At 33.3% G+C, this 70,172-nt stretch overlaps 8 protein-coding genes and 2 pseudogenes across 14 annotated transcripts; 6 read left to right on the top strand and 4 right to left on the bottom strand.

Annotated features, from left to right (window-relative positions):
- Nucleotides 1–300, bottom strand: part of LOC110668194 (beta-fructofuranosidase, insoluble isoenzyme CWINV1-like) — a 2,900-nt pseudogene extending 2,600 nt beyond the window's left edge.
- Nucleotides 301–4,744: 4,444 nt separating this feature from the next.
- LOC110668098 (putative hydrolase C777.06c) lies at nt 4,745–11,421 on the top strand. Of its 2 annotated transcripts, XM_058149065.1 has the most exons (12): nt 4,747–5,396; nt 6,389–6,513; nt 6,655–6,767; nt 7,496–7,537; nt 8,817–8,872; nt 9,023–9,099; nt 9,609–9,728; nt 10,111–10,187; nt 10,274–10,337; nt 10,489–10,539; nt 10,756–10,804; nt 11,016–11,421. In XM_058149065.1, the coding sequence occupies exons 1-12, from the start codon at nt 5,213–5,215 to the stop codon at nt 11,132–11,134; spliced, it is 1,077 nt and encodes a 358-aa protein (XP_058005048.1). In that variant the 5' UTR covers nt 4,747–5,212; the 3' UTR covers nt 11,135–11,421. The 2 variants fall into 2 exon arrangements, with proteins under 2 accessions (XP_058005049.1, XP_058005048.1); XM_058149066.1 differs by lacking the exons at nt 10,111–10,187; nt 10,274–10,337 and having other exon boundaries at nt 4,745–5,396.
- Nucleotides 11,422–14,592: 3,171 nt separating this feature from the next.
- Nucleotides 14,593–17,965, top strand: LOC110668090 (protein indeterminate-domain 7). The gene is made up of 3 exons (XM_021829182.2): nt 14,593–15,754; nt 15,849–16,245; nt 16,677–17,965. Exons 1-3 carry the CDS (start codon nt 15,550–15,552, stop codon nt 17,710–17,712), a joined length of 1,638 nt encoding a protein of 545 aa, XP_021684874.2. The 5' UTR covers nt 14,593–15,549; the 3' UTR covers nt 17,713–17,965.
- A 1,966-nt stretch (nt 17,966–19,931) lies between these two features.
- Nucleotides 19,932–28,527, top strand: LOC110668067 (beta-galactosidase 17). 3 transcript variants are annotated; one of them, XM_021829117.2, is made up of 19 exons: nt 19,935–20,246; nt 20,354–20,458; nt 20,576–20,771; nt 20,871–20,959; nt 21,795–21,875; nt 22,054–22,148; nt 23,459–23,529; nt 23,893–23,983; nt 24,055–24,172; nt 24,256–24,351; nt 24,449–24,497; nt 25,365–25,552; nt 25,659–25,730; nt 25,931–26,080; nt 26,501–26,551; nt 26,887–27,040; nt 27,172–27,317; nt 27,453–27,518; nt 28,039–28,527. In XM_021829117.2, the coding sequence occupies exons 1-19, from the start codon at nt 20,064–20,066 to the stop codon at nt 28,141–28,143; spliced, it is 2,106 nt and encodes a 701-aa protein (XP_021684809.2). In that variant the 5' UTR covers nt 19,935–20,063; the 3' UTR covers nt 28,144–28,527. The 3 variants fall into 3 exon arrangements, with proteins under 3 accessions (XP_058005044.1, XP_021684809.2, XP_021684799.2); XM_021829107.2 differs by having other exon boundaries at nt 19,936–20,255; XM_058149061.1 differs by lacking the exon at nt 28,039–28,527 and having other exon boundaries at nt 19,932–20,255; nt 27,402–27,518.
- Nucleotides 28,528–28,779: 252 nt separating this feature from the next.
- On the bottom strand, nt 28,780–31,996 carry LOC110668277 (uncharacterized). Of its 4 annotated transcripts, none has more exons than XM_021829455.2 (3): nt 31,797–31,996; nt 29,457–29,492; nt 28,780–29,162 (listed from the first exon to the last, which is right to left on the bottom strand). In XM_021829455.2, the coding sequence occupies exon 3, from the start codon at nt 29,148–29,150 to the stop codon at nt 28,956–28,958; it is 195 nt and encodes a 64-aa protein (XP_021685147.2). In that variant the 5' UTR covers nt 29,151–29,162; nt 29,457–29,492; nt 31,797–31,996; the 3' UTR covers nt 28,780–28,955. The 4 variants fall into 4 exon arrangements, with proteins under 4 accessions (XP_021685147.2, XP_058005047.1, XP_058005046.1 ...); XM_058149064.1 differs by lacking the exon at nt 29,457–29,492 and adding an exon at nt 30,828–30,931 and having other exon boundaries at nt 31,797–31,995; XM_058149063.1 differs by lacking the exon at nt 29,457–29,492 and adding an exon at nt 30,828–30,925 and having other exon boundaries at nt 31,797–31,995.
- A 138-nt stretch (nt 31,997–32,134) lies between these two features.
- LOC110668156 (mediator of RNA polymerase II transcription subunit 9) lies at nt 32,135–35,121 on the top strand. The gene is made up of 6 exons (XM_021829289.2): nt 32,135–32,528; nt 32,616–32,678; nt 32,899–32,979; nt 33,120–33,178; nt 33,262–33,340; nt 34,759–35,121. The coding sequence occupies exons 1-5, from the start codon at nt 32,235–32,237 to the stop codon at nt 33,317–33,319; spliced, it is 555 nt and encodes a 184-aa protein (XP_021684981.1). The 5' UTR covers nt 32,135–32,234; the 3' UTR covers nt 33,320–33,340; nt 34,759–35,121.
- Nucleotides 35,122–35,298: 177 nt separating this feature from the next.
- LOC110668103 (LOB domain-containing protein 22) lies at nt 35,299–37,196 on the top strand. Its single transcript, XM_021829206.2, has one exon. It carries the CDS (start codon nt 36,177–36,179, stop codon nt 36,927–36,929), a length of 753 nt encoding a protein of 250 aa, XP_021684898.2. The 5' UTR covers nt 35,299–36,176; the 3' UTR covers nt 36,930–37,196.
- A 1,521-nt stretch (nt 37,197–38,717) lies between these two features.
- LOC110668140 (chaperonin CPN60-like 2, mitochondrial) lies at nt 38,718–45,647 on the bottom strand. The gene is made up of 18 exons (XM_021829260.2): nt 45,434–45,647; nt 45,272–45,293; nt 44,880–45,011; nt 44,200–44,359; nt 43,472–43,647; nt 43,003–43,098; nt 42,807–42,911; nt 42,126–42,212; nt 41,905–41,994; nt 40,997–41,077; nt 40,854–40,922; nt 40,704–40,781; nt 39,970–40,065; nt 39,787–39,886; nt 39,594–39,697; nt 39,382–39,487; nt 39,178–39,256; nt 38,718–39,094 (listed from the first exon to the last, which is right to left on the bottom strand). Exons 1-18 carry the CDS (start codon nt 45,469–45,471, stop codon nt 38,992–38,994), a joined length of 1,722 nt encoding a protein of 573 aa, XP_021684952.2. The 5' UTR covers nt 45,472–45,647; the 3' UTR covers nt 38,718–38,991.
- Nucleotides 45,648–58,027: 12,380 nt separating this feature from the next.
- On the bottom strand, nt 58,028–59,043 carry LOC110654783 (NDR1/HIN1-like protein 13). The gene has a single exon (XM_021810885.2). It carries the CDS (start codon nt 58,880–58,882, stop codon nt 58,115–58,117), a length of 768 nt encoding a protein of 255 aa, XP_021666577.2. The 5' UTR covers nt 58,883–59,043; the 3' UTR covers nt 58,028–58,114.
- Nucleotides 59,044–70,127: 11,084 nt separating this feature from the next.
- Nucleotides 70,128–70,172, top strand: part of LOC110654775 (receptor-like serine/threonine-protein kinase ALE2) — a 5,855-nt pseudogene continuing 5,810 nt past the window's right edge.

The raw sequence follows: 70,172 nt of genomic DNA, 5'->3' as shown, positions 1-70,172 counted from the left end.
GTGGTAAATTCCCTTGTAAATCATTGGCCCTGCAACCAGATTCATCAATGGTGGCTAAATGAACTAATATGGGTGAATTCCAGATGCATAATAAGAACATAATAAAAAGAAGAAAAAGAACTCACCATTTGGATCTGTGTGCCCCATCAGTCCATTTTACAATCAGAATACCTCAAATGTCAAAAACAACAAACATTTAGAGAAAAATTACAAGCAAAAATCAAAGCCAATAAAAGAAGAGATCAATAAAAATCTATTAAGGTTAGTTAATCGACTACCATTCATCCTGTTCTTGGAAAGTTGAAAGTGATAGCCAAGTTCTGTAAGGTTGAGTTGTGTTAGAAGCAGATTCATTAAGACTTTGAAGGGATAAATTTCAATAATTGTTCCTGAACTTATATAGTTATAATACTACAGTCCTTTTAACTTTAAAATGTAGCATAAAACCCCCTAAACTTTTAAATTTTGCATAGTAAAATCTCTCTGACTTTCAATTACTGATTTTTCAATTAGAAACTGATATGAATAGCTCTCGCATGGCATTTAGTCAACATTTCTCTCTCCTCTCTTACGCAAATTATAAAATTATTCTCTTTATACATGAAAACTTATTCTGTCTATAGAGAGAAAAATGATTCAATTTACACATGGCTTGAGAGAGAAAAGAGAAATACTGACTAAGCTCCATGCTAGAACTATCTAGATCAGCGTCTAACTGAAAAACTAGTAATTGGAGGTTAGAGAAATTTTACTGTGTAAAATTTAAAAGTTGATGGGGTTTTATATTACATTTTTAAGTTACGGGACTGTAATGTTATAACTAGATAAGTTCAGGGACAGTTGTCAAAATTTATCCAACTTTGAAGCGTATGTAAATACAATGGGAAGTTCATGCTCAAAAACTCCACAGCCAAGAAGGAAAGCAAAGAACAACAAGAGTCTCACAGATGAGATGGCCATGGTTGCTTTGTTAGAATATGGTGATCGAGTACTGCGTCTGCATGGCAATTATATAGAGGAGTTTGGTGGCAAAGAAGAAAGCAAAATCCATGCATGGTGGATGACCAGGGGACTTTTCAGGGTCTAGGGTATTAAAATTCTCGTAGAAAAGTAATAATACAGGAAACTAAGAAAATGTTGACATTACAATGAACCAAACTTTAGCTATATCAATTAAGGGAAGTTTTTATCCTGATTTGGTTTATCATAAACTCACAATGTGAGATTTATAAATGAACTTCATTATATATTTTATACTTTTAATTTTATCTAAATAATATAAATTATTAAATAAGAAAATTTTATTTAAAGAAACAGTCTCTATGAGTTTTACTACTGCAACTCCATTTACTTCTAAGACAATCTTCTCTTTTTCACTTGGCTTCCTCACATTTTTGAACCCCTTCCTTCTCGTGCTTCTTCTGCTCCTTGCAATAGTTGCACTTGCCTTTGAAGGGCTTCTTCTTAACTGTTAAATTATGATCATGCTTACCACCATTCTTGTTCTCAAATATAGCTTTAGGCTTCTTATCCTTCTGAAATTTCTCTTTAGTCTTGATACTAGGCCCTTGAAAAACATAATTAACAGAAGCAGTATTCCCTTTCCTTATAGATTCCTCTTCTTGGCACACAATGGCTATCAACTAATCAACTGTCCACTCTCCCTGTTGGGAGTTGTAAGAAGTCTTGAGAATTTTGAATTGGGGTGGAAGAGATTCAAGAATACACCAGACCAGAAAACTCTCTCCCAAATTAAGATCAAAAGACTTGAGCCTGTTGAAATAACTTATAAGTGTCATAATGTGTTCGCGTACACCACTAACACCATCATATTGGGTGTGCTCTAGCAAATAAAGATAATGACTCTTTTGAGCCTTGTCAAACTTTTTAAAATTTTCAGCAACAACCTGCATAAATTCCTTAGCAGTCTCCTTATTAGGAATACCCTGTCTTATGGACTTATCTATAGTATAATTCATCACCATTAAGCAAACCCTATTAGAATTTCGCCACTTCTCATGATAAGTCTTTTCAGCAATAGTGGATTCATTAGTAAATTCAGTCGGTGCATAAACCCTTAAGGCTAAATCCAGTTTGGCTATTGCTACGTACATGCTCAGATACTCTTTTCAATCATTAAAATTGGAGCCATTCAGAGTTTTCATTACAAATAATTACATAGAAACAGTAGCTCGAATAAAACAACAGAGGAAACATGAATTATGTATATAACATAATCACAAAACTAAAGTTTCATTTTCAGATCCAGCTAAGAAAGCAATTATGTACAAAACTTTTATTCATTATAATCCCACCAAAGGGTCCCAGATTACAATAAAATCAAGAAAATTCATTGAACTAATCAATATATATTTATATATATATATATAAACCAACATATTTAACACTTCTATACCGATACGGTATTAAAAAATATTAAAGACAATCAATAATAACTTATTATATTAATAGTGTTATATCAACGGGTATATCCACTATTAATATAATCCAAATAATTTTTGAAATCCATGGATTAAATTTTTAAACAAATTAAAAAAAAATTTATAACTAGTCCCATGATAGGTGAGCACATAATCATAAAAGTGTTTACCATTATCAGAATTTTCATGGACACCATATTATGAACATAGTAATAATATTACTAATCATGAATATATTCTCAATATGCCTGAACATAGTTAGTCCAACAAAACCAACAACTATTAATAAACACATAATATTAGCATAATTAATAAACACATAACTAAACAAAATTGTAAATATTTTATGCTCTTAACTTTTGTTAAATTAATTATATGTGACAGTATGTAGGTTTTACATAGACTACAAAATTTAATCATAATCACTATGCGAATATATTATGTACTATTTTGAAAACTAACATATAGCCATGTGAATTTTGAAATTCAATATATATATATTACAAAAAAAAAAACTGTTTATCAAACCATGAAATTAAATTCAATATTTGTTTGCCGAGACTAATATTCAAACATATAACAATGAAATTAACAATAAAAAAAAATGCAATCCCTATCCAGGCTCTGATATCAATTGTTATATATATATAAATTAAATCGTTATAGATTACATGATTAGATAATATGTCTACCTAGAAATATGCTTGTATCCATAATTTTTTATGAACAGAATAGAGAAAAATAAGTGAAAGGATAGGTTCACAGCTTTCAATATCCACGGAGTTCAAATTCTATCTGATATTAAGGCCTCTTTCTTAGTGAGCTAATGGGCAGCTAGACCTCTTATAAACTTGCCCAATCACATAATCTAATCTATTTAGAAATTATCAATTACTAAATTTATTATTTGATATCATTATTTAACCTGTCTATGAGTCTAGCAATTGATTATTGCTAATTCATATCCAGATACAAATAAATAATCTAAAAAATTTTAAATAAAATTAGAAAAATATACATAAATTTATAATTTTTCTAAATCGTTCAACTAACTAAATTATAATTTAAGTTGTCCACGTACTTCATTTTATTTTCTTTGGCGACCATTCTACGTAGAACTTGGTAATAGACTTTGCTTGTAAGACTAAGACCGTGTAATACAAGCAGGAATAATAATAAAATAAAATAAAATAAAATGAAATGAAATGGATGTTAATTATATTATATTATTTTCCCAATAGAAATTTGTGCTATATTCGATGTTGACATTTGAAATAAGGAATTTAAATTTGTTATAAATTTAATATATTCATGATTCTAATCAATTAAATAAAATGTATATTTTTATAAATTTAAATCTCATATTTCAAATTCTCTTACTCAAACACAAATTTTAAGAATTTTTGCGTGAATTTTATTAATTTGTAGTTCGTGAATATATATATATATATATATATATATATATATATATATATATATATATATATATATATATTATTGAAATTTAAAGTTTATTTAATAAAAACTCTTTTTTAATTTTTTTTAATTCTTAATAAAAACTTGACCTAGGCCATTTATAAGATTTTGCTAAACTTTAATGTTTTTTTTATTTTTTATTTTTTATATATTAATAATAAACCCTTTTTTTAATTTAAAAAATCATATTAAATAACTGGTTCAATTAACTAGAATAAATTATAGTTTAATTTTTAAATTTTGATAAGGTCTATAATTTAATCATTTTAGTTTTAAAATCAAATAATATAGTTTCTAAAATTTAGTAAAATCTATTATTTAGTCTCTCTATTTAATTTTTTATCTAATTGAAAAATGATTAAAATATTCTTAACTTTCTCTATATATTTTCTAATTGAACAATTTATTTCATAATGTTTTGTATTATAATAAAATTGTCCATTAATTTAAATTTTATAAATAAAATAATCCCTTAATTTAAACTATTTTGTTAATAATATAAAATCTGATTAAGATATGGGTTTTATCAAATTTCATAAATTAAATTATAATTTCCCAATTATTTGATTACTAAGCATAATAAACTTTAGAACTACATTTTCATATGGTTAAAAGATGATTTTCTTTTTTTTAATTAGTGAAAATTTTCAATTTTTTTTTTAAGATCAGCATATCATTAATGGGCTCAAAGGAAGCAGTACACAGCAGGCTCAAAGGCCCAAAAACACATTAGCTTAAAACTAAGAGGCCCTATTGAAAACTACCCAGTCCATGAGACAAACGGCCCACGGCCTCAACCCAGAACCCTTGAGCAGGAAGTTCAAACTTGCAGACGCCGACCGAAGCATGTGGCGGAACCAGCACCAACCAAGCGGCGGCCAGGGATGACCTCAACACCAGGACGCACACGCAAGGATCGCTTAACCATGGCAGCCGTGAAAAATTTCAGTTGATATAAAACTATCCTGTTCACGAATTTTTATTTTTTAGATATTGTTCTTAGCTTGACGACACAAGGAACTGAAGTTGGAGGCCGCCGCCACCACCAAAGCGTTGTCGTTTCGGTTTCTTATATTATTTCTTGGAAACCCTGTCAACGTTTTTCTTTGTCTTCACCAACCAGAAGACGAATCCTCCACTCCATACTCTTCGAAACCAAAAAGCCACCTTTCCCATCTGAAAAGCGTATTTTCTTTCAGCTAGTCCTCTTCTTCTTTTCAAAATTTAAATTTACATTCAAAGAATTCTAAAATCCCAAGTGACAGAAACCAAAAAAATTCGAGCTTGCTCAAACTATGGTCCAATTTCTAGGCACAGTTCGTGTATCTCCTTCTCTACCCAGTTTTGATCACCACGGACGCCAATTCTCTTTCCAGAGCTCTTCACTTTCACTTTCCCGTAATGGGCTCTCTCCATTTTCACTTTCCAAAAATGGGTTCTCTCTATCTAAGAGGATTCTGCGAGCTTGCTTTGTTTCAAGTATGTCCTTCCTAGAATTTACTAGTGTTTTATTTCTGTTCTTTGTGATTATTGATTGGCTATTTCGTGAAATCAAATGGGTATTTATGATTGCAAGAATACGTTATTTTAGTTCAAACATCATTAGCATTTTAAGCCAAATGTTTGGCCCTATGTGATGGCTTCTCCTCTTCTAACTTTGTATGCATTAGCAAGTTCTGTATTGATTCAAGTTATATCTTATCCTTGGTCTTACAAGAATCACATAAATGTTATTTGAAGCCTTATTCTTTTATGTGTGGATGAATGCTAGGCAGCAACTAAATATGAATGTTAGTATTCTGAGCTATCCTTGGCTTAAAAGCCCGGTAGTAGTGATTGGATTACTTTGCAGCTTAGAGGGCCTGTTTTGTAGAAAGGAAATGTGAGGAAAGAAAAGTGAGTGTGATTACAAGGAAAGTAAAACCCCTATAGTTCCTTATAAATCTTTTTCATAGGGAAGGGGAAAGAAAATGGGAAGAAAAGTGATGAGAGAAAATTATTATATTTTTACTATTATTCTCTTATTGAATAAATAAAATTACATTAAAAAAATAACTAGGAGAAGAAAAAAACATTATTTTTCTCTCTTTTTCACCCGAAACAAAATGGCACAAAATGATGTTTAAGCTTTTTCCACATAAATTCTCACAATTCTTTTTCTTTTTTTCTTTTTTCTTTTTACCTTTTCTTGCCATTTTCCTCTCCCTTTTCCTCACTACAAAACAGGCCCTAATAGTTTTTTGATACGATAACAAGCTCCAATCTTGATGTCTATTATGGCTACAAACAAGATTTTGTGGGGTATTTGTAGAACGAATTATAGAAAGAAAATGATTCCATTAATTTCAAGATGCCAATTTCTCTGCCAGTAGTGCAAGTGTTGGTGGACTTCACTTTCATATATTATCATGCCGTTTGCAGGGTATGATGGTATCCAATGAGTCATGTTTTGACCAGGTGTTTAATTACAGATGCAGGAGGAAATGCGGATGCACATTCACCCTTAGAACAATCTGAAATCATATTCATGGGAACAGGAACTAGTGAAGGGATTCCACGTCTCAGCTGCCTTACTAATCGTTCAAAGAAATGTCCGGTATTGCTGCAAACCATCCTAGCATTAGCCCTCTTTTAAAGATTTTATATCTAATCCTTTGTTGAATATGAAGTGACTGCTTAAATTTTCTACCAGATGCATTGATTGTTGCAAGACTGCAAATGCTCCTTGGTTTCTCAGGTGTGCTCAAAAGCTGTGGAACTAGGTAATAAGAACAGGAGATTGAACACAGGCCTCCTTATTCGTTATTCTGGGCCGGGTGAACGACGCAACATTCTAATAGATGTTGGCAAGTAAGTCAAAGATACTTATAGCTTTGACTATTTTATTTTCATATAAAAATTTAAATGGCTACTTAACTGTTACACTAATGCTAAGTTCTATTTGGCTAAGCATGCATTCCTATATGTGGAATTTCAGGTTTTTTTAATCAATATTAAATGCTCATCTTTCTGACATCTTATGATTTTCAGTTGCACTTTCTTTTATAATTTTAGCTATGGATTGAAATAGGATGTGGAATGAAGTTATCTTCAGCTTGGTATTCCTTACTTCATGGATCATGTATTAAATTTGGGTTAGCCTTAAAAAATGATAGCATTGGGTTCTTGTGATTCTTTGAATTTTTGTAGACGATAGTAAGTTAGCATTGGACGGGGAGGAGGGAATGATTTGAATTGTGGAAGCTCTTTTTGTGGGATTAATGTACATGTTGTCATTTGTATGCTTAGATTGTGATTGAAAGTCAAATTTCTATGCGCAGACATAATGTGACAATTAAACCTTTGGGGCACAGATTGATGATTTGGTGTAATTTTAATTCTTCAGGTTTGATGCATGTGTCAATTTGTTACCTATTGTAGGGAAAAAGTCTAAGATATTTAAGTAATAGCAAATTAACTTTGTTCCTGCTGAATAATGTGGCCAACCAAGTTCCTGTTGACTGAGTATTATTTACTGGTTTGATTAATTACCCTTTATAATTTGATCAAACTTTTTCTTTGCAACTTATATTTTGCAGGTTTTTCTACCATAGTGCTCTTCGATGGTTTCCTGCATTTGGGTTAGTTTTCATTCTATACATTTACTCCAATATGTTATTTTGGGGCTCCATAGAAATTAGTTGGTCCTTCATGATCTATGACTCTTTCACTTGGGCAAATGTATAAGGGAATATCTTAATAAGTTTGGCAAATATTTAAGGGAGAATCCTGGTTCATTTTTTATTTCAACTAATGACTTAAGGCTGAAGTTGTTCTGTTGTTTTCATGCTCCAATGGCCTATTGTTGTTTTCATGCTCCAAATTAGGGGAGAGCAGTTTTCGGTTTAAACCGAAAAACCAAACCGAACCGATTAATTCAGTTCAATCGGTTCGGTTTTAAAATTTTATCGGTTCGGTTCGGTTTATAATTTTGATAATTTCGGTTAATCGGTTCGGTTCGGTTATTTTCATAAAAAAATAAAAAAAAAACCAAACCGAACCAAAATTATTAATATATATAGGAAATAAAAAAAAAATCGAATCAAATTGAATCGAACCGAATCGAACCGAACTGAAATCAAAGAAAACCGAACCGAACCTTAAGATTTTTGAGTTTTGATTTCTAATTTTTTTTTGTTTTTATGTTTTTATTATTAAGATTTAATGTTAAAAATATGAAATTTTATAAATTTCGGTTTGATCGGTTTAAAACCGAAACGAACCGAACCGATGTTTATCGATTCGATTCGGTTCGGTTTTCTCTTATCAATTGAATCGGTTCGGTTCGGTTTTTAAAAATTTTGATTTTCGATTTTCGGTTTTGTCAGTTCGGTTTGGTTCGGAACCGAACCGACCGTTTGCACACCCCTACTCCAAATGCTCCAATGGCCTATTACTATGTATAAATAATCAACTAGAAACTTCTCAATAACATGCAATTACTTTATAAACAATTGAATAGTTGTTCATGTAATCCATACAAACAAGAAAAAGGAACAACTCATGACCAAGTGGAATACAAAAATTAGAATGCGGAAAAAGCACCTCAAGGATTGCATTTCACATATACAGACATGATGATCATTGCCAAATAAGATAAAAGGGCACAGCTGTTGAAATCCTATTGCCAGGCAAGTGCTCCATAGATATACCACACCCACTTTGACACTAGCAAAAAGAGTATATCTTTTGCACAGTTCAGTTTGCTATTTGTTCTGTTGTTAATTTGTCTTTTAAGTCTTTAATAGTTCAAAGAAGTGGTGGAGGTTGTGGGGTAGCTTATTGAATTGCTAGTTCTTTGCTGGTTCTCTTATATTGGATACAGATATTGTCATGCATTTGCCTTTTTGTTTGTGTCAGGTTAAGAACAATTGATGCGGTTATTATTACTCATTCTCATGCTGATGCAATTGGAGGTCTCCTACATTGACACTTTCTAGTGTTATTTAGTGAAAAGAAGAATGCTACTCTGACAAAGCAATAAGTTTCTTCTCCTTTTCAAATAGAAACTCACATGTTACCTGACACTAAAGAGCATTCTTTTTCTGCTTAAATTGCTTACTTAGGTCTGGATGATCTTCGGGATTGGACAAACAATGTGCAGCCTTGCATCCCAATCTACGTTGCACAGCGTGATTTTGAGGTAAAAGGAACACAATTTTGCCTTCCTTTTGTAGATCTCCCATTCTTTCCTTCCGAGTTTGCTTTTGAAGCTGCTAATATTATGATAAGTGCATAGCATGTGCATAAAATGTAATCTAATGGTTATTTCAAGACCAAATTATTTTTAAGAAGTTCTTTTCCCGGCATTACCGTGAACCTAGAGAATTGAAAGTTTTAGCTCAAATTTTATTCCTAATAATTTTTGTGAATATGTTATTAAACTATGTGAAGAAATCATTGTTTCTCTTTATATGTTGTAGAATGATCATCGCAAAAATAGTATATTTGTTTTCCTTCCTTTCCTACTATGACCATTTTTGTTTGGATTGGTGTATGAAATAGTCTTCTGCTATTAATCTGATAATAAACATGCCTGTCTATCTGAAATGATCAGTCACTGGATATTAAAATTACTTTGCAGAAATCATTGATTTTGTGAAATATTTTGTAAATCTCAGAACTGATTGTATGATGGTCAAAACAATTCAGGTGATGAAGAAGACTCATTATTATTTGGTGGATACGAGTGTCGTTACAACTGGTGCTGTTGTCTCAGACTTACAATTTAACATCATACATGAGGAGCCATTTGTAGCATCTGATCTGATGGTATTGATACAGTTATTGACAAATCTTGTGAACCAAACCAGTAGTTGTGACAGATGGATTTGCCAGTCAAGAGGAATTACTTAGAATTCTATCTTGCAGCCACAGCAAAACAGAATTGTTCAATCTTTAGTTGATCAAATTCTGGTTGTGTTTTAAACTGTTCAATAAAATTTAATGTCTTCTGGCACCAATCTTTGCATAGTTAGTTGTTGATGTGGTCTTGCTTGTCAGAGCACGTGATCATACTTCTTTGAACTTTCTAATCTAAACACCAAATAATTTGGAATGGAGCATCTTTCTGATTTGAGTCCAATATCATGTTAACAAGTAAAAACAGAATACTTTACTCTCTAAGGTGAACCATTTTCATTTATTGTTTCAGTTTACCCCTTTACCAGTGTGGCATGGTCGTGGTTATCGTTCCCTTGGTTTTCGCTTTGGTAACATATGTTACATAAGGTATTGCTTCCAAGTGTCACAAGATTTTGCAAAGTCACTTCATTTACTTTTCTTCTCAAATTCTGGAGCTAATCCTTTGTTCGCAGTGATGTTAGTGAGATACCTGAAGGAACTTATCCACTACTCAAGGACTGTGAAATTCTGATTTTGGTCTCTCTCTCTCTCTCTCTCTCTCTCTCTCTCTCTCATATGCACACATGCATAAAAGGGGGCGCATGAACACAATCACTTGCATTTGCCATTTTTTCATTGCCTCATCAATGTTCTCCCTTTCTAGCTTCTATTTCATTTTTTGTTTCAGGATGCTCTGAGGCCTGATCGGTCTTCTTCAACACATTTTGGACTTCCAAGGGTATGATAATTTATATAATTCATCAGGGGATGCTACTTGTTCTTTAGTTTTCTCATTATACTTGTTGGTCTTTTGTGCTATTAAAAAAAATATGACATTATAACCTCTAGCTTTCTTGCTCAATAAAATTTCTTATTTAAAGAAATTGTTGCTTTTTTTTGGTTGTAAAATTTGTTTGTTATTAGGATTTTATACTTATTCTAGCATTCTTTTCAGGCGTTAGATGAAGTGCGGAAAATTCAACCAAAGAGAACACTTTTCACAGGTACGTGTAATCATTGTGGCTTTTCCATCTGGAATCCTAACTAGTTTCTGGCTTTCTGCTCTTTCTCACTATGATGTGGTCAATTCCATTTTGAAGGGGTTCAAAATTCAAATGGCCCTATAATATGCCATTTATTAGTGAGACTAATCATCATTTCAGTTGAATATTATTCTAGAGAAAATAATTTGCTTCTAATTTTGTTCTTGTGAAGGCATGATGCACCTGATGGATCATGAGAAGGTAAATGAGTATCTTCTGAAATTGATGGAGACAGAAGGGCTTGATGTACAACTAAGCTATGATGGGTTGCGTATACCAGTATCACTTTAACTTGTCATAATTCTACTTCCATCCCATTCTTTTTCTCATTAAATACATATATCATAGGGTGTATACCCTTTTTCTGAAAAGTCTGTTGGTTCCTCATGAGCTCATGCAATATAGTTTCAATTTGGGAAGTGATAATTTCCCCTTAATGCTTTGAATATTCCGATGTAATTTGCTTTCAGCTTCAATGCTGCCTGTCTTCGTGCGGCAGTCTATAACTAAAACAAGTTTTTGAGTTGATGATTTGAAATAATTGTGGAGGCCAAATGAATATTTTCTCATCTTATCAATGTCAAATCTAGAAATAGCTCAGTTGCTTGTGACTCTTCAGGACCTACTCAGAACTTTCAGAGATGTTTGGATGGTGCTACACACTTCTGTCCTTTTATTCGTGCGCAAGCAATACGGTTTAATGAAAAGAAAAAGACCTTGATTCCATTATTTGGCTATCTGCATCTGAGCACTTTCAGAAAGGGCCAGCCAAGGCCCAGCTCTGGGCTTGAAGCAGAACCGGTTGACTGTTCCGGTTCCAGGGCTAGGGAGACCGGGAGTGGGATTGGACCTAAGGGTCTCCCTCGGCCTGGACCCGGTTTCGATTTGGTAAGGTGTCATTTAGTTTGGTTTTAATCAAATTCAATGGTCAATTTTTTTAAAACTTTCCTTCTTTAGAAGAAAACTTTTGTTTTCGGCATGAAATTGGACCGGTCAATTTTGATTCAATTTCAATCTGATTTTAGTTAAATATTAAACTAGTTTAGTTCTGATTCCGGATCAGACCGTGGCCACCTACACCCTTTAGCTATTGGTTTTTGAATGATATAATTGTTGGTTGCTCTTTTTTGAAATGATAAGGATTCAATCAAAATCCTGAATGCTAACTTTTCTGAAAACATAATCCAGGCTAATCACGTCAGGAGCAAAATTTCCAAAAGTGTTGGAAGAAAAAATAGTGGAAACTGCACGATTGTTGGATACAGAACCTGGTGAAATCTGAAAGTGAATTTTTGTCTAAGTAAAAAAGATGGGTTGGTAGAACAAAGTTATGTGAACATGTCTGACAAGGTTCAGGAAAAGTTACGTAATAATAGAGATTATCATTCAAATTGTCCACGCTGCAGGCACCCTCACGATAAGACATTGTGACTTCAAAATGGGGCAGTGCTGGTGATGACAGGTTTGTACATTTTTCCCAATGAAAATTGGCCACGTGTGTTGTGGTTCAAAGTTGGAGTCTATGATCAGTCCTGCTCAAGGGAAAGTGAAGCTGACAGTGAAATGGGAAAATGTTAAAACGACAAAAAGAGGAGAATATTACACTGCTTCGCAGGTTCATAATTCTCCGTGAACTCTGATTCTCTGACCGACAACGTAGCGTTCGTATGGTTAATACTTAATCAGGTGCACGTGAGGAAGATGGGGCCTAGCATGAAGGCGTTCACGTGTTCGAGAAATTATTTTTGTGGGACCGCTGAATTATCAATTGTGTGGAGTGGGACCTATTGCACTCTTTTATATACCTTCTCGTGAAGCCTCAGTTCATTTAATTTAATCAATTATTTTAAAATACAGTGATAAAATTCAAACTCATTTCATTTTAAAATGAGAATTCAAATCGAAATTGAAATCTTTATATGATAATTATTTCACTGGAAAAAAAAATAAATTCAAAGTGAAATGTCTGAATCAAAGAACTTCAACTTGGGGAAGTATTGTTAGGTTTGAGTGATGGACTCAGCAAAGTTTGTGTTATGCACTCAAAAGAAAACACCAATAGAAAATCTCAATTTTGTATTTGTTTGAACCTAACGTAATACTCATGGAACCTAATTTTGTATTTTTCTTTCAAAATTAAGTGAAAAAAAATACAAATTAAGGGTACGTTTTCTTGGCCCTCACAGTCCAGGCCCTGACCCAAAATCCACAACTCTAATCACCTGCAAAATATATATATATATATATATTATATTGAGGAGTACATTGTCTCATGTAAAACTTGAGTAAACATCTTTCTTTAAATTATCTTTTAGAGTAAAGTCATATCCGATCTATTTTCTCTACAAATTATTTATATATTACACCTATACTATGCATCATGAGAATAAATTCCTCATTTAATTTATCATCTGCATATATATGCCTGGAGAGGGAATATTTGCCATGCATAATAAAAGTGGAAAACCATCCTATGCCTTTTTGTATATTATTATAAGAACAGTAGAAATGAGCTGGGAGCATATTCATGAGGCTAGCTAGGCCCTAGGGTCGAGCAATTAATCCCATTTCAAAAACTTGATCATTGAAGAATAAAACTAGAAAATGACAAAACATAACAGCAATTTTTTTCTTCTTTTTTTAAAAGTTTTCCACCTATTATTATATGGGAATGAAAACTCATCGAAAATGTGAACCAACACAAAGACATAATAATATATTTATTAAATCAACTAACCATAGAGCAGTATATGGTAAATTATTGGCAGCACCCAGCAGCCATGTTCCTATAGTTCATAAACTATTTGTCATTGTTGATGACACAGCACTCAGGTATTCTTTATTTTTACGTAGCTATATTTGACATAAATTCTCCAATTGAAGCATTTCTGGTTTCTGTATGCTCAAAGTTCTAACAATCTTGTGCTTTGTGTCCGTACATAAACTTCACAGCTACCAAGCAAAAGAAAAGCATTGTTTACATTGGTTGACTTGACACGATCACTGGTGCCCCTAGTCTTCGAAGTCGTAAACCAACACAATCAAGCTCTACCTAGCTAGCTATAGCTTATTGACAATCAAGTCAACTTCATATCGTGTTTCATGGCTTATACTCCAATGTTCTTCCGTGAATTTTATCTTGGTCTACAATGATCATCAAATATAATCTTCCACATCATTAATCGATGGCACGAAAGCACAGTAATTTCAGTTTGCTTATTAATTATATATAATGGTATAAATAATAAGAGAAAATAATCAACTTTTTTTATGATGGCCATTTTCTCCTAAACCCAAGGTTTTCGGTCTCAATAATCTGCAAAAAGAACTACACCGAACTTGAGATAAGTTTTAAGGTGCTAAGAACTGATACAATCAAGCTGATCAATATTCTCATTTATAGGGAAACAGTGTTTAGTCTCACACTAATGTAGAAATTAAATTTGGGTCGAAAACCTCGAACACTAAATGCCTATCACCAAGCGACCACCCAAGGTGGTAGACAAATAAAAATTATAGGCACCCTGTATACATACCTCTATTTTATATTGGAGTAACCATGCAAAATTGTCAGAAATTTCAAATATATATATATTGTTAAATTTCAGCTACTTTATGTATAAATAATAGTCCGAGTGATAATGAAAGAAATATAGTATATAATAAAATATTTATATATATAAATAGAGCTTTTGGCCATGCCTGTTGGAAATTAATAATAGATCAATCATGGCGGCTGTAAATGTAGAAATCTGTGAAGGGTGGACTAGCCATGATGTAAACTTATTCATCCAAAACCTAAATCTTTATCTCTCTCTCTCGAGATTGATATAGAAATGATGCTTTCTTTTCACATATGGGTTTCCTTTACATTTAGCTATAACTTCATGGGAGAAGGGAAAGGTGGGAAAGGTTTTATAAAAAAGAGTGTTATAATTTTTTTTTTACCAGAAAATTAAATCTTTGTTAAAAGCAAATAGACAATAAAGAAAAGAGGAGATTTTTCTGGGGTTTGGAGAAGAGAACAAAAGAAAAGACAGAAAGTGCAACGTCAGAGTTCAGCCTTAGGGTTCCCTTTGGTTTTGTGTGGTATATTGTTTTGGACTCCTTCTCGATCACGCAGAGGATATACCCAATCCTCATCCACATCTCTCTCTCTCTCTCTCTCTCTCTCTCTCTCAGTTTTCTGAACTGGTTTTCTCTTTCCCTCTTTTGTTTTTGTTCATATTCGTGTGGTTATAGCCGTATTTTCTTGGTATAGGAAGCAGGTTTTATTGAAAAATCAAGAAAAAAGAAGTGGCTTAAGGATCTTGATTCAGTTCTTGTTAATAGTCTTTTGTTCTCTCTCTCTCTCTCTCTCTCCTTGTTTCTTTTGAGTTATCAAAAAAGCTAAATTGTCTCTTTGGTTGAAGCCAAACAAAGAAGAAACTATCAAGTTGAATGATAAGGGTTACTAGTTTTAAAGACTAGCTGCTGCTATATTCTAAGCATTTGAGAAATCAGTTTCAGCTTCTTTATATTTGGGGTTATTTCTCTTTCCAGTTCTCCCTTATTTTAGCTTTTTCTAGTTTGGATTTTTCTCTTTTATCTTGTATTCTTTGTCTTTAGATCTTTCATACCATTTTTTACATATTAAGAATACCGGAAGATCCATGGCCCATGATGCAACCTTAAGCTTTCTAGAACTGCTTATCTAAGAGAAGAAGATGATGAAAGGTTTGATGTTTCATCAGCAAAATCAACCACAAGAGGAAAGCATGTCTAATTTGACTTCAGCTTCCGGCGAAGCAAGCGTTTCTTCAGGCAACAGAAATGAAACTTGCACCAACTATCCTCCTCAACAATACGTCGCTCCTCCAGCTCCTCAAATTCAACCTGTCAAGAAGAAGAGAAACCTGCCAGGAAATCCAGGTTTCAAATCATTTTGACGCCACTAGTTTTATTGCTTATTATTTATCTGTGTCAATTATCTTCATTTTCTCTTTTTGGTGGGTTCTTCAATCAGACCCAGATGCAGAAGTGATAGCCTTATCACCCAAGACTCTAATGGCAACAAATAGATTTGTATGTGAGATCTGTAATAAGGGATTTCAAAGAGATCAGAATCTTCAGCTTCATAGAAGAGGGCATAATCTGCCATGGAAGCTGAAGCAAAGAACAAACAAGGAGGTAAGGAAGAAGGTGTATGTCTGCCCAGAATCTAGCTGCGTCCACCATGACCCATCAAGGGCTCTTGGTGACCTGACAGGAATCAAGAAGCACTTTTTCAGAAAGCATGGTGAGAAGAAGTGGAAATGTGACAAGTGCTCAAAGAGGTACGCAGTTCAATCAGATTGGAAGGCTCACACCAAGACCTGCGGCACTAAGGAATACAGATGTGACTGTGGAACCCTTTTCTCAAGGTAACTAATCGCATATCCTTTTATGAAATCTATGCTTGAATAAGTGTCCCTTGCTCAATAGTCACAACAATTCACTAATTTAGCGAGAGATATGAAATAACTAAACAAAAAGAACTTGCATTAAATGCTTCCTTTTTTCAAATCCCAGACAGAAAGGTGCCTTGCATAGCAAAATTTTAATTGCAGTAGCTTAGGTGGACAATCTGTCACTAGTTCCTAGAGTAAAAAGAAAAGAAAGGATTGCAGAGAGGGCGGGGCGGGGTGGGGGGGGTGGGGTGGGGGGGGTCGGGGAAGAGAATGAAGAGAGAGAGAGAGAGAGAGAGAAAATCAAGTACTGCTGGCATTATTGTTAAGGCACTTTGTGACAGGTTTGCTTTTGTTTTCTTGTGGTGTGAATTTTTGTTTTCTGTGCTTTTTTCTTTTTTTTTCAGGAGGGACAGTTTCATCACTCACAGAGCTTTCTGTGATGCCTTAGCAGAGGAGAATGGAAGAGCTATCGTAGGCGCACCAAACTCAGTACTCCACTCCGCTCAGCCCGCTCCAGGTTCTTCAACTAGTCATAATATAAATCTCCAAATGCCCCAATTCAATGCTACCAGTACTCAAGGCTTGCATGCATTTTCACTTAAAAAAGAGCTACAAAGTTTTAGTCTAAGGCCAGAGTTACCACCATGGCTTGCTTGCCCTCCAGGACTAGGGGCTGGGGCTGGTCCTGGCCCACCACATCATTGGCAGATACCCGTTGATCATCTCTCCTCCTCCTCATCTTTGATCCTTACCCATCACCAAGAATTGAGCCCAAACCCTAACCCTAGTCTTGGACCCGCTCTACCACATTACCATGCAGCTCCATCCCCACACGTGTCAGCTACTGCATTGCTGCAAAAAGCAACTCAGATGGGCGCAACCATAAGCGGTAAAACTGCCGGCTTGATGAGACCCCACCACTACCAGCACGACGAACAAGCTCACGTGTCTTCCAATTCTAGCAACAACAATGCAAATACAACTGGTTTTGGTCTGAATTTGTCCTCACATAAAGAGCTGCCAGGTGGCTGGTCATTTGTTGATGGCCTGCAGGCTCCTTTTGGGAATAAAGCTGGACTTGCTGTTCCTTCTGGTTCTACTACTGCTGGTGCTAGTGGAGCACCCTCAGGTGCCCTTATTCAAGAAATGATGAATTCTCTATCTTCTTCTTCTGGGTTTGAAGGGACTAACTCTTTCGAAGATGCATTTGTTAGCGGGGTTTTGAATACTAAGAAAGGTGGGAACTTCCATGACTCTCTCTCAAAAGCAACAACAAATGATAATGGTGGTGGTAGTGGAGGAGGCGCTGGCGAGGGTTTGACTAGAGATTTCTTGGGTCTTAGAGCTTTCTCTCATAGTGATATACTGAGTATGGCTGGTCTTGGCAATTGCGTGAACGTTTCTTATGAGCAACACAAGCAATCACGTAGCCATTCGTGAAGGATAACATTTGACGACTTGGGAGAAGGCGACGCATAGATTAATGAGTCAAACTTATATATTTATATATATATATATATATAATCAAAAGGTAATTCCTCTAAGAGTCCACGTCCCATAACCGAGACGATTCAGTCACATATCGACCGAGATGGTTAGGTTAGGTGATATTGAGTCAAACATTACATGATTTAGACAAAAAGAGTTTGCATTTTGTATTTAATAGGGAATGACACTGGTAATATTTTCCTTATTTTATAATATTTAGGGTATTCAAAAACTAGAAAAAAAATATTTTTTACATACAAATTATTTTTCATAAAATAAAGTCTATGTATATTCGTTATGATATCCGATGAAAGATATCAAGATAACCACACTCATATATATGTTCTAACTCAAATTTAAATTTAAAACTTTAAAGTTTTGAAGATGACTCTAATATTACTAAGTTAAATCTCAATCTATTTACTCTATAAAGACTAATTCATTAACTCTTGAATTAGACATTTTTTGTTCTCATTCTTCCCTTTGATAAGAAATATGGGTGCAATTTCATTCTCTATATATGTAAACAATAATGAGAACAATAAAATGCTTAAGCTACACACTTGATAAAAATAATTATTGAATAAGTCTCTTGGCTACAATATTTATGAGATTTAAGTTTGAAGCCGTAAAGTTGAATTTCATTTAATTAATTGCAATGAATTGGTATCAATTTTTGTTGCACCCATTTTTGTTCATTATCCTAAATTATATCCAAATTAATGATTAAAATAAAAAAAAAAACCTAGCCTTTATGGTGGATATGGTCCCATAATTCTATCCTTGGGCCAACAAAACATATTGTCACATGTGTACAGTACAATATGGATAGGATTAAATGAGTGGATATTAATTAGTAACAATATAATGATAAGCTTCGCCAATTACGGCTAAAATATTATGAAATGAATTAATCATTGCAACATCATGATTCATAAAAGTGGGAAAATAATAATAATAATAATAATAATAATAATAATAATAATAATAATAATTTATATGATTGTACAAATGGTTGTATCAAATATATTATGGTTGATTAGAATTAGTACACATTTGTCACTAAACAAATCATACAGAATTAGTAAAATACGAAGGTCGATACCAGAAAATGGGAGAGTAAAAGAAAAATTTATAAGTTAAATTGAATCCGATCATTGTATTTTAATTTGATTTGATTTAATTATATGTTTCGGTTTTTTATAAAATTAATTTTAATTATTAATTTTATATTATATTTCAAATAAATAGAATTGAAATATTTTATAAAATCATTAAATTTTTAAAATATAAATTATTAATAAATTTTTATGTAGATTATAATTAATATATTTAAAATTAAGTGAATTCGGATTTTTTTGGATAATAATAATTAAATTTACGACAAATTCGAATAATTAAGTATATATTTTAATCGAGTTTATGACAAATTTAGATGTTAAAAATATTAATCAAATTCGAGTTCAAATTCAATCGGTGTTTATCACATTACCCTACCCATTATCATCTTTTTATTTGTGTAATCTAATCATTTTCTTTTTGAGTTTAGACTTTCTATTTATAATTTATTAAGAATTTAAAAATATATGATTTGTGTCTTATTTTGATATTTATAGATTGAAAATTAAAGAGTAAATTGCTATCCTGAAATTTTCATTTATATCTTAACCACTTCTATTGACTCATTTTGCCAATAATCAATAGGAGATTCCTTGAGCTTGTTGGACGATCATGCAATTAAATTATCACTCCGATTACTTCACCTAAAGATGTATTCAGTTTGGGCCAATTCGAGCCAAATGATGTTCAGACTGATCATTTATAGACTTTCTTGACCTTTTGATTTTGTTAATTTTTTGATTAAGTATTGACTTTTTAATTCAGTTTTGGGTAGGTTATATTAATTAATTTCAAAAAAATTTGTATCGGGAGGAAATTTTAAATTATTTGAAAGAAAATTTGTTAATAAATTTTAATCTAATATTATTAAATAGTTTTCAAATATGTGGAATTTATTTAAGATATTTTAGAAAAGGAAATTATGGTAAAATACTTAAATTATATTAATTAAAAAAAAGGAAATTAAAAGTTAGAAGAAAAACCGCCAAAATGTTTCTATTTATATTCTGAAAACGTTTTTACCATTCCCAGGACATGAAAAACTTTTCATCGAAACCGTTGTCTTAAAAACGTTTCTATGACCCACGGACAGGGTCGACTTTAGCAGAAGAGAGAGCTCTTAGCTCCAGTGAGCAACGCCCCTGGTTTTGATGAGCTCTATAAAAGGAATTTGATCAGAATCGATGATCAGAACTAACAACACTTCTACTCTAATCTCCAAATTCACTACAAAAATGGCGAGAAGGAGAGGCCCCACGATGCTGTTTCTTCTATTCATCTCAATCATAGCATTTGGAGCCTTCGTTCCAGTCTTTGCTCCTCTCCCTTCTCTCTCCTCTTCCTCTCACTCTCATCGCCACAGGAAGGTCTTCGCAGTAATTATCTCTGTATCTCTCTCAGATATGCTTGATCGCAGTGTATTTTCTTTTCCTCATTTTCTCCAATTTTTTGAGATGTTGACTTATTGTTGCAGGCCAATGCTCGAAGCTTCGAGATTGCGGATGACATGTTCTTGAAAGATGGTAAGCCTTTCCGGATCATTGGTGGTGATTTGCACTACTTCCGAATTCTTCCTGAGGTATTCTCTACTCTACTTTCTCTTGTGAAATTTCAGTAAATTGGGTATATGATGATTCAATGGAATGTTCATTTTGTTGTAATTTGGTAACTTGATGGGTTTGTTTTCACGATGAAGTATTGGGAAGATAGGCTGTTGAGAGCAAAGGCTTTGGGTTTGAATACCATTCAAACTTATGTTCCTTGGAATCTGCATGAACCGCAACCTGGCAACTTGGTTTTTGAGGGTATTGCTGATCTAGTTTATTTTCTCAAACTCTGCCAAAAGCTGGATTTCCTTGTTATGCTTCGACCTGGGCCTTATATTTGTGCAGGTCAATGCTAACTATCAAATTTAACAGTTTTTGAATTCAATATTATTATCTGTGAAGCCACACCACAAACTATCAGTGGAATTGTTGTGTTTGTCGCAGAGTGGGATTTAGGAGGGTTCCCTGCCTGGTTATTAGCCATAGAACCAGCTCTCAAATTGAGATCATCTGACCCTGCCTATCTTAAATTGGTATGAACAATTGCCTTGTTACTTGTAAATTAGGAATATCATGGCAATCAAATGGTGCACCAAGTAGTTATAGCATACCCTGTAGTGCTGGTAATCTAGTGCATACTAAATAAACCTACTGCACAATTTTTGTGGTGGTTTTATAAGAAGTTATGCTCATTATTGAGCAATCCTTAGGAGGAAAACCTTGCATAACAATTATTTTCATCTTCTTAGACACTTTCTGCAAGGAGATTATAAAGGATGATGATTACCTCTTGCTTCACTTATCTTTTAATCTATTTTCCCCCAAATCATGATGCATTCAATTTTCCTCTTCAGTTGTACTCGTTGTTTTGTTTTTCTATAGATAAACAAATTTATGAAGTCATCTTTTTCTGGCTTGGTCAATCATTCTTTTTATTTATTTTGTTTATTTTCTCTTATTTTGCATAGATTTTCCAATTATGTTGTTAATACTTGCCCATAATTGCTATTATAATTGAAGGAAAATAAATCACTAGATGTTTTATGTAGTCTTTTTGTGTCATAATAAGGATTATTTATTCTGCCAAACTTAGGATCCTGAAACATATTGGTTTATGCTGAGGCTTTCTTCCTAACAAAATTTTTACCCTGAACATCATAACTTAATGAGATAATGCAGGCTTGGTTAAATATTGAAAGAGGCAATATACTGATTTCTTTTAGTGGGCTCTATGTTGAACAATCATTTATGAACTTGATATATCCTTCTTATGTTTCATAATAGATATGCTTGAATTTTAAAGATTTGTGATCTGTAGTTTAATTGGCCTTTTTAATTTCATTAGTTAATTTGGACTTAAATTTGTAGGTAGACAAATGGTGGGGAATCCTACTACCAAAGGTAGCCCATCTTCTTTATAATAACGGAGGTCCTATTATAATGATTCAGGTAAGTGTTCCTTTTATTGGTGTATCTTATATGATTTCCAACAGATTATGGGAGTGAAATATTATTTAGATAATATTGTTGGCCAACTTATATGCCCCTTCTTATCCTTTATACTTTAATTTGTTTGATATTAGTTGTTGCCACCAATAAAATATTGAAAGAAAGACTATGCTGTCAGATTGAAAATGAATTTGGTTCATACGGGGATGACCAAGCTTATCTTCATCACCTGGTCAAATTGGCTCAAGAACATCTTGGGGAGAACATAGTTTTGTAAGAGGTTCTATGCCTTTAGTCTTACTGAGGCTCTTCCATTAGTATATGCATCATAGAGCTTCTGTCCATACAATGTGATTACGTGTTCAAACACTTTTTATTGTCTTCGACTTTATTGCACTAAACTGAATTGCTATTTCTAATTTGCACAATTCCGTAGTTCATTTTTCCTTTTCTCGAGGAAAGACTATTGAAGTGCCCATATCAATGCCTAATTTGATGTATCTAGGGAACAAGAAGTCAACAACACACTTTTATGTCATTTGCGATTGTTTTCTTTAGGTAACTCACATACTGAATAGTTAGTTTGGTAATATTGGAGCATCAAAATATAGTTTATATTTATATACTTGAAATTACTGTAGATAATTGAATTAACCTATCATGTTTAGATCCAGTTAGGGACTCGGGGCAATTCACTTTTAAGGTTTGTCAGGGAATGGGCTTGTTGCACTTTGATACTGATACACCCTGTTAGAATGCTTTAGAGATAATGCAGCTTGATTATGTATTGCCTCCACAGTACTTCTTGAACAAAACTTATTACCACCACCATCATAAGTACGCTTTTCTACAATACATTTGGAGTTCTCTTAGAGTCATGATTTCTATCTATATTGAAAGTCAAATAAAAACCATGTTCTCTCCTCCCGCCACCTCCACACACACCCACACAAGCACCCCCGCCCCACTCTTAAAATTGCACTATATATTTATTTTTTCTCAATTTAATCATATTAAGTACAATGCAACTTGTGATCATGATATTGTGGCCATCATGGCCAGTTTTAAAAAAAATGAGCTTGCAATTTTTGTCCATTGCACCTTTAATTCCCAAATAACTATTTGTCCATTCTAAAACAACCACTTAACATAAGGATAGCAAAAAAAAAAAAGCCTGGAGAATTATTGTATATGCGGGAAGCACTAAAAATAGTGCTCCCTTAGAAACAAAAAATCATTTTTTGTTAATTTTAGGGAGGTGAGACCCTTGCATTCAGATAGAGGTGCATGTGCACCAGGTGCACTGAATAATATCTGGGAAAAAACTGATATGTAACAGCCATTATTTAAAACCTTTGCTCTATATCTGCCCTCTCTTTCTTTTTCTTCTCTCAGCCATATAAATTTGATTAGATCAATGTACTTTCTTTCAGATATGTGTCTGCCACATGCATTTTATTCCCTTATCATGAATAAATGCAAATGATGTTCCACAACTTGCTGCTCTCAGACTGGCTTCTGAACCAGATCGTTGTCTTCTTTGATTATCACCCTTTTCTTGACTAGATTTTAATTATTTATAGGTATACTACAGATGGGGGTACTAGGGAAACTCTTGAGAAAGGAACCATTCGTGGGGATGCGGTATTTTCAGGTAAAATTCATTATTTTCTTAGTGATTCTCTAATATAATGATGTACAAGGAAATAAATCTTATATTTTTGGCCATCATTTATACATAAATTGTGTGTATTCGGTATTCTACAATTTCATGTGATTGCTGCCGTTGTTCCTTCCCTGTCTTCAGTGGTGAGTGTGTATGCCTATTTAGATTGTAAGTTTGATTCATGTCAGGTCTATTTCCTGTGAAGTACTATTGTCGGTAATGACTTGAGTTGATGCTGATGTTTTCCAGATATTCATTGATTTCTTGATTGAGATTTGCTCCTGGAGTGATAAATATCTTTGATAGGTGTAGTAATGTCTATATAACTTATTCTTTCTTTCCAACTTGTAGCTGTTGATTTCTCCACTGGTGAAGATCCCTCACCTATTTTCAAGTTACAGAAGGAGTTCAATGCCCCAGGGAAATCACCACCACTTTCTGCGTAAGTACCTCATTTATCAGTATCATAATTTTTAGTTCATGGTTCAATGCTCATATGCTTGTTGTTTTCAGGGAATTCTATACAGGTTGGCTGACACACTGGGGAGAGGATCTTCAACGTACAGGAGCTGATTTTACAGCGTCTGCCTTGGAAAAAATTTTCTCACAAAATGGTTCTGCTGTGCTTTATGTATGTCCGTAAGTTACAACCTTTTGCCGATCCAAAGGCAATGGTGTATATGGTAATGCTATAATCTGGATTTTAATGTCCAGATGGCACATGGTGGAACAAATTTTGGATTTTATAATGGAGCAAATACCAATGCTGATGAGTACACTTACAAGCCTGATATCACTTCCTATGATTATGTGAGAATATTGTTAACTTTGTTTTTGTGGATATCATATACTGAATTTCTGCAATAAACTGTATACAACAAACTGATATCATATTGGTTTTGGCTAGGATGCACCAATTAAGGAATCTGGTGATGTGGATAATGCAAAATTCAATGGTATTTGTTCTTCATTTATTTATTTGCAATAAAGCCATTGCTTAAAATTGAGTCTTTAGACCTATCCTCCCCTAATTAACAACAATGCGCTGAAATTTTGATTGTGATTGTTTAAAATAAATATAAAGCATGCTGGCATTGTTGTTGCTAATAGCAACTTTTGGACAAAATGTTAGTAAGAATTCTCTTGGGTTATAGACAATAGTTTTTTACAATTTGATTTCATATGTGATATGCCAAAAGCTGATTTTGAAAAATATTCATATTTAAAGCTTTTGCAAATAGCTACTAGTTCTCTAACTCAGATTGCACTTTTGGTGCTAGACTTCGTGCAATAGCCATGCCAACATACCCACAGTTTGGTTGCTAACTTTCTGTCTTGGTAGTAATAGCCTAGTGACTTGAGGGATGATAAAACAACATATAACATGTATGGTTTCTTAAAAATATGACTTGCTTAATGTTGCTGTTGGTTTTATGAAAGGCTTCTGTTTCTTATTGTTTCAATTGCTTGCTACTTAGATATGGAGATCCACTGAAAATGCAGATATGATATTAATTGCTCATAAAACATAGAAAGCAGGCATTTTTTAAGTGTATCAGAGTTGTGTGAGTTATCCTACTATTGATTTGTGGCCTGACTGGCAGTTATCCTCATAGAAATTGCTACTCTCGAGAGCATCTTGATTCTGAGGGTATGTTTTTGGTAATGGCCATATGCTCCTAGTTTGCTTCACTTCTTCATGGCTTCTTAGTGTTTCATCTGATGTGTCAGATTTATCTATGATGATGGTTGTCTTGAATCTCTCTTTTAACTTGCATAATTCCTGCAAGATAATTCTATTTATGAATATTTATTTCTTTCAGCATTGAAGAGTGTTATTGGGCGTCATAGTGCAACATCTCTTCCCTCAGTTATTCCTAATAATGAAAAGACTGGACATGGAGCTATTCAGTTACAGAAAACAGCATTTTTGTTTGATTTAATCGATATGATTAATCCTGCTGATGTGGTTGAATCCAGAAACCCCGTCTCAATGGAGTCTGTGGGACAGGTGTTAGCTTTTGTCTCTTCACATGTAGTGTTAAAAGACTGCACCTATCCATAGTGAATCAATAATCCAAGGTTGCTTCTTATTTTTTTTCCTCTTGTATGTTCAGATGTTCGGATTTATAGTTTATGTTTCTGAATATACTTCAAAGGATGATGGAAGCAGTTTGTTCATACCAAAGGTATAGAAACTATTTTAGATTTACTAATCTGAATGTCTGATGCCTTTCCTTGTAGTTAAGTAACTTTTTGACATTCTTTTCTATGTTTTGATAAGGGTATTGCAATATCAGAGAACTCTTTGAAATGCAGTCTGAGTCACATATCCATCTATTAGTTTAGTAAATGCTTGACACAATTTGACTTCTTTAATGTGTTCCAGGTGCATGACAGAGCTCAAGTGTTTGTATTATGCTCTTCTGATGACAAGGGCGGAAGGCCAACGTATATTGGTACAATTGAAAGGTGGTCAAATGTAAAACTCATCCTTCCTAATACCAAATGTGCCTCCAACATCAGCTTATTTGTTTTGGTAACTGTCTATCCCTCTTCTCTTGAGAGTGAATTTTTAATGATTATTTTCGGCTTTTTATTTATTATAGTTTTACATTGAAGCTTAGGAGTTAGTTGCATGATAATAATATTTGCATAGATATTCTTATTTTGTCTGCTTCTGTTATCTGTTTTAGTTCATTGACTTATTGCTGGAAACACTGTTAATTTTAAGAATATTCAAGGAAATAATTGCTTGAAAGAAATTAAAAAAAATACTGTAATTGAAATCTTTAATTTTAATGGATCTGGGTCATAGTTTATACCAATATTAAAGGGATTCTTCACAAATTACTTTTTCTTTGCCATGATTAGTCCTTTTAATTTTGATGCCTGGCATTTTTATGCTGAAATTTTTATACATTGTTATTTCTAATCAATATTATTTCTGTTCTTATAGGTTGAAAACATGGGCCGTGTAAATTATGGACCATACATGTTTGATAGGAAGGTAAAAGCTTTTTTTTTTTTGTCTTTTTTCCCCACAAGAACTTGGAAAGCTGCCTGTATGATTTTCTAGTGGCCAGTGATGTGGTCATTAATTATTGTTTGAATCAGAAGAAAGCAAAATTTTCTCCATACCATATGTTATATCTGATGCCCTTGCCATCTTTGTTAGTACAAACATGAAAGTTTTGGCCGTTTGCCTGCTATATGGCATTGCTGAAGGCTTTCTCCTGGCAGAATCTAAATCCTTTTTGCTAGTAATTTCTTGTCATCTTCAGATAATATTGTTACATAGTCTAATAGATAGTTTCAACTGGTATTTCTCACATAATTTTGCAGGGAATTTTGTCTTCTGTTTATCTTGATGGAAGAATTTTGCATGGATGGAAAATGATTTCAATTCCTTTCAACAACCTGAATGAGGTGCCGAAAAACAATCTTATCACTCAGGTTTCACATTCCAGAATTGTTACAAAATTAGAAGATAACTCTGGTAGGTTCTTAGATATATGTAAAATGCTAGAATATCATCTACCATATTTATTGCATTTTCTTTAGTGTTAGCACCTGGTTAATTTTGGTTATGTTATCACAGTCTAATCAAGTCATGGCTTTTCTTTGCAGAGACTATTTCAAAAGAACCAGCATTCTACACAGCCCATTTTTCTATAGAAAAAGTCAACCAAGTTAAGGATACATTCATATCATTCAGTGGCTGGGGTAAAGGAATTGCATTTGTAAATGATTTTAACATTGGAAGATATTGGCCGGTAATGATAATGTTTTTCTATTCCTTCATCTCTTATGAAGTTCATTTTCACTTTATTGTATGCCTTAGTTTATGTTCTTATCAGTGCATACTCTTTCATCTGAGGACTGAGGTTCTATAAATGGCTCCATTGCAGTCTTTTGGGCCACAGTGCACCCTCTATGTCCCTGCTCCAATCCTTCGCCATGGAGAAAATGTTCTGGTATGTGATGCTTGATTTATTTTAATTTATTTATCAGTTGCTGGGATCTCCAAATTTCTTATATGCTTGCCATGCAATTCTCCTGGCATCTGAAATGTTCATCTTCATTTGTCTCTTAAAACCAAACCATGACATGAAATGGATGGTTAACATTTTATACTGATGAGGGTAGACACTAGTTCCTCCTCTGGCCACATTGGAAGAGGGATTTGAACAATCCAAAGATTTATTTATTTGAGGGAAGGAGAGGGGGAGGTGTTAAATATTTATACAGACGTTTCTTCATTGATATCAAAAGCGTCATTTCCGATGTCACCTTGCATACCCTCTTTTTTCTTTCCTTAGTTCAATAAAGAAGCTTTTCTGCTACTATAATGATTCATGGATGTAAAGAAAGTTTAAAAAAATAACGAGACCTGGCTCACAACCTTTATGAGTCATTTAGTAGTTATATCAAGTTGGCAGTACCTTTTGAAAGGGTCTAAAAATTAATGTTCTTTTTCTGGTGGGAATTGCATAGGTCATTCTCGAGTTAGAATCGCATCATCCTGAGCTTGTGATACAATCAGTTGATCAGCCAGACTTCGCATGTGGTTCAAGTAAATCGAACGTGCATCAGCTTTAGCACACATTGTAAATATTTGCCGTGCACTGTTGTTGGAAAATGAATAAGGTATAGCTGGACAGTTGATCTCCATATCTGCATTGTGGCTCATCTGAAGATCAAGCCCATGCATGACCCTGTAACAGAAGTTTCCTGTGGAACACAAGTTTTTGGCTGGAGAATACATAGATTAGTAAAGATTAATTGTGATGAGAAGGAATCCACTGGAACATTGAATCATTACTAGTGGTTGCACTCCATATTAATGGCCTTCTCTTGGATAAATCATTCAAACAATTTCATTCACATTGGTTCTTGTATCGTAGCAAATAACAAGTGTACTTTTAACCAGCTGCTCGAAGAAAACTTTTGACTTGCACCAATTATGATAATTTGTGTTTCATATTTCAAATGGTTAACAGAAATGGTTACAAAGCCATCAGAATACCTCATTTGCCATCTTTCATCCGCACCAAACTGTGATAAATGACAGAATATTACACCAGTTAACCGGAACAGTGCCTATTTTTGATACGGTTTACCCCCTCCACCACCCACCCCAACACCACCCCCCCCTCCCCCCCCTCCCCCACACCAAAAAAAAAAAAAGGAAGCATAGCATAATAATGCCACTGTTCCTGGTATGAAATTCACGTCTTATGATCCAAATCAAATGCGCTGTTTCTTTTATTTCCAGTAGTTTAGACATTCAATCTTCATCAAGTTTACAATACAAACAAAGCCGTTCTTCCCCCAGCATGCCTATGAGGATTTGAAAAGTAACTACGCTACATAGTAATGTTACAACTAGAGCCAAAATTTTTTATAGAAAATTATTTTGAAGGTGAAGCATCCTTTGAATCTTGTTTTGATCCTGACATAGCAGCACTTGCAGCTATTGTCATGGCTGTTGCTGCTGCCCCCAGCTTAGCACCACCAGCAGCCTTCATTGCACCTGCCACTTTTGCGAATACGGCTATCCCTCCAACAAGCATAGCCCTCAAAGCAACTGTTGGTTTTACTGCCATTTCTTGTGCGACCTAAAAATAACATAAATGCATGAAATTCAAAAATTTATCCCCTCCACACTTAAACAACAAATGCCAGGAGCCATGCTGTCAATGCAAGCAATGCTCAGGCCAATGTTGATAATTAACTAAAAGAATTGCTAAAGATTCTTATTCATATTCAGCATGTAAACAACAGCCTTTCTTTTTCTCTGAAAGACCAAAAGAAAGAAAGGAAAGGAGGAGGAAAGCAGCTTGATCTCACAGAAAATGCTCTCCACCTTTGTTTATATTTTCAAATGTTAGCAGGGATTTGGGTAAATTTACCTGGTCCTCAGTCTCATAAGCTCTGAAAAGCCTCAACTAAAGAAAAAAAATGTGTCATCAGCAAGGTGTAGTGTGTTTCCCACATTTGGTCCCTAAATGGAGCCAAACAATATGTGTATGATCCTCTCAATATAGGCAATAAGTGATAAAGAGAAAGGTTTTCCAACTTATGTAATGACGTATGAGTGACCATGCCCGTTCATAATTCATAATTGTTTACTCCATCACTAATTAATGGTTCATGTGAAAATAGAGAGAGGATAAGGAAATTTGTGGAAAAATAGCTTGATAATTTTCAAAAGACATAGATTGTATATATATACAATTACAGTAATCCTATAGAGGAATAGACACAAATACAGTAATCAAGGAATCTCTTAATTATAGGGATGCAATCAATCTCCTAATTTACAGCCATTTACATTCTTATTCTAAGTAACACTCCCAATCCCCCTCAAGCTGGATGGTACATATTGTATGATCCTAGCTTGTTACAAATATAACCAATCCTAGTCCCTCAGAGAGATTAGGCAAGAATGTCTACTAATTGGTCATTCAAACTGACATAACTAGCATGATCCCCTCAATATAGGCAACAAAAAAATGTGTTTCCCAAAATGGAGACAAATAATATGTGTATGATCCTCTCAATATAGGCAACAAGTAAAAAAGAGAAAGGTTTTTCAGCCTATGTCATGATGTATGGGTGACCATGCCCGTTCATAATTGTTTACTCCATCGCTAATTAATTGTTCACTATAAGACTACATTCCCATCTCCTCATCAACTGTGAAGCCTCAGCAGTTTCACATCATGCAAAACCAAAATATACATCTTCAATAGGTGTGATTTCTCAAAAAGAAAAATAAACGTGTGAAAATGTCTGAGTGGCATTCTTTTCATGAGAAGACAAGTACTGAAAACAGAAAAGACTATTTTCTTGATCAATAGCCACAATGAACACCACTTCCTCCCTCTTCTCCCCAACTAACACCCCCACACCACACAACACCACACCACTTCCCCCCCCCCCCCCAAAACATACACACACAGTCACTCTTTGAATTCTGATTTTTAATGTAACAATTCCACCACTTAGTCATAACTCAAATTTTTAATTTTTTCACTTCCCTAGGAGGTAGGAGTCTTTACCATTCTATGCCTTTTGATTTACCAAGTCAATAGCTCCATTTCACACCCTGAAGATCTGGCAGAATAAATTTATGAAAGGTATACACACAAACTATAATGACTCAAATCCAATCTAATACATTATTATTCCATTCCCTTCCCCTATTCTTGAAGTGCTAAAGCTAAGCAATTCCCAAAGCAACAACAGTCTATTACATCATCATTCTGTTTACTCTTTACCTGAAGTTCTGTCCCACAGCAATCAGCCAAACTTAAGAAAAGAAAACCAAGCTGTCCGACTGCTTAGTGACCCCTTCACCTGAAGTTCTACCAATGAGCTGCTCCTACAGTAATCGGCTGAATTTGAGAAAACCAGACTAGCCTATACATTTGTGCGCACAAAACACCAGAATGTTCCAAAAACATGTAGAATCACTCACAAATTAATAAAACACAAGAAGAGAGGCAGAGGGAGAGCATTTCTCATGACAGCAGTTAATAAATCTCTGATAGATATAGTGCAAGAACTTCTGCACGAATTTACAAGACTCCTTTCTCTTCATAGTTCTCAGCCACATGAGTTCTGAATACAAATAATGGGATGTCTAGTTTCCAATACCTACACTGATAAGCAATAATCATACAACATGGCAAAGCATCTTCTAAATTAATTTCCTTCTGGAAATTAAAGTAGAAGACCACATCCAACTTGCTGTCCTTGATCTCAACCCTTCCATTTAAAAGTATAGCAATTTAGGGAATTATATTAAGCGTAATTTCTTAAATAATATTCCCTGCTTTTCAAAGTGCTGAACATTCCATACAATTATCGAAAGGTTTGCCTATAGCATACATTCTCATATCTGCAAATTGAATTCATCACCAAGATAGTAGTTTCCTCTACATGCCCAATAATCAATTAATAACAATGAACTAGATAACGATATACACGTATCACAAATTCCTTACTCATTCTTAGTGACGCCTAATATTATTCACTAGGATCTTTTCTGATAAAAACTCCACATTGACATTCAAATTAAGTTAATTTTAAAAAAATAACAACCAAATTACAAAGACCCAGATCATATTTCAGCTTCAATGTCCAGTCTCAAATAAAAGTTTCCATGTTAGAACACCCACCCTATAGGAATAAGGTAACACAAAAGTTGAGAGAGAGAGAGAGAGAGAGAGAGAGAGAAGGCGAACCTGAATTTCAGAACCGAAGATGTCCTTGTGCTGACAACGATAGTATTTGCAGAGTGAAAGAGGAAATGAGAGAGCGAAAGGGATGTATATAAAAAGCACACCCTCTTCTTTTCCTTCTCTGATGGAGCTACAAATAAGGTCTTACATGAAACATCAGAGGCAAAAGCGATGCTCCTGGTCTTGGGAATATGCCCACTTGAAACGTCATGTCGTTTTGAATACTTTCATTTATTAATTGGGTTTCTTTTTTTTTTTTTTTTCTTTGAAACATACGCTGGGCTAGAAAATGGCGGCCCACAAGGGGCCGATTTCCCTTGTGGCCACAACAAGGTAAAACGACAGCGTTCAATTCGTCATCTCATCTGGTCTTCTTTCCTTCCCCTATTATTAGCAAAGAGAACGATTCCATATTCTGTGTGACAGAAAGAGGAGGGAGTAATGGATCATTCATACACAGGAGGCAGCTGGACAATGATCCCCAACGTGCCATCCCATAGCAACTCCCCTGCTCACTCAAATCAAGACCAATTTTACATCCACCAACAGTCCCAACAGCAGCAACAACAATTCAATCAATTCCAACAGCAACAACAGCAGCAGCAATTTCAACAGCAACAGCACCAATTTCAGCAACAGCGTTTAATTCAACAACAGCAACAACAGCAGCAGCAACAGCAACAGCAACAGAATCAGCACCATCAGTCGCTTGCCTCGCACTTCCACCTCTTACACGTAAGGCCTCAACTCAAACCCTAACATGTTTTCTCTTAATCTTTTTAATTTCTAACTGCAAAAAGGTTTGTGTGCAATTCGTTGCAGCTCGTCGAGAATTTAGCTGAAGTTATCGAGAGTGGAACTCGGGATCAGCACTCTGATGCTTTGGTTTGTTTCTTAATTTGCTTTCCCCCTATTTTTGAAGTTTTCTTCTTTTTATAAAAAACAATGTTGGGTTTGCGTTGTTTATGCGAAATTGACAATAGAAAGAAATTGATTACTACTGGGTTAGGTTTCTAAGTGGTTTTTGGTTATTTATTTATATACTTTGTAATGTCGGTAATTTTCTCCATTGTTTTATTTATATATTTATTTACTTGGTGGGAAGATTACTGAGTTGAACAATCACTTTGAGAAGTGCCAGCAGTTACTGAATTCGATTTCCGTCTCTATTAACACAAAAGCTATGGTAATTATCCAAGTCCAGATTTTCAATTTTCCCCCCTTATATCAAGTACTATGGATTGAGTTGTGGACTGAACATTCGTAGTTGTTGAAAATTTTCTTGGTGTGATCTGCATGGTAATTCTTTTAAGATATTGGATGCAGACAGTTGAGGGTCAGAAGAGAAAGGTAGAAGAAAGTGAGCAACTGCTAAATCAGAGGAGGTTTGTAATACCGTAGCAGAATTTCTTTTGCTTTTTAGTTTTCAATTTGTTGTAGACATGAATTAGTGTTTATTGTAATACAGGGACCTAATAGCCAAGTACAGAAACTCTGTTGAAGAGCTTATTAAGTCTGAGCCATGATTGCTTGTCATCGTGCATGGGGTAAGAAAATTTGTATTAAAATATCAATTCAAATATAGGCTTAGTGTCATATAGGTGGAAGCAAATTACTTAATTGAAAGACACAGTTGCCTATTCTTTTTGCTGGAAGTGCTACTTGTAATTGTTTTCTGGAAAATGGCTGAGCTTTGTGATTGACTTTTGCAAGATTGAGAATTGCACAAAATATGGAAGTTAAAATCTTCCAAGCATGGTTTTAAATCGGGTCGTAGTCGCAGTCGTGGGTAATGGAAACAGGCATGTAACGGCCGCAACGTAGTGGTAATGGCCTGGCGCTACATAAATTTTTCTGAAAAATTTGCAAAGATTATGAAATGAATAGATATTAGTAGATACAAGTAAAATTAAGATACATAATAACATAACTATATAATAAGCATAAATACATCAAATTAGATGTTATTTCGTAATTAATAATTTATTTTGGTATAATTTAAAAAAAAAATTCAAATTAGAAAGTATTATTGGGGTAATGGCCATTGCCGTTACTTAACGGTTAATGACAGTTGTTGTTACCGTTACGTAACAGTGGTAATGACCGTTACCTGTGCAAATCAATATATGACTTTAAATAACGGCCTAACGGGTGACGGTCTCTCTAAAAACCTGTAAATAATGGTCAATACGTTATTTAAAACCATGCTTCCGAGTGATAAATTTTACTATCCTTATTTAGAGTGTTACTTCAGTTAAAATATTAGTCATGTTAAAGTTTTACATGTGTTTCTCAAGTTCGGATCCTGTTTTATGTCATTAAATTTGTGTGGAACCACAGCAAACTCAGTAACACTGGTTAGGGAACTGGCAAGTAGTGTTGCTATAGATAATAGATTCGCCTGTAGGCTGCAATTTTGTAATCGTCTATTTCTTACATTCTGCATAGTTTTGCAATTAAGTTTTTGTTGCATGTTGTATCTTCTTTGATGGTCCATTTATATCAACTTTAGTCTTTAGGACCAGGAATTAGCTGCTAGAGAAAATAACTGACCTTAAATCAAGTAATTGTAGGCAAAATAACACTCAACTCAACTCAACTAAGCCTTTATCCAAAATATTTGAGGTCGGCTATATAAATTCTCTTTCTCCACTCTAAATGATTTTAGTTTAAATCCTCAAAATGTGTAATGCTTCTAGGTCATGTTGTACTACTCTCCAGTAGGCAAAATAACACATTCCTGAAAAAACAGTGGCCTGTTTTAAGCAACGACAAATGTTTGGTTTAATATAAGGATTTTAAGTCTTTGTTTTGCTAGAGAATCAAGTGCTTGTATCCATGGGATGCTTTTTCTTGATCCATTTGTAGCTGATCTTAAAACAGCCAACGTTTAGTTAGGAAACCTATGTTAAGATGGTAAGTTTTAAGCTGCTTTTGATCATAATTTTGGCTTTGTTAATTTCAGGTGTAATTGCAGTTCAACATTCTATGCAACCATTCAAGTTGCACAGGAAAGGGTCTCTTCTCTTTAGCACAATGACCGTGTATAACATTTCCTTGACCTTCCATTTAGTACTAGGCAGAACTTTTTTAATCATCTTGGAGTTGGAAGCCATGAAATTTTATATCCAAGTTCTCTATTATTCCATCATTGATGTGCCTAATATTTGCACTTTCATTGAGTTTGTTACCCTCTAAACGTCCAAAAAAAATTCTGGCACCAGCTTACAAGCACCGTTTATTATTAATAGTGAGAAACATGGACCATGGCATCTACTTCAGAATTTATGAATTTCTTTATAAGATTTGTGATCAATTATAGTTGTAATTTCTGATGTTTGTATGCACTTTTGTTTTCTCTGCATTATTCATTCTGAAATTTTGTTTTGGCATTACTTTTGATGCAAAAGAGGCAGACGTTGCCTGTCTAAAATGTAGAAGGAAATGCAAAGTAACCAGAACTTGAATCACTTCATGAGTTGCCTCTACAAGAGTGGTGCATTGAGAAACAAGCATCCATAGTAAAGGGTGTGTGCTTGTGGTATAATCTGATGCAGGATCAAAATCCTGCTAGCTTATTACTCGTTAGAAGATTCATTTACAGTATTTGAATATACAACCCTGCAGATAGTTACTACCATAGTCTAAAATTTGACCACCGTTGCCACATTTGATAATGCATCTCTTCTCTGGAGCTGATCCACATTTAGCCTAGCAAACATTTCTACTCATACTGTGGTTGCCACTGTCTTCTGTAGCCATCAACAAACATTAGTCTTGACCTGTGCCATTGCTGAAGTAACTTGATCGTTTAATTGCTCTGAAATCGCAAACTTATCATGCAAGAGGGAATGCAAGTGCCAAAGCCATAAAAAATAAACACTACCATCCCATCAAGTGGGTTTTTTTCCCCTAAACCGTCTGCTCTTCAACGGTGATCTCATCTAGTTTGGAATTGTTGTCGTCGTCTAATCGTCAAAGGCTTTGAAAGCGTCCTCAAGTATATTTTACTAAATATGCAGAGATTTTTTTTTTTTAACAAGGCTATCTAAAGCCAACTCTATATTTAGTTCCAAATTCAAAAAACAGAATCCCAAGAGTATATTATTTCCTATCACTAGACATATATATCATTGTCCAAAAATATCATCCATAAATGAATCTGTTAAAAACTAATTTTGTTTCTTTTCACTCTCAGACACGTCTATTTCTCCTCCCATTTCTCTCCATCTCCCATTTCCATCGCACAAAGAAAAGACAGGATCTTGCAACCACCAGAGAAAAAAAAGAGGCCCCATTAAAGAAAACTGCACCATCCCCGCCGGCAACGCAACCGATATCTCACCATCAACAAAAGCAAACAATAACAATAACATCAACGATATGAGCATTACAAGGATTGGCAACGGCACCGCCCAAGCTTGTGCTGCCTGCAAATACCAGCGTAGGAAGTGCGCTCCTGACTGTATTCTCGCTCCTTATTTCCCTCATGATCGCCAAAGACAATTCCTCAATGCCCATAAATTGTTTGGCGTAAGCAACATCACCAAAATCATCAAGAACCTTAACCAACCTGACAAGGACGAAGCTATGCGTACTATCATTTTCCAATCTGATGTTCGAGCCAATGATCCTGTCGGTGGCTGTTATGGAATCATACGTGAGCTTCAACGCCAAATTGAATATCACAAGGCTGAGCTTGATCTTGTTCTTCATCAACTAGCCATTTGTCGCGCTCAAGCTCAACAACAAACTCATTTCCAGATGCTGGAAACCAATGATTCAACAACGCTCGGGTGTGAGATTTTAAATCCAGATTCTTTGGATATATATGATCCCACGATGATTCAATATCATTATCCGCAAACACAAGAAGAAGAACAAGAAATTGTGGTTCAAGATCATAATCAGAAACTGCAAGAAGACGTTAATGAAGCATTGCACATTCAAGATTCTACTGATCATGTTGTTTCTTCATCATCATTGCCATCCATGCATGATCTTAAGCAGCCTTTTGTTAATGAATGTGATGACGATATCAAGCCACTTCTTGACATAAACGACGTCAAGTTTGAGCCTGAAGAGTTAGTTGAAAGGAAGTTCGTACCGCTGACACAGTTAGTTATATCATCATGATAGGATCTTTGATGAAGTTTAATTATTCTTGTTACTCATCCATGCAAAGAGAAGAAGAAGAAGAAATGTTCATATCTTACAAGATATGGCTTAATGATATATGACTAATTAATGGATGCAGTATGTTAGCAATATAAAAAAAAATCACTGGAAATATCTGGTTTGATCAGTTTTAGCCTTAGATGATGACATTTGTAACACATAAATTTTATTTGTTTTTTGAGACGATTCTAACATCATTGAGCTATAAAATTTATTAATTTTTTTCTTTCTTTTAATTTATATGAGCTTACATTTATAATTTTAAATATATCTACATTAAAACAATTTATTTATTTATTTATTTATTTATTTCTTAATTTTGGGTTGGGAGTATGATATTTTGTTATGGCAAAAATATTCAATTTCACTCTTATATTTATTAAAAAATTTTAATTTAGTATATTTTTAACTTTAATACAAATTAGTTTAAAATTTTAAATTTAAAATCAATTTAGTCTAAAAATGAAAATTTGTGGACAGAATTTATTGATTATTTGATTTAAATAAAAAAAATCAAGAATTTTAATTTTTTTTTGAAGTTAAATTTCTTTATATAAATCTATAAATAAGAAATTCAATTTCTTGATTTTCTTAATTTTTAAATTAAATTAAATTTTAATGAAAACTTTTTGTTATTTTGGACAAAAAGTTTGAAATAAGCAAACTTGAAATCAGAGAAATTGATGTAAGTACAACAGATTTGTTCAGTGATCATGTGCTCAGCGATCACCTCCGCTAACCATATTCTTCTTCTCTTCTCGACTTTTTTCAATTTTCCTTGATTAGAGACCATCATTGCCATGGCTGACGCGACGCTAGCAGGAGGTTCATTTATCTCTCTGCTTTCCTCTCAGTTTTGTTTGCTACGCTATCATTTCATGAGGTTCTGAAATTTCCCTAATCCTCTGAATTTCTTTTCACTTTCCTGGTAGGGAAAAAAATGATCACCTGTAAGAACTTCTGTCTTCAAGTTTGGCGCAAGAGGGGCACAATATACAAACGTGACAATGCTGTCAATTTGGTGGATATTGTGTGTTTCATCGAAGATGTGTTCTACAGCCATTTACCTCAACCATTTGGGTATTGGAATAGGATCAACTTCGCAGCTTCACATAATAAAAAAAGATAAAAAGAGAAAAAAAAAACTGAAATTGAAGTTGCAATTAGCAATACCTTTATCATGTTGGCTGAATGAAAGAAGTCAGATTTGCAGAGTTTTTCCATCTCATTGGTAAAATGAGTAAGTTGCGGATGTGAGAAATCTTGGGCCAATCTTCTCCTCTCTCACCTTCACACCTTTGACTCAGTAGAGCACAATCAAAGATAAATAGAGAAGAAAGGGGGGATGGCAGCCCCTCTTTTGTTATGTACAGGAGATTATCGCAGTTGTAGATCCTCAAGTGTTTTAAAGACACCAGGTGTTGAAGCCCTAGAGATTTCAGATTTTTAAATGCAAAGATTTCAAGAGAGGTGAGGGAAGAGGGCAGCACCATCTCTTCTAGCAAGGATTCCACAGCATCGTACCCAGCAAGCACAAAATTTGCAAGAGACTGAAGCATTCGCAGATCATATTGCATGAGGCCAGCAATGACTTTTCTGTAGTCACGGATCTCAAGTGATTCCAATTGAGAAGAAAAACCCCCTTTTAGAAATGACTCTAGTTGCGGACAATTAATGCTTTCTGTAATAAACTGAAGGCTAGGGCAATCCATATTGCCATCTCTTTAAGGAGTTCGAGCCCCTGAAAAGTGCAAAGATTTCTGATTTTGAAGACCATTGATTCTATAACATTTTTTCACTTTCAACACTTGAAATTCCACTTGTATTGTTCCCATTTTACTGCCAGAAACAATACAACGACTGAGAAGGAATTGTAAGCAAAAACTTCCTCTAAGGTTTCAAACCCCATCTACCAAAATTCAAAATCTTGGTTTCTATGTAAGAGTTTAGTTTTCAAGAATGAATGTCCTTGTATAATATAAGGTAATGGAACAAAAGCTTGAAAAATAAGCTTTCGAAATTAATATTCCATGGCATCCATATTTGGCATTCGGCTAGGAGGTTTATTCTCATTTGGATTGTCCACAATGGCTGCCTCAGTAGTCGTCAATAGCAAAGAAACACTGAAATGGGAAAAGAAAAAAGGTTTAATTGTGGAACACAGGTAATCTACACAAACACAATTTTTATCAAATGACAGATTCACCTGGCAGCATCTACTAAGGCTGTCCTAACAACTTTGAGGGGATCTATGATTCCAGCCTTGACCATATCCGCATATTCACCTGTGTTTAGCACAAACAGCATTATCATCATAACAAAGATCAATTGAAAACCAAAATAACAAATTTATGACGGAGAAGCCTTTATATAGCCCAAACTCAAAATCAGATTTGTAAAGAGAGCGAACCTTTAGCCGCGTCATAACCCAAATTATGATCATCTTGTTCCAATAACTTTGCAACAGTGACAGCAGGATCAAATCCAGCATTTGAAACTATTGCGTATGTAGGCGCCTGTAGCAATCCAATTCCAATTGTCAGATAGTAATGAAAGCAAGTAAAACAACTGGAAGTATCAAACCGAACCTTGAGAGCAAGTAAAGACTAATAAATATCAAACCTTGAGAGCATTCTGAATTATTTGGATGCCTCTCTTCTGGTCTTCATTTTGAGCTTGAAGGTCTTCCAAAGCTTTTGTGGCATACAAAAGAGCAACGCCACCACCTAATGCAGAAAATTATGTTTAGATTTTGAAAAGATGTTCACATGCTTAAGATTTATTATATAATATAACTAAATAAAATTAAACTTACCTGGTACAATACCTTCTTCCACAGCTGCTCTAGTAGCATTCAAAGCATCTGTAACCCTATCTTTTCTTTCTCCAACTTCCACCTCGCTAGCCCCCCCAACCTGCAAGAAAATGATTACTTGCTTGCAAGACCCATATACTGTATACAAGTCAAGGCCAGAATTTATAGAGCTGAACAACGCACCTTAAAAACAGCAACACCGCCAGAGAGCTTTGACAGCCTTTCTTGTGCCTTCTCCTTGTCAAACATTGCAGTACTCTTTTCCATTGCTGTCCTCAGCTGTACAATATCATATACATAGCTTTTATCAGAGAACTTCCCAAATCCTCCTTTTCTATCTAGTTTGCATTTGAAAATCAAATCTATATGCCTGAAACTTATATCCTACCTACTCTATCCAGAGTTTCATGAAGGTTCAACATGAGTTACATTAATATTAACAGTGAGAATACAGCAGTTTTTTAAATTTGCATGAGTTCTCGTCTTGAGGCTGGGTTGCGATATAGGAAACCCATCTCATCACCATCCCTATTTTCCAGTTGCAACATGAGATAGATAAACAGACATTATAAATCTATAAATTTCCAAGTTTCTGGAGAATCAGGTTGTGTTAAGTTCACATTTAAGAAAGCAATGTCAATGGTCTGAATCATTTAGATGTAAATCATGCAAACAAACCATTCAAGATAAAGCATTACAAGTAAATAATATGAAATTCAAAAGAAAGTTTTGGATACACTGCCCACAAGTATCTCAGTCAGTGCTCATAAAATTTTATTCTTTTCCTTTCTCAAGGGGAAGAAAGATATCTAAGAATGAAAAGTAACATTTATATAGACTTAACAGACCCTTATGAAAGGTAACATTTATATAGACTTAATAGACCCTTTTCCAAAGCCTAATAATCATCATAATACCTGCTCACATCTTTCTTCAATCAGCTTCTTATCTCCACCACCATGAAGAATTATTGTGTCATCAAGAGAGACAGTAACCTACCACAAATTGAATTAGTCAGTTAAGTTCCATGTGATGTTGAAAAAAACACCATAAACTTATGTACAAACCTTCTTAGCAGTACCAAGCATTTCTATTTGGACTTTATCAAGAGTTAAACCATGATCCTCACTGATAACCTGTAAAATAGGTAGTTACTCGTACCACCAAAATCATATATGAATAAGTATAGAGGAAAAAGAAATCAAACAACCTCTCCACCAGTAAGAATGGCAAGATCATCTAAATTTGCTCGTCTGTTTTCCCCAAAACCAGGAGCTTTAATGGCACAGACCTAAACATAACAAATTCCATTAGTGAAAAAGGTGCAACAGTACAATGTCTTGTTCAGTAGAAGCACCAAAATATCATGTATGCAAGATTTTTTTTATATTGACGGTTGGATACAAGCAATTACATGTGCATGCACATGTCTTGTATATATATATATATAAGCCAATAGTAATTAGTTTATAGTCATTCTTTGGAAAACTGAAATCTCAATTTCAATTTGTAAAAAAAAAAAAAAATAAATAAATAAATAAACAGTAAGTGCAGGGTTTATTGCTTTTCTTGTATTTGCCTTTTTGAGCATTAGAAGCCTGAAACTTCTAAAAGCTAGAAATCTGTAGGCATGTTAGTTTAAGCACAACATGACTGTTATCATTGGTTTTGCATGGCCAGCTTCAGTGTTCTATTGTTTATACTTCTGTAGAATTCAAGCACCTATACACCTAAATAAATAATTATACAATTATGTCTTCTAAGTGTCCTTTTATTGCATGATTAAAAGGAAAAACCAAGCACAAAAGGAAGAAGACAAATTATTCCACAAACATCTTTCAAACAAGATTATTCATTGACAGAAGGCCACATTTGTAACTCATCTTCAACACACACATGCAATATGCAAAAAGTGCACAAATAATTGTATACACAAAGTCATGCATGTGCAAGGACGCATAAAGTCGCACATATATATCTTCAACTCTATTTGCATGTACTTATATATTGTGTTCATACAATCATGACATTTCAATATCATCAAGATTTATGAGATTTCCATCAGATACAGTATACTCATGCCTAATAAAGTACTTCAAAGCAAAGCTGTTCAATCACCTTAACTCCTGCATGATGCTTGTTGAGAATAAGCATAGCTAGAGAATCACTGTCCACATCCTCAGCCACAACTAGAAGTGGTTTGTTTTTCTGTTTAAAGTTGCAAGATAATGAAAATAAAGGGGTTAGAAATTCATATACAAGATCATATAAGCATTCACTTATCACAACAATATTTAAAACTATTCTTCAAAAGAAAAGGGGCAGAAAGGGGTACTTACTTTTACTGCCAGCTCTAATATTCTCACAAGTGAATTCACGTCTGAAATTTTCTTCTCATAAATGAGGATCAAAGGATTTTCAAGCTCCTGTAAACGTGCAAAGCATAACTTTTTCTTTGAAATAGTAAACTAAATAAAAACAGAATCCTAAATCAAAATGAAAGTGAAAGACAAGCACAAGATAATATTGGCAAACACAACACATGCAAAGAAAATGAGGGAGAAGGGGCAACAGAGAGGAGTTATCAAGGAGATAGACCATGCCAATCTCCATGCAATTCTACAAGTGACTGCAATGCATTACACATGAAAACTCCAAAAGCCAGCAAATTTTGGAACATGATATAATAGCATATCCCCCCAGACCAACCACCATAATATCCCAATAAGATGATAATGGTCATCCCTTAGTCTCTTCCTAAAACTAGCCCCATTGCTTTTATCCACCTGACATATTGTTTGACTATTGACAATAGCACAAGCAACCCCAAACACTCCATGGAACAAAAACATGTGGATAATTTAAAAATGAAAAAAAAAATATAAAAAAAAATCCCTTCATAGTATACTTTAGCAACTGCTTATGGTGAAATTTTCATTTTAGCCCAATATACTGAATAATCTGTTGCATGAAGACTGAAGTAGATATTGACAGTAGAAACCACACAGATCTGAGCTTACACATTTCTGGGTCTTCTGATCAGTAATAAAATAAGGTGAAATATAACCTCTGGCAAGCTTCATTCCTTCCACTACTTCCAACTCATTTTCCAAAGTATTCCCATCCTGCAAAATTGAAAAATGAACATAATATCCGTAACCCATACAAGAATCTAACAAGTGTTCATGCAATGTCAGAAGAAGAAAGTTTGCTCACAGCGACAGTAATGACTCCTTCCTTTCCAACTTTCTCCATTGCTCTAGCTATCAATTCTCCAATCTCACACTCTCCATTTGCAGAGATGGTGGCAACCTATTGACAGTACATGCACTTGCCAATAGTGAAGGAAAAGATCCAACAAGCATAACAAACTATGTACACTACATACCAACAGGTTTTAGAAACAGAAATTATCATTTTACTTATCAAGAGAATAATAACAAAATTGAGGTGGAAACGGCTCAGGATTTCCAGTAGGAAGCTTTGCTTAATGCTTTGAACAAAAACATATGTTCAGAGCCAAAAAGAATCCTTTCCAACAGTTAAGAAAACTAAAGAGCTTTCTTTTCAAGATTGTCAACAATACCCTAGTTGCAAATCAAGCTCATACGATTATATCTTAGATCAAAATTCCCCATGAAAGATAATATATGAAAAATATAGTTTCTTTAAGAAGCTGAAATACCTGTGCAATTTCTTCTGGTGTGCTTATCATTAGTGCTCTCTTTTTCAAGTCAGAGACAACAGAGTTCACTGCCATATTAATTCCAGTGCGCAAATCCATAACATTTACACCAGCAGCTATAGACTTGCAGCCTTCTGTGAGTATGGCTTGTGTCAGGACAGTTGCACAACTAGTACCTGTGACCAGACAAGTAACATATCTCCCACAATGAAAGAAATTCTCAGATGACCTGAATATTGAGCAATGACATAATTTTCCCACTTCAAATTCGGTGTCTTGAGCATGTGAACTTATCAACTTAATGCTTCATATTCGTAAACTCATATGATGAAACCAAGCTAGTTGATAACATGAAAAATGATGGAAACATGTAGTACCCAAGCCTACCTAGAGATTATATGGATGATACTGATTTTAAAGATATTGCAGTAAAAAGACTATGCGAAAGTCACAGTCACTTCTGAAAGTACAAGTTACTTATTTTGTTATTCATAAATAAATACTTCTGCATGTATGTTTCAGTTGTTCATAAATAAATACTTCCTTCAGACTGAAAGACAATAATTCTTCAGCTTAAAAGACATACTGTATTTTTGAACCTCTATAAGACTGCAAACCTACCAAGTTCAAGGAAACCTTAATTTTTCAAATGGTAATGTGTTAACAAACTTATGACAGATTGTTGTTCTTTTGTATCATGAAGCTGAAAAATACCAACAATAAATTACCATCTCCTACAGCAGTGTTTGTTGCATTAGCCACCTGCTTCACAAGGTCTGCACCAACATTCTTGGCCTTTTCATTGAATTCGATGCTTTTGGCAACAGTGACACCATCCTTCGTCACCTTTGGGACTCCATGACTTTTCTCGATAATAACATTACGGCCCTAAATAACTTGACGAGTTAAGAAAATTACAAAGAATTAAAAATGTTTATGGTGCTTGCATTATTGTTCTGAGGAGTCTATACCATGCATGCCACATCAAAAATAATTACATAAAATGGAAATTGTTATGATAGATGAGTCAACAAGGGATCTACAAAAGAGAAAGCTTTATAGTCTTTTCATTAAGAAGCATGGTAGACCTTCAGTTCCAGAACAATGGACAGCCTCTCCTACTGCATTAAACCTCTAGTCCCTGTCCAAGGAGGGCTTGAATTTGGGAGCTTCAAGCTAGAACTCTTAAGTTCAAATCACTAAGGTGTCCCCCTAAGAATAGAAAATTAATCTTCAAAACATGCATAAATTACTTCAATCAGTGAAACAGCAAAAAGGTAAATGGCTAAATAGTTTAGAATGGACGGTTAGCGATGTCAATTGTTTGTTGTACAGTTGTACTCATACTTAACATCATAATTCCACAAAAATAAAATAAAAAATAAAAACCATAGTAGAAGTTCAATACCTGTGGTCCCATTGTGACTTTTACAGCTTCAGCTACCTCGTTGACACCCTGCAACATAGCTGCACGAGCCCCAACCCCAAAATTGATATCCTTTGCCACATAACTTCTATTGGATATAATAATACCACACACCTAGCCAGCACAAAAAATTAACCACGAAAAGAAAAATGTCAAGATTAATGAACAAGCTTGGAAATCTCCCAACCCAATTAATTAAACGTTGATCCTATAACTGGACTTAGTTAAAGCCAGTTCAATTTTACATCAAAAACATCAAACTAAATAAAAACGAAATAAAATTACAGTCATTTGCAGCTTATATGAGACAAAAGAAACAACCCATGACGAAAAATGCAATAAATGAGCTAAAGATGAGAGAGATTCATTGTTACCCGTTTCTTTGAAACAGAAGAGCTGTTAATAAATAAAAAAAAAAAAGTACACACAAACAAAACAGAGAAAGATGCGTTAGCCACTATCGACAAATTCATAGGTGCGTGCGTGAGAGAGTTGTGAATGGGGAAAGTATAGAAGCGAGAGGACAGAAGGAGTACCTAATCGATGAAGCTAATCTTGAAGCTATTCTATACATATTGACGATTACAGACAACGCAGCAAGTGCTTTTGAGTGTGTTGTTTACAATTCAGAAGCAGGGGCTTTTGGTAGGGTTTTAGCTTTCAACTTTTGGGGGTTTAGTTTTTGCTGCTTTAGCAAAGCTTAATCAAACCCATCATCGTCCATACGTAGCAGCACCAGCGCCACGGGTGTCCATGTTTTCAAATAAAGTTGGTAATGAATGGATTTCAGACAATTGCTGGGGCTCCGCAATATATGGACCCATAGCCCAAAATCCAAGGCCCATGTTGCTAACCTCATAACCTTTTTCATTGAAATAACATGCGTTATTAACTTGAGCATTTCTTTTATTTAAAAAAAAAAAAATCATTTGTCAAAATATTTTTTTGCCTATAAGTAATTATTTATTTAAGTTTAAGGCTCTATTTAATATTGGGGTTTTGATAAAAAAGCGATTTTCAGGAAAAATATCATTTTAAATACTATTAAAAAAAGTTATTTTATTATTTTGAAGGTCTAATTTAATTTTAAAATAAATTTATATTTCAAGAGTTTTATATGTCACGACCCAACTTATGGGCCGGACCGGCACTAGAACCTGAGCCGGCATAAAGCCCCAGAGGCCCGTAGTAAGCCTTACTGTTCTCAAACCCATGTTCAGCCCACAATTTAGACCCAATATGCATATAAAATAATTTAAATTAAACTGTTATAATTTTATTTTGGACTAGCTTAACCCATAAATTATCAGAAACTAAAATTAGGGGAGCCTAGCTCAACCCTGTTACATTATTTACAAACTATTTAAAACTCATAAAAATTTTTCATTTATTAATACAAAAACTTAAATTCATGCAATCCCTGACATGATTAATGCTACTACTAGTATATGCGAAGTTCTAAATTACAAATTTAGATAATAATAATACAGTTAAGTAATTTTTTCATAACCTGTGAGGAAAGAAAGAGGTTATTCTGAAAAAAGGTCTCCTCCTGTAGCCTGAAAAAATAGGTGAACAGTAGTGAGCGTTCGACTCAGAGAGTAAAATATCAATTTTAACCATAATCTCTGTAGATATCTAAAGCTAATGCACCCTGTGGAGTGAAATGCAACATCGTCAATATTTTCATATCATAACAGTAAAAAGGCAATTTGGAGCACTCACACACCCAACACTGTCAAACAATACATATATGAGAGCTGATCCCCTATACAGCCCTCTTTATCCAACCTCTGCCAGCGAGTGTCTCTCAAGCCGGACTTTCGCTTAATAAACCAAATGCTGTCCCAGCGAGTGTCTCTCAAGCCGTGTCTACCCCGAAGGACCGGGTCCCAGCGAGTATCTCTCAAGCTGTGTCTACCCGTCATGTTCATATCCAATACCATACCAAACGCACGCCACACACACACACTGCTCCAAATTACCATAAACAACATCCATGGCACTTCAACATTTATGAATGCACTATAAAATATGCCTAGTATTTAACTACATAGATACATATTTATAAGTGATACATGAGCATGCTTGAATATATAATAATATTGAAATTATAATTAAAATTAATATTTTACTCACAGACTTAACCGAAGTCACTGCAGTGGTTGGGCGGAGGAGAAAGGCTGTTCCAGCTCACCTGACAATTTCATAGCAATTATTTAATATATTTGACTCGATACAAACTAAGAAAAAGACCAAAGATGTTCTAAGTCGTGTCGAAAATCTGACAGAGTCTCCCCTATACCTAGAACCTACCCAACTGAAAAAGGCTTCAAAATACACTTCTATATCCGCCAATCACACAATCACAACTTAATCACATCACAAGGCCCCTCCTGGGCCCACCCAAACAATCAACAACCATAATTTGAAAAATTACAATTTAGCCCCTATAACAAGCCCTTTTGCAAAAACTACCCAAACGAGCTCTAAAAATTCTAAAATTTTGCCCCGCTGTCCTTAATAATATTATAAGGCTATTGCAAGAGAAATTATAATTTTCTGATCATTCACGAATATTTTATGAATTTTATTCTAAATCGGTATTAGCCGAAAATGAGCAACTTGGAGTTCGGGTTTACCTATGCTAAATCTGAGACCTGGAACACGTCCAGAACATCTGAAAATGCTAGGATTGACTATAATATTGACCACGTTCTGAGACGAGCCACCAGGCAGTCGGATCTGGCTAAAAATGTGGTCCTGGTGCCGTGAGCTATCCTCAATCCGATTGTACCTAAATTAATTTCAAATTTTGTTAATAATTATCATAAATTTATTTTTAAATTTTGGAAAATCAAAACGTGCGAAAATCTCACCAAGCGATATGGACCGTCCGATTATCGCCTTTTACAAACGTTGTCCGATTGGAGTGGGACTGGTCCTATCTCGAAGATCTCGTCGTCCTCAGTCCATCAGTGGCCTCGGATTTCAGATCCGACGGTCGAATCGCCGAAAAAGTGGCCAAAAAGCCACTGTCGTCACTTTTTCTCTCTCCTCTTTCTCTCTCTTCGAAACTCGCTGGAAACCTCCATGGAATGAAGCACTGTAGGTCAGGATGGGAAGCCCGTGGTCCCAGGAGTCGAGCGCCACCCTCCACTGGCCGGAACGCCATCGGGAACTGCTGGAATCACTCCTGAAAGGACGCTGCTGCCGCGGGCGTTAGGGCCTCCTCTCGTCGCTGTTCGCTGTCCAGGGGGTTGCCGGTGTCGCTGCGGACCAGTGGAAGCTCGCGGGATCTCTACCGCATGTCGCCCCCCACTGGGTCGGCTGGAAGCGCAGTGAACGGAGAGGGAGGGGGAGAGAGATGGGAGGAAGAGAGAGAGAGAGACTGGAGGGAGGGGCTTGCTGCATTTTATTTTTTTTTTTTAACTTCTAATTATACTATTAGTCCCTCAACTTCTTAAAGGTTTACAATTAGGTCCAAAATTATTTTATTTATAATTTAAAATTTTTGGGTTGTTACATTCTTTCCCCCTTAAGAAAAATTCATCCTCGAATTTTCGAATAAATAAGAGATAAGGAAAAGAAGATTATTAGAACAAGTGTAATCATTACTCTTTCAGCTATGCAAAGATTTGTAAAACATTTATTTTTTAAGCTCTTTATATATTATAGATGACATTTTACTACTCTCTGATTCTATTACAGTGTCCTAACTGTCATCATCTCTTCCTAGAAATGCTCTTATCTCTTGGCTATTCATTAACCATTTTTCTGACATCTCAAGTATTCACAATACCTCTCTGTACTCGACTTAATGTCTCATAACTTCAATCAACCTTGGCGCTTATCCCTCAACTTTCTGCTTTTCAAGGACACGACTTATGTTCTTTATCCTATAATGTTCTATAAGATGTTTTCTGTAGCACCTATCATATGCATCTTATTCTAAATCTTTACTTGTCCTTTGACCTTAACGGTTAGTACCAATGCATCTTCTCACTTTCATGATACTTCAAATTTCCAATCTATTTGTGCAATTACTAAGGTACTTAGACTAACCTGTGTCCTTCTTATGTAACTAGTCAGGTAGAGTTCCCTCCAAGGGCCAAGTGTATCATTTATCAACATTGGAAAGTGAACTGGGTCTCTCCTTCTAGGTGATAGAAGTGTTTATATTCCTTGACAACTCAGTCTATGCGACTTTATCGTTTCCCACTCCTTTTCCAGAACGGAAATATCTAGACTTATTCCTAAAGCTTCTTAGTATGTGACCTACTTCTGACAAATTAGCACTTAGATCGAGGCTCCACTATTCCTTTAATCTATCATCTCATAATAACTGATTTCAAACATCTCTTAATGTGTTCCTAGCATACCTATTCCTTCTTATCCTCATCATTTTAATTAGCTCTATCGAGCTTTCTTCCTATCATTTGGATCTTATCCACTTCCTTTTCCTATTTCTGGTATTGTTGATATCTTTTCAATCTGTTGTACTTATTCCTTAATCCTAGTCATGTCTCACCCTTACACCTTTTCCTTCAAGGATGTCCATCCCATCATCAACTTTAACTTTCTTTTTTTTTTTTCTTAGTCTTATCTTGATTACTAGTTCCATTACTTCGAGAATTCTAACTTTACAATTAACTCCTACAAGCACATTCTTCACATTACGTAACACTTGTAATTAACTGTAGAAAATTCTTTTTGTATCCCCTTTCCCAACTTACCTATCAGAACATTATCATTCCCTACCAACCTTAGTAGGAAATTGCTCATCCTAAATGGATTGGAGCCCCATAAATTATAAGTTCCATATGAACTAACACGGCTATGGGAAATATGTGTCATGCCTTAATTCTGAATAAGATACTTCACGTGTTCATTCTCCTTAATATAATCACATATACTACCCATATCTTTCCAAATTTCAGCCTTAACTTTTCCCATTAGCAACAATTTCATTCGTTGTAACTCATTAGCAAATAGCACTTCCTCCAGCTTATAGTTCAAAAGGGTTGTAAGCCCTAGTAACTAGCTCAATTTAACTCCTGTCACCTCTCTGATCATTCTTTCATACTTAACATTAGGTACACCATTATCGTCATTTTTGCCTCAAAAGATTGGACATGTACTAACGCCCATCAAATTTTCAATTAATTGAGTCACTTTAACACAACCTCTCTTCTTAACATAATCTCCTAGAATCGAAATACGAGCCAATTTAAAAAGAAGGAGAAATGTTCTCCCACCATTTATGGTATACCATTGTTTGATAAACAAGGTTTAGCTCATACCCCTTAGTCTCTCTTTTTAGTTTCATTATTTCTTTGTAATTATTGTGCTTTATTAGAAGATATCAGTTGTATCTACCATTTGTTATACTGTTGTCCTACCTAACATATCATCTTAGAATTTGTTATTTCCTTTTTACTCTCTATTTATCTTCCATACTTATAATTATTTGTCAAATACTCCTTATACTTAGTTATATTCTAGAGAATAAAAGCACTCACAGATTCTTTCAGATCTACTCCAATTTCACCAACAATCACTCCTCTAATCCATGTACTTCTCAATATCTTATAATTACACCTATACCTATCCTGTCCTATTATAACCTTTATTAGCGTTCTGCTACATATTATCATACTATTACTTATTTATTTATTTATTTATTATTACTCTCTTTTTTTTTACATAATTATTCTATCGATCACACTGAAAATAGATTTCTAACTCCAATTTTTGACTCTAGGTCTCACCACTCTTAATTTTAATATCAAGCCTCTGTGACATTATCCCTCATCTTGCATATTTATATCCCTTATGTTGACTTTTATCCAACTTACTCCTACTGATCTTGCTTCTTTATCTGATAATACAATTCAAGTTATCACAGCACGCTCAACAGTTACTACCTACTTTGGTCGCACACCTCGCTTAATTTCCATTATACTGTCAACAACCAAAAGGGTTCTTATGTCATTGCCCCATTATCCTACCTTGGGGGTAGAAAACAGATAAGGTCTAACCCAAATCCTGTAAATCTAAGCTCTAGGCTCAGGCTCCTAACACTACATCAATTATGACCTGTTCTAAGTCCTGTACTTCTGGGTTCCATAACTTAACAATGTTCTTCCTAATGCCATCCTTTTCTACGCTCTCTATCCTTTTTTTTTTTTTTTTTTATCTCGTTTACCCTTCCTAAAACCACATTCACCTCCTCGGTATTTTGGCTCTATTCTTCCTAATCTTATCATAATCTGTTTTTTTCCAGTTTATTCTTTAGCCAACTCTTGTTATCTTACCCAAATTCGAACTTTCACTCTTCCATCCTTTAGCTGTATTTTCTTTTTGAACCTGATTGTTATATCAGAAACTTATACATTTCCACTATCCCTACCAAGTCATCTATATCTCAATGTTACTCAAAATTGATCCTCTAACTACCCTAGCTAGACTTTTACTAGCATTCAGGCTATCTCTCCTCCTGCATTTGTACTGCACTCCATATATATATATATATATATATATATATATATATATATATATATATATATATATATATATATATACATATTCTATGATTTATTGATGCTAACTTTTGTCCTTTTTCTTTTACTTTATTTGGAGTATACTTTAGTCTTAAGTATTAAGAAGCTAAGGATGAACTTAGGAAATAGCAGTCATACTTCTCCTGTGTGATCTCTATTCTTACCCTTTTGGACTACATACTACCCCCTACTACCTTAGGGAGGGGATCTGTAACAACTCTAATTTTTCATATCCATTTAATTAGCTGAAACTTAAAATACTAGGTATCCAAACCCGTTATTCAATTTAAAGGCTTACATACATCTTGATCTTTCATCTTATAATTCCTACATGGAACTTGTACCCTCTCCAGAACACCTGAGCTAACAACTCTCTATCTCATGCTACAATCCCATCTAGGAAACTACTCCATAAGTCATCATTATTAGTAATAACCTTCGATCCCTTCTGAAAAGATAGGACTATACCCTAACTTACTGCAACAAAGGTATTACATTTATCACCTTGCCAAAACCATGTCAAATTAATAATTCTCTTATCATATCATAGCTCTGTAAATCATCAATTCATAGTTTCGACCTTCCCTAGGTAGTAGGGTTGTACTTTACACCTTGCTGATACACACAAGGTATACTATTCTCATTAAGCTCTAAGCAAAACATCTATCGTACACAAAAACCATCCAAAATTCCATACCGAATACCAGATGGTCTCACTCTATATATGTCACATTTACTTTGCAACTAATCAGCAACCTCTGGTCTGATGGCAACTCTTAATGTAACTTGAGCTCATGCTAGGATAACCGAGTTACTGACTCTAGTTACCACCCAACTGTGACCTTTTGATATTCTAGCTCTATATCCCTAACCAGGAGTTCCCAACTCCTCTACAGATATAAAATTCTGTTCTGGCATAATTGTACCAAAACAGAGGCCATCCGCAAATACCCTCATTATGGAGCACCACAGGGATGCACGCAGCTCTACACAATAATCTCATGTTGGTACTGTAATCTACAGATTATAGAGCAGACATTGAAAACATTGTATAGTTACTACGATACGTCCTGATAGACTAGGTCTCCTAATCTCTTATCTCTCTTGAATCTACTATTATCATAAACTTACTATGACTGGGTCATCCACTGATGACTGCCAGCAGTGGTATCCTTACCCTTATTTAGTGCAATTATACTATCAAAACTCACCTTTATGTACTCGTGCCTAACACTAGATAGGCACAACACTTAGACCCATACTGATAGAAATATAATGTTTCTTGGAGAACGTATTTCCATGGCAGACCTCAACATGTCTGCTAACTCTATTTCACATTTCTATGTACTCCATGAAAATCAAGACACTAACTCAGGCACTCTTATATTTCCCGAGATATAACACAGAATCTAGAAACAAAAAATTACAGGAAAAGACGAAACAGAATCCTATACTTCGCATGTGAACTCCTAATTGGACTCTTTTTAAAGCTTTAGACATGTACTTCCCATGAATCTGGAGCCTAAGCTCTAATATCACTCTTGTCACGACTCAACCTATGGGCCGGACTGGCACTAGGACCTGGGTCGGTATAAAGCCCCCTAGGCCCGTAGTAAGCCTTATTATTCTCAAACCCATGTCCAGGCCCATGATTTAGGCCCAATATGCATATGAAATAATTTAAATTAAACTGTTATAATTTTATTTCGGGCCAGCTTAACCCAGTAATTATCAAAAACTAAAATTAGGGGAGCCCAGCTCAGCCCTATTACATCATTTACAAACTATTTAAAACTCATAAATTTTCTTTTTGTTAATACAAAAACTTAAATTCATGCAATCTCTGACAGGATTAATGCTACTACTAGTACATGCGGAGTTCTAAAATACAAATTTAGATAATAATAATACAGTTAAATAATTTTTTTCATAACTTGCGAGGAAAGGAATAGGTTATTCTGAAAAAAGTCTCCTCCTGTAGCCTGGAAAAATAGGTAAACAGGAGTGAGCGTTCGACTCAGAGAGTAAAATATTAATTTTAACCATAATCTCTATAGCTATCTAAAGCTAATGCACCCTGTGGAGTGAAATACAACATCGTTAATATTTTCATATCATAACAGTAAAAAGGCAATTTGGAGCACTCACACACCCAACACTGTCAAACAATACATATATGGGAGCTGATCCCCTATACAGCCCTCTTTATCCAACCTCTGCCAGCGAGTGTCTCTCAAGCCGGACTTTCGCTTAATAAACAGAAGGACCGGGTCCCAGCGAGTGTCTCTCAAGCCATGTCTATCCAAAAGTATCAGGTCCCAGCGAGTGTCTCTCAAGCCGTGTCTACCCGTCCTGTCCATATCCAATACCATACCACACGCACACACACTGCTCCAAATTACCACAAACAACATCCATGGCACTTCAACATTTATGAATCCACTATAAAACGTGCCTAGTGTTTAACTACATAGATACATATTTATAAGTGATGCATGGGCATACTTGAACATATAATAATATTGAAATTACAATTAAAATTAATATTTTACTCACAGACTTAACCAAAGTCACTGCGGCGGCTGGGCGGAGGAGGAAGACTATCCCGGCTCACCTAACAATTTCACAGCAATTATTTAATATATTTGACTCGATACAAACTAAGAAAAGACCAAAGATGTCTTAAGTCGTGCCGAAAATCCGGCAGAGTCTCCCCTATACCTAGGACCTACTCAACCTGAAAAAGGCTTCAAAATACAGTTCTCTATCCGCCAATCACACAACCACAATTTGATAAATTACAATTTAGCCCCTATAACTAGCCTTTTTGCAAAAACTACCCAAATGAGCTCTAAAAATTCTAAAATTTTGTCCTGGGGTCCTTAATAATATTATAAGGCTATTGCAAAAGAAATTATAATTTTCTGATCATTCACGAATATTTTGTGAATTTTATTCTAAATCGATATTAGTCGAAAATGAGCAACTTAGAGTTCAGGTTTACCTATGCCAATTCTGACACCTGGAACGTGTCCAGAACATCTAAAAAGGCTAGGATTGACTATAATATCGACCATGTTCTAAGACGAGCCGTCGGATATGGCTGATAATGCGGTCTCAGCGCCGGTGAGCTATCCTCGATCCAATTGTACCTAAATTAATTCTAAATTTTATTAATAATTATCATAAATTTATTTTTAAATTTTTAGAAATCGAAAAGTGCGAAAATCTCACAAAGCGATGTGGACCGTCCGATTATCACCTTTTTCAAATAGTGTCCGATTGGAGTGAGACCGATCCTATCTCGAAGATCTCGTCGTCCTGAGTCCATCGGTGGCCTCGGATTTCCGATCCGACGGTCGGATCGCCAGAAAAGTGGTCAGAAAGCCACTGCCGTCACTTTCTCTCTCCTCTTTCTCACTCTTCGAAACTCACCTAAAACCTCTATGGAATGGAGCACTGTTGGTCGGGATGGGAAGCCCGTGGTCCCAGGAGTCGAGCGCCACGCTCCACTGGCCCGAACCCCATCGGGAATCGCCGAAATCAAGCCTAAAAGGACGTGGCTGCCGCACACGTTACAGCCTCCTCTCGCCGCTGTTCGCTGTCCAGGGGGTTGCCGATGTCGATGGGGACCAGTGGAAGCTCGCCAGATCTCTGTCGCCCATCACCAGCCACTGGGTCGGCCGGAGACGCAATGAACGGAGAGGGAGAGGGAGAGGGAGAGGGAGAGAGACGAGAGGAAGAGAGAGAGAGACGGGATGGAGGGGCTTGCTGCGTTTTAATTTTTTTTTTTTACTTCTAATTACATTATTAGTCCCTCAACTTCTTAGAGGTTTACAATTAGGTCCAAAATTATTTTATTTATAATTTAAAATTTTTGGATTGTTACATTATATATATATATACACACACATTGATGCAAATATATTAAAAAAAGGGGAGAATTTTATTGGAATTCATGTTTTATTTCTGTTTATTTTATGAAAAATAATTTATATTTAATATATATATATTTTAAATATTTTCATTATTTAATTACAATATTAAATTAATGATATGTGTTTATGTCAGTATTTTACATTTCATTAAAATTATTAAAGTCCGAAAAATGATATTCTCTTTTGAAAAGAGAAAGTTATTTTCTTTAAAAATTATTTGATTTTTTTTTATAAAAAATATTTTTCATTATTTTTAAGTGTCTCAAACCCTAAAAAATGTGAAAATACTTTTCAAGAAAATATTTTTCACAAAACAAATAAAACCAGTTTACATTTGTTTTGTACAATATAACTTATATATGAAAATATTTTTTAAAAAAATATTTTTTATGAAAATATTTTTCATTATTTGATTGCAATGTTAATTTAATAGTATGTATTGATATTATGCATATATAAATATTTTTATATTTTAATAAGATTATCAAAGTTTTGAGAATAGAAAATGACTTAAAAAAAAAGAAAGTTATTTTCCTTAAAAATGACTTAATTTTCTCTTTGATTAGAAAAATATTTTTCATTGGTTCATTTTGTTGAATACCCCAAATATTAAAAAATATGAAAAATATTTTTCGTGAAATAAATAAAATATTAGTTTAAGTTTATATTTATAAGCAAATATTCTAATAATATATGGATTAATACTTATTAGAATTGAAACATTACAATATATGATAGTATGTGATATGTTTGTCTTCATAAATATTTACTTCTGCAATCATCCTAGTTTTTTTTTTTTTTGCAAAGGAAATTGTAATCATCTTAGTTAAACTATGTATGGAATTTGGAATGCAAAAGTATGAAATTTCAAAGGGGATTTAAATGTAATTACAAATCAGGCTTTATTTGAAAATGCAGCTGAAAGGTCAAAAATGTAATTTAAAAATATTTAATTATTTTAAAGTTTTTATTATTAAAATATATTAAATTTACTTTTAATTTAAAGAGTTATTTTTTTTTTCAACAATAATTTTAATAACTAAACAAATATTTAACCTCTTTCATCTCAATAATTAGTTTTTAAGGTATAATAATTCTTCTAAATTCATAGTTTCAAAATAAAATCTTCAAAATTCATAATAATTGAAATAAGAGCTGAGCATAATAACTTGGTATTTGAACATAATTTTTTTTTTTAAATTCATAACAATTGATATCAAAGCTCAGCATAATCTGAGATTTGAAAAAGAAATATAATGCAATTCATTAAAATATTAGTGATAATCTTGTGGAATAGATATAAGAGTCCTTGAAGAAGAAATGATTCACATGAGAAGGACCAATAAAAAATGGTCGCAAGTGAAAAACACTAAAAAGATGAAGAAGAATAAGAAGAAGGCAGCACGCATTGCAGGTAGCATATGTTGCACATGCATGGTCTTCTGCTTCCACATTTTTCCACCGACACCCTTAGAAGAAATTAGAGTTTTGTGACAGATTAATTGGGAGAGACATGACAACCACTACCCACCATGGATTTTTTTGTGTAGCTTACCCCACTACAGCTTTGAAACAAAGGAAAAGCCAGCTGGTTATTCTTATTTTGTTTTCCGATTTGTTCTTTTTTTCTAAATAATTAATAGATAAATAAATATATCGTTTTCAACTGAGTTGTGAATGATCATTTTCCAGAGGAATTGCATTTCTTGGCCTGATGCTTCCCTTCCCAAGAAAGATTTTTTTTTTTTTTTTTTTAAAAAAAGTTAATTAGATCTTTGCTAAGAAACTTCAATTTTTTTTTTCTGTACACATTACTAAGAAACTTGATTTTTGTAAGGTTTAATTAGTTTTAATTTAATAATAATTGCAGGAAATCACTTTATTTAATTATTTTTTAAAATATTTTTTAAATAATAAAAAGGATGTTAAAATCAAATAATTAGCAGAAGATTGGTGAGCTACTAATTGGAAATCCAATTTCATCAGAAACATTTTAATTTCTTATTTAACTCGACAAAGAACCATGAGAATTAATAATAAAATGCTTGTTGTTATAGCAAAAATATAAATATTATGCGAATCAGACACTAATTGTATATAATATATATAGCTATAACAATATGTAATAATGAACAATTTAATTAAATGCTAGCTAACAATTCTTGGTGGATGGTGGTGCCCCTTCTACTAAGGGCAAATTAAACCAAGTTGGTACTTACCATTAATTCATATCTTGTGTGGTCAACTATCAATGAGATAAAAAATATGGTACATCAGCTTTTATTTTAATTATTTAAATTTATTTGGTAATATTAATTATTTTAATAATTATTAATTATTATAATAACTATTTTATTAATTATTAGATATTAATTATTAATAATTAATCGTTACTAAAATGGCAAGAATAATACACTAAAATTAAAACAATTCACTAAATAAATTTTGAAAAAAGATACTAAATATTTTAAATAAATCAAAATAAACAAATTAAAATCTTTTAAATCTATATATGACAAAATAAAATTTGTGATTCCTACTACCACCAATCACCAAATTAAATTTGTTCAATTTACAAATATATCACGAACAAAAGAGGGAAAAAATTATAAACCAAAAAATAAAAGTAAAAGAATAACATATATGTAATTAATTAAAAAGAGGGAAAAAAAATCACACTTTTTATTTTCTAAATTAAACACAGATGAATCCCATCTCAAAAAGTCCATTTCCAGATTTTGATCCTCAAATCAACCTTGCACTTAGCGTTAGATACTGAAGCTGTGGTTGCCGTTTTCCCACTGGGAACAGTGACTTTGATCCCTTCACAGGATACCCTGATCCCAACTTTTGGTGTCTTTAAACCTCCCATCTTCAGTTTCACCTTAGTTTCCAACTCTATCTTCAAACCCAAGCCATTCTTGCTCTTCAAAGCCGTCTTCAATTGGCTAGAAGGGATATCGTCTAGCTGTTGACCACTGCTTGTGATGGTAGCTTTCAGCAAGGTTGTGTTCTTGGTGCCATGCACAAAAGAGGGTAACAAGCCATTGCCTATAAGAATATCCTCTTTCTCTGTAGTTACAGAGATAGTGACAGGGTTGTAGATGTAGACGAGCTTCTTGTTTGGGTTTCTTGCGGTGATGTTAAAGTTGATGTTGGTGGTGAGCTGGGAAGATGAAGTGAAGTTGAGAGAGGAGACTTTGAGGCCGGAGACAGAGAAGGTGGGCCGCTGGGGACGGTAGATAACGTAGATAATGGCACCAGCTATGGCAACCAGGACGAGGAGAATGAATATGATCAAGGTTACCCAGAGACAACAGGCACACCAGCAACTCCGGCGGCTTCGTTTGCGTTGGGGTTGAGGGCGATAGGCAGGACGGTTGGCTCCGTAGAGCTGAGCTTTGGTGGCCGGAAAAGAGGGGTTGGTGATGGTAGTGGTGCCGTTAGTGGCGGGTTTAGTAGAAGGGTAAACCCTGTCTGTCATGGTGAGAGAAGAGAAGAAGAAAGAAGAGCAACTCTGCAACTGTTCCTTGGGGGTGTTTGACAGGTGCTTTAGAGAGGAAATTAGGCCATTGGGCCTTTTGTCTTTGATGGATTGAGAGAAAGGAGACTATCAAAGATGACTGCAACTAATATAATCTCAATTTCATAGGGATTTATATAAAATTAATTAAAAATTTTATAATAAAAAGTACATCTAATATAAATTTGATCTTATAAGAAAATAAATTTAATAATTATTAAATTAAATATTTATATCAAGATTTATGTAAAATTAATTAGAGTATGTATAATGTATGTTCGAATTTAAATAAATATATTTAATTTAATAATTATTAATTTTTTAATCTAAATAATTATTAAATTTATCATAATATAAACTCAAATTTTTCATAATCACATCTTATAATAAATATATAAATTTAAATATAAATATTTAATTTAAAAATTATTAATTTAAACTTTTCGTAGTAGTGGTAAGTTTTTGTGAACTTAAGTGAATTAAATATTCTGGTAGGGTTGGCTTTGATGGTGAAATTCTTCATTTTCATAAGGCATTTGGTATGGGAATTTGTTCTCTCTTGAAAAGGGAATTAAAGATTTGAATTGGCCCAAAGAGATGACAGCTAATGCCAGAGTCTGGTTCTCTTTCCGGCGGCCTACCAAAACCCTTAAACAAGTTCCCCTTATTATTTTAGGTACGAGCCAAAAGAATAGAGATAAATCTCTAAATTTTGCTTTATATTTCACTTTATCTTTTAATTTTAATTTATTTTTAAAAAATTTTTATACTTTAATTTTCTGTATACTATATAAATATGGGAAGGATAAAATATTAAGATTTTCCAAAATGCCTTTCATTAATTTTATTACTTACGATTATATTATTTTTATTATTTAAATTAATTTAAAATTTATATAAATTAAAAATTCTTAATTAATTTTTTTATAATAATATTCATTTATAATTATAAAATTAAATATAAATATATATAACGAAAAAGCTATACAATAATTAACAGCAGATAACTGTATTACTGTACTTTGTTAGGATTAGAATGGAAATAGTAATTTTTTTATTAGATTAAAAATATATGAAATATAAAAGATGTACATATTAATGGATCCTAATTGAATGTGTTTTTTTTCCGGTACATATCTAACAAAATACATATATTATATATTTTCTTAATACTAATTCAAAAATAAATATATAATAATATTTACCTACCTTGGTATCACAGGTTAAAGCCCCAAAGGTTCTTGAATAATTTCATTAGAGTTGGAAAATGAAAAGAAAATCGATATCAAATTTGAATAAGGCCATTATTCCAGTAGAATGATTTTATGAGGAAAATAGTTTCGAGTAAATGACTCAATAGAAAGGCCTGTCTATGAAAAATCCTTGGCATAATAAACGATTATTTAAGCTCATTTTATTGAAATGGGCATAATAGTTATTATGTGGCTTGCGACATCTGTACAGAAGGAATCAACTAACACATAAACATTGTACCTACAACTACATCTCATAATTATACGACATTGCAATTATCATCGAAAGTAAAGCATAAAGAAGAAAGGTCAAACAAGATGAAACCAAGTTACAATACCAAATAAGAAGAAAAACATTCACAATAAACACAAGCATTTAATATGAAGTATAATGAAAAATCAAAACATATTAGCAAGGCATGAGAAACAAAGCTCAGATTATCAAAATCCTGAGATAAATCGAATTGTAAGAGACAAAGGCAAAAGGTGAAACTATAGTAACAATGATAATAAATACATGTTAAACTCTAGAAATTAATATTAAGTCCATATATCAATAATAATTTTTGAAAAAATATATATTTTTCTAGTTTTAAATAATTAGAAAAAACTTAACAAAAAAAACTTTATAATGCACCCAGGTTAGCATACTTACCTTATTTATCTAATATAAGATTTAAAATGTTAAGCGAAACAATTTAATATAAAAACATAATTTTCTTAAGAAAAAAAAAAATAAAGGCATCACTTATTATTAGTAATTAAAATTATTATTAAAATACATACATTTAATGACATTTAGTTAATATATTTAAGATAGTTTTTTTAATAAAAATTTAAATAATAATGTAAAAAAAATTAATAAGTTTTACTTCAATGATATTGGAATCATTTTTAGTGTTATAGAGTCTTAAGTTTGAGTCTAATTGAAGCCAATTACACCTAAAAAAAAGTCAAATAAACTATTAACATTAATTTTTATCAAGGGATACATTGTTCCAACAAATTATTTTAAGAAATATTTGTTATTATTGTGAAATAATAATAAGTCATAAAATTCATAAACAAGTTCTTTCAGCATTGAAATACGAAAGCCATAAAAATAAAATTAATCAAATAATTCATATGCCTATCACGATCCTTGAATATGTTGTGCAATGAGATCATGTATAGAAAATAATGCTAGCAAAGTTTTTCAGAATATGCTTGATTGATGAAGATGCAAAATGATTATTGTACAGTGAATCCCTAACACATGATGAATTAAACAAGTATGATTGATTATGGCTCTAACAAAAAGTAAGGCAAGTAATACGATGTATAAAAGCAGTGAGTTTGATAGAAGGTGAGAGGTATTATTCAAGACTGCTCTTAAGCCATATAAAAGACTCAAAATTATTTGATGACCTTCAAACAATAAAAGATGTCTAGTGCTCAACATTCAAAGAAAATTTGGGAGGCATGTAATTTATGCGAAAATAACAATAAGACAATATGCTAAGAAGCAAGTATTTTTATCCAGAATATCGCTATTGTACACAAATGAAGGATACACACTCCATTTCAAAAGAAAGCAATTATCAATTTGTTTGTGCTTTACAATGACAATAAACAAAATTTAAGGATAAACAGTATTAAATATTAGTGTATATTTGTGGAAAGATATTTTCTCCCATTGATAACATATATGTAACAGTAGCACTATTAAGAGGAGTATCGATGTCAACTACGAAAGTTCTTATCAAGTCAAATAAGATGAAATGAAGACAAAAAAAAAAAAAGAAACATATACGAAGAATGTCATCTACAAAGAGGTCTTATTCACGCAAAAATAATATAAGAGCAAAACTTATATTCAAATATATTAAAAATATTCAATACTTATATTAAAATAATAATAACTAATTTGATGATTTGAATACTACAGTGAACCTATATTTTGAAGCCAATTGATCTACGATAACAAATTATAAGAGAAACTAAAAAACGCTATAAAATTGAATATGACATTGTCACACCTTACCCCTCTGTAAGGTATAACATGATCCCGTAGAATACCTAATGAACTACCGAACTTCACCTACCGATAACTCATTAAGTACCCTACAAGAGATTTTAAAACAATTTTCTTATTTTTGATAAGTGGTGAGCATTTTCCAATAGGTATTTAAAACATATGATTAAAAGTAAATCAAATTAATATTTTTGGTCCATTTTGTTTTTACCAAATTTTATAAAAATTTTGATAGAGTTCCCTCTGTATTTTGAGAAATCAGTTCTTCAAATACCTGAAATAAAAGCACTTCCAATAATTTTCTAACCACTGTTTCAAATTCATATTCAATCTCAACCAATTTCTCAAATTCACAAGTTCAATAATTCATAAAATACTGTCAATCAATATAATTCATATTTCCTTAGAAACAAAACAATTTAGATACATAATTATAAGAAATTTACATTAAGAAAATCCAAACTAAAATTTATTACAACTTTATACAAACTTTATACAAGCTGCTTAAGACCGATTTTACATGTCCATACAATTACATGCAATATATACATCAAAAGAAATATTTACAGTCAGGGTATAAATTATACCCGATAACTTCTAGCAGGTAGCTTCCATGTCCTCAGCAGCTCAATCTGCTGCTCCTCTAGTCTCTATATCTGCGACAGCATACAAAGCTATTGCTGAGTGGTGAACTCAGTGGTGCACAACTAATAATTTAAAAGTTAATGCAATTTGTGCTTGACAATTCATAACAAGTAGAATTTTAAAATTTCTAACTTCTTCAAAATCCCTGACCTTCTGAAATCAACATTTTCATTCATGCAAATTATTCATTTGAACAACATTTTGATCAAATAATAACGATTAATTTACATTTCTTTTAGATTCTGAAACAGTACAAAATCTTTTGAATCACTGACAAATTATTTATTTCAATCACAATTTATCAAATCATGCATAATTTAAAGGGCGTTGCCAACAATACATACAGTCGAACCCATGACCCAAAATTCGAATAGATACCGTGTTGTACACCACGACATTTCACATTCTCCCAATAACCGAGGCTAAAAAGGAGAAACAAAGACTAGCTAGTATATATGAGTACTCATTCACATTATTCCCCAACTGGCAAGCCAAAGAGGAAGAAACTCGCCCCATCAAGTGGAGGAATTATCTCACTAGACAAGCTAATGAGAATTCACAACATATTTTGTCATGTCAACTGTGGTTTCAAATCATATTCAAAACAATTTTTATTTACAAAGTGTTTACAAATCATCAGCATATTTAATCATCATAAATTCATGTTCAAGGTTGGCAACACATCAAACTTAATATTTACAATCATCAAAGCAATGCAATAAATCCTTAAATGCATAAGAAAATTTATATTCAAATTATACAATTTCATTCAATAAGTTAAAATTCTCAACACAACAAAAATTATGAATCATATAATAATTTATTTCAAATCAATTTGGAATTGAAAAACAAGAAAAGAGTTAGTTGTGCACAAATCTCAAATGAGTCGCCTGTTGGCCTTGACTCGACTCCTCGGGTTCTGTCCCGGTATTCTTTTCCACTGAAACACATAATTTTATAGTGTTTCAGTATCATAATTTAATATAAATCCAAAAATAAATTTAACTTCACTTTTACTTAGCTCTAACGTGCTAAATTTGACGTTCTTGAAATTTTGTATTTCGACTTACTATTCACTGCACTATTCAAGTCAAATTGTTGACTTTTTAAGGCTTAATAGGTATGAGAACTCCAACCTCACCCACATACCACATTTTGGCCATTAAACTTGTTGGTTTTGGTCATTTTCTCAAAGCTTAAATTATTTTGGCAAAATTGCAAATTTTCGGTTTTGGTGCTTCGAAGTTGCACTGTTCCATTGGTCAATCTACTGTTGGAATTTGACAAAACTTCCTTCATAGAAAATGTTCTTTATTGTCTTAAGTGTATTCTCATTTTTGGATCACCTTAATCGGAGTTTTGTAGCTCAAGTTAAGCCAAAATATAATTACTGTTCACGTGCACTGTTCATGCTGAGATTTTGGTTCTTGCAGATTTTTGGTCTAATTTTGTTTAGTAATTTGATCAAGCTAAGTTCATAATTTGGTCTAACTTTCTTCATATGAAATGTTCTACTATGTCTTAGGTTTCCATCGATTCAAGAATCACCTAAATCCGAGTTTCCTAGAGAGAGTTATAGCCCTTCAAACATTACTGCTCAAATGGAATTCTGCAGAATCGCAGGTACAGTAACTCAACTTTGCTCAATAATTTGAATAGGTTAATGGCATAATTTGGGTTGGTATTCTTCATGAAAGTTTTAGATCTATATCATATCTAATTTCTGGTAAAATTTCAGGTCATTTTGACCTTCCTAACTCGAGTTATGACCAAATGAATATTCTTGTTCATTTGGTCGATTTAATGCGATGGCAGCCTGCTCTCATTTCACTTTGGTCAATTGTTTCACTAAGTTTTGGTCATTTTTTGGGCATGGTTCCTTAATGAAAATTGTGCCCTTTTATGTCTATTTTCATCCCCAATTGGTGGCATATCAATTGGGTTTGTAAAATTTTCGTTTTGGTCCTTCAAAGTGGGTTTGGTCATGCTGCATTTGACCTACGAATTTGGTTTTCATTCCAACAATTCCCACACATCTCTTTTGGTCATTATTGACGATTTTTCATTTCACAATAGGTCAAACATGTCATTTACTCATTTCTTACATTTTTTGTTCACAAACCCTATGTCCCAAAACCCTAACTCACTAAGTTGTTTCATTTAACCAATTCAATGCCTATATACATGCTTCTTTAACTCTATCAAGCTCATATACACCTTTAAGTCCATCAAATTCATGCACACACATCAAAACCCTAGCTAGATGAGTTTTGCTTTAATCCTCCAACAATTAATTTCTTTTCATTTTAAGTTTATTTACAAGCTCAATAAGTTAGAAATGTAAGAATCAAACTCAAATTATCAAATTTGATTACTAACCTTTTATGTAGAATTTCCAAGTCTTTATTTCTTCAATTTTTCCTTTTCTTTCTTGCTCCAATCTTCTTTTCAAGACTCAAAGACAAGGTTTAACATGAGGAACTAGGAAAATTTATGGTGTAATTTATGGTTTTAAAAGCTTAAATATAAGCTTTAATGGTGGAAAAATAAAAAGAAAGGGAGAGGAGAGTTTGGAAGAGAGAGAAACGTATGGAAGATGAGTGTTTTCTATTTTTTTTTCTTTTCTTTTTCTTTTATATCTTTAGTCTTATGGAAGACCACAAAAGCTAATTTAATAAATAATTTAATTAATTTATTTATGGCATCATGCATGAGGTCATGCATGATGTCATCACCCTTGACTTTTCCATCTTCTTTTTTTTTATTTTTATTTTTCTATCAATTCTTTAATTTAATTCTCGATTTCGAAATTTTCTTTTCTCCGTTTTTATTTGACAGTTAGGTCAGGAGTCAGCTCTCGAGGTCAATTGACCAAATTGCCCCTTGCCGGTTCATCCCGGTTTGTAAATAATCCAATATTTCTTTCGGCTCTCTGACCTAATTATTTGACCGCTTATGATTCTTTTCATGATTTTCTCTTTTCCACTGTGTTCATAAGGGTCCTAAGGACCGCAGCGTCACTTTACGGTTGAAATTTGAGTTTAAAAAGCGACTTGTGATCATTCGGGAGGTCACTCATCGCTGTAACTCTTGGCTCGTTTAACCTCTTATGTTCTGTTTTTCTTATTTATAGTTAACTAATTAAATATTACTAATTATTTGTGTTTTTGGCTTCTCTAGTTGTTTTAAGTATGGTTCTAATCCCCTTAATTGTCCGAACCGACACCGGTCACCGGAACAGTGAAATATACTAGGCTATACAAATAGGGGTGTTACATACATTATGTTATTTTATATTGTTACTTATATTACATCAATTGTTCCTTCAAAATTTTAATAATGCAAAAACTCTCTCTCTCTCTCTCTCTCTCTCTCTCTCTCTCTCTCTCTCTCTCTCTATATATATATATATATATATATATATGGTATTTTTAATGAGTACAAATAACGTGTAAAAAATTAGTGTTTTATAAAAATCTCTCAAACAAGTTATAACAGATTTTTAAGTTAAAAAATAATAGAATTGCTTTCTACTTCTTTTTCTCTCACACTAAAACATTATAGCTATTTCAACCATCATTTGAACTTTCATCTCTTAATTTTAATTTATTCTTAAAAAATTCTTATACTTTAGTTTATCTTATAAAAATCCCTCTAATAAGTTAAAACTGATTTTCAGATTAAAATTTTTTTACCTTCTTTCCTCTCACACTAAAAAATATTAACAATTTTAACCACCATCTTAACTTAAGAAAAAAAAAAAAAAATACATATGCCTTTACAACGATCTATTTCTTAAAAAGAAGAAGTTTACCCTTCATCGAAAATTATTAAAATTGTATTTATAAATATTACACTATAGTTTAGAGGGATTTTAAAATCTAAAAACTAACTATCACAAGTTAAAAAGAATTTTTTATAAATAAAAGTAAAAATAAAATTAAAATTTTAAAATTTTTTAAATAATAAATTGAAATTAAAAGGATATAAGTGAAATATAAGACAAATTTAGAAATGAACAATAAAAATAGCCTTATGACAGATGAAAAATGAAGATGTATGTGTGTTTCTGCTATAAAAATATTATATTCATTAGATAAAAATACTGATATTATATGTTTATAAAATATTCATCTAATCAGATTCTGAATATCTCATGCTATCATCAAAAGTTGGACTTACGATGAATGGAAAATTACTGATAAGCTACACAGTGAAAAAGTAACTACTTCATTTTCTCGTCGTAAAGATGAATGATTTTAAAATAAATAAATAAAAAAAACTTAAATTAAAATTTTATTGGAGACTGTAATTGGCATACAAAATCTTTTAGTTAGATAAACAATCATACACATATAATGTATTCATAATTTAAACGATATATATGGAAGAGAAATAAGGATAAAAGTTTATTCCTCTTTACCATCAACCCAATGAGTTAAAAAAAGGTTGGAAAGAAAATGAAAGAAAGCGATGAAAAAAAGAAAAAGAAAGAGTTGAAAGAAAAAATAAAAGAAAGGCAAGAAACATGGGCCTGCAGGCATTTTAGTTCCTGTTTCGTATTTAAGGCTTGAGTAAGAAAAGTGTTTTTTCAGGAAAAATATTATTTTAAATGATGTTGAAATAAGTAATTTAAAAAAAATGTGTTTTATTATTTTAAAATTTTTATAATTAAAATATATTAAATTTAATTTTAAATTAATTTTTAATATCTTTTAATTAATATATTTAAAATATATATATATATATATATATATATTTTTAATAACAGTTTCAATAATGATGTTAAATAAGTTCTAATTTAATGTATTTCTCCTATAAAACAAAAGGGAAATATTTTTTTTTTCAATTAAAAAAATTATTATATATATATAAAGAGAGAGAGAGAGAGAGCTTTTATGAGAATTTATATTAATTAAGTGGAAGAATGATATTTTTCATTTCCATTTGTGGTATTGTGGAAGGTTACAACAATGTAAAATATGATTGAAGAAAGAATGATATTTTTCATTTCCATTTGTGGTATTATGGAAGGTTACAACAATGTAAAATATGATTGAAGAACTAATAATCGTCTATTTTTATTACAAATATTATTAATTTAAATGATTAATGGATATATTTTAAAAAAATGGATATAATATTTATACGCAATATTTTTTTGTAAACATATGAAATAATTTAAGGATAAAAATAAAAGTAAGGCATGCTTATAAAAAAAAGGGTTAAAGTTATTAATGAACTATTGTTAATGGTATTAGAGTTGTCTTAAGATTATAAAATTTAAGTTTTAATTAAAATTAAATATAAAAATTACAATTTTTCTTAGGATACAAGAAAAAATTTAAATTAATATCATAAGATTAATAGAAAACTCAAATTTAAATTTTAAAATAAAAGAAAAGACTAATTTCCAAAAAATGGAGAAAATCTAAATAGTTTCTTTTTTAAAATAAAATAAACAAAAGGAATATATTGTAATTGCTTTATTAGATTTTAATATTAATTATAGCATGCACGCTCTAAGCTTCTTTTCAAAAAGGAGATGATAACACTGAACTCAAGATATTTGTCTAATTGTGATTTCTTAATTAGTACCCATATATATGTTTCAATTAAATTAAAATATAATATAAGTTGATGATATTGAAATTCAAATTGATTGCCTCAATCTCCCATCACAAAAGAGAAAACCATTATGAATAGTTGAGTACTAATCAGCAACCTCATGTATGGAAAGGTGGACTTAAACAGAAGAAAGAGTCCAAACTAAACCTAACATGAAAGTAGAAAAAAAAAAAAAAATATATATATATATATATATATATCCTTTGAATTGTAATCATGGACTTTGAATTGACATACCATAGCCAAAATGCTTAAGGATTGTTAGCATAATTACAGCAATTAGCATGATTATAGGAGATTTGTGTAGCATAATTACAGCAATTAACATGATTATAGGAGATTTGTGTAGCATAATTACAACAATTATTATTCTTGTCTAAATTAGTTCATATTCTCATGTATAAATAGATGTAATATATCTGTAAATAAGATATAGATAAATACACAATCATTTCCTTTATTACTTGTATTATTTCTTCTAACATGGTATCAGAGCCGTAAAGTTTTTATTTCTAGTTTATGGGGTCTCTCTTCTCTCTCTACAAGCTGTTCTGGTTCATTCTTTCAATCCTGTTATTATACCATTTTTTTTTCTCCTCATTTTGTTATCAATGGGGAAATCTGATATTTCAAAACCTATTGCAACAGTTTTGACTGGTTCCAACTATAATATTTGGGTTCAAGGAATGAAAAGTTTTTTGATAGGTCGCAAGCTTTGGCGTATTGTTACCGGAGATATCACTACGCCGATAAGAGAGAACGATGAAACTGATGCAAAATACCGTCTTGAGGATTGGGATAGTAAAAATCATCAGATCATTACCTGGTTTCGCAATACCTCTATCTCGTCCATTCACATCCAATTTGCTAATTATGACTCTGCAAAAGAAATTTGGGATTTTTTTGTTAATCCATATCAGACCACTGGACTTGCCCACTATTATTAGTTGTGGACTACTCTTCATAATCTGAAACAAGAAGCAGGTCAATCTGTGAATGATTTTCTTGCCCAGGTCCAACCCATTTAGAATCAAATATCTCAGGCCAAAATCAGTGAAGATCATCTTCATCTCATTCAAGTTCTAATGGCTCTTCGATCAGAATATGAGGCCGTTCGAGCGCCCCTGCTACATCGAAATCTACTCTCATCATTGGATAATGCTATTCAAGAGATTATTTTTGAAGAGACTCGTCTCAGTTTGGATAAAACTCCTCAATTTGAAACTGCTCTTGCAACTACTTGATCCTCACATTAGAAATCTGCCAATCAACTCTGTAAGAATTGTAATCAAATTGGTCATGCTTTTGCATATTGTCCTACTATAGAATGCAGATATTGTCATGGTTACGATCATATTCTTGAACATTATCCCACACGCCCTCCAAGACCAAAAGGAGGGCATTCTAAATTCAAAAATGTCTCAAAGCCTGGATCTTCCTTTGTCACTGCTGTTGCTACTACTGAGCGTTCTACTGCCATCACCATGAGTGATCTTGAGGCACTATTCAAACAGGTTATCTCTTCTAATTCTTCTACTGCCATGTCTGCCACTCCGAGTAATTCTTATTGGCTTTTTGACTCTGCATGTTGTAATCATATGACCACTAATCTTAAATTTTTGTCTTCTGCAAAACCTGTATCTTCCTTACCACCAATACATACTGCAAATGGTACTAAAATGAATATCACACATACTGGTCATGTGTCTAC

Source organism: Hevea brasiliensis, chromosome 6, assembly GCF_030052815.1.
Source record: "Hevea brasiliensis isolate MT/VB/25A 57/8 chromosome 6, ASM3005281v1, whole genome shotgun sequence".
Lineage (NCBI taxonomy): Eukaryota > Viridiplantae > Streptophyta > Magnoliopsida > Malpighiales > Euphorbiaceae > Hevea > Hevea brasiliensis.
This window is presented reverse-complemented; position numbering and strand designations above follow the sequence as displayed.

Excerpts from the sequence above, each read along its gene's own strand:
- LOC110668140 (XM_021829260.2), bottom strand. The coding sequence starts at position 45,471 with ATGTATAGAATAGCTTCAAGATTAGCTTCATCGATTAG. Across the intron at positions 42,912-43,002 it reads AAGGAGTCATTACTGTCGCT|GATGGGAATACTTTGGAAAA; the intron begins GTGAGCAAACTT and ends TCAATTTTGCAG. Across the intron at positions 40,066-40,703 it reads TTGAAGAAAGATGTGAGCAG|CTGAGGACAGCAATGGAAAA; the intron begins GTATTATGATGA and ends GATATTGTACAG.
- LOC110668090 (XM_021829182.2), top strand. The coding sequence starts at position 15,550 with ATGATGAAAGGTTTGATGTTTCATCAGCAAAATCAACCACAAGAGGAA. Across the intron at positions 15,755-15,848 it reads AAACCTGCCAGGAAATCCAG|ACCCAGATGCAGAAGTGATA; the intron begins GTTTCAAATCAT and ends TTCTTCAATCAG. Across the intron at positions 16,246-16,676 it reads TGTGGAACCCTTTTCTCAAG|GAGGGACAGTTTCATCACTC; the intron begins GTAACTAATCGC and ends TTTTTTTTTCAG.
- LOC110668098 (XM_058149065.1), top strand. The coding sequence starts at position 5,213 with ATGGTCCAATTTCTAGGCACAGTTCGTGTATCTCCTTCTCTACCCAGT. Across the intron at positions 10,188-10,273 it reads GGTAACATATGTTACATAAG|TGATGTTAGTGAGATACCTG; the intron begins GTATTGCTTCCA and ends CTTTGTTCGCAG. Across the intron at positions 10,338-10,488 it reads ACTGTGAAATTCTGATTTTG|GATGCTCTGAGGCCTGATCG; the intron begins GTCTCTCTCTCT and ends TTTTTGTTTCAG.
- LOC110668156 (XM_021829289.2), top strand. The coding sequence starts at position 32,235 with ATGGATCATTCATACACAGGAGGCAGCTGGACAATGATCCCCAACGTG. Across the intron at positions 32,529-32,615 it reads CGCACTTCCACCTCTTACAC|CTCGTCGAGAATTTAGCTGA; the intron begins GTAAGGCCTCAA and ends AATTCGTTGCAG. Across the intron at positions 32,679-32,898 it reads ATCAGCACTCTGATGCTTTG|ATTACTGAGTTGAACAATCA; the intron begins GTTTGTTTCTTA and ends CTTGGTGGGAAG.
- LOC110668103 (XM_021829206.2), top strand. The coding sequence starts at position 36,177 with ATGAGCATTACAAGGATTGGCAACGGCACCGCCCAAGCTTGTGCTGCC.
- LOC110668067 (XM_021829107.2), top strand. The coding sequence starts at position 20,064 with ATGATCAGAACTAACAACACTTCTACTCTAATCTCCAAATTCACTACA. Across the intron at positions 20,459-20,575 it reads ACTTCCGAATTCTTCCTGAG|TATTGGGAAGATAGGCTGTT; the intron begins GTATTCTCTACT and ends TTCACGATGAAG. Across the intron at positions 20,772-20,870 it reads TGGGCCTTATATTTGTGCAG|AGTGGGATTTAGGAGGGTTC; the intron begins GTCAATGCTAAC and ends TGTTTGTCGCAG.
- LOC110668277 (XM_021829455.2), bottom strand. The coding sequence starts at position 29,150 with ATGGCAGTAAAACCAACAGTTGCTTTGAGGGCTATGCTTGTTGGAGGG.
- LOC110654783 (XM_021810885.2), bottom strand. The coding sequence starts at position 58,882 with ATGACAGACAGGGTTTACCCTTCTACTAAACCCGCCACTAACGGCACC.